The following is a 72,089-nucleotide window of genomic DNA, read 5'->3' as shown; positions in this document are numbered from 1 at the left end:
TTGGGAAAAACTTTCTCTTCGTATTCCCTTCTCACCCAAGTATAAATATCCCTTAAACCCATAAAATGTAGTGAGCTTCCAGAGAGAATTTTAAGAGAGAAACCCTAGAGAAAAACAAGATTGATTCATCCACAATCTTTACATAGAGACTCTTCAAATTCCTCTACTCTCATCCTCTCCATTGTTACATCCTTGAGAGGTTCTTACCCAAATCCTTTTCTCACCATATCCACATCTGTGAGAAGGCTTTTTGGTGCTTTGGAAAGCAGTTAAGAAGGGACCAATGGTTATTGGTTGATGCTATGGGTTATAGCGGAATCTGGTGAGCTAAAAAAGACAAAGGTTCAGCGTAACCTCGTTAGAGCAAGAAGCTTGGAGGGCTTAGGTACCTAGGTAGATTAGGTTTGGAGGGTCTATTGCTGTTCATGTATCCCAACTTCATTTTCTAGTGGATTATTGACCGCTTGGAGGGCGGTGGAGAGGTTTTACGCTGAGGGCTTCGATTTCCTCTTCGATAACACATCATTGTGTTGTCATTGTGTTTGCATCTCTCTTCCCTTAATCTTTACCATTTAATTTCTGTTGTGGATGTGATTTTAATTGGTTTAGATTGTTTATCAATTCTGATATAAGCTTGTTATCACTTTTCGCATATACATTGTTTGATATAAAGCTTGAATTGGTATTTTGTTGTTTGGGGGTCTAAACGTTCATAGTGTTTTATACACTATTTAAACTTTCAATTGGTATCAGAGCGGGTGCACTCTTTGTGGTTTAAACACCTTGTGCGATCCTTAACCCTTTTTTTTTTAGATGGATCGATCTCAATTTTTAAATGCTCCACCATTTTTTGATAGTAACAACTATACTTTTTGGAAAGTAAGGATGAGGGCATTTCTGTGTTCAATGGATGAAACCGTTTGGGATGCGGTGGACATTGGATGGACTAGGTCGGAAGGTGCCAAATCCACGTGGGATAAAGCAACTCTTGCAGCATTTAACGCTAATAGTAAAGCCTTGAATGCTGTTTTCTGTGGTGTCTCTCCAGAACAATTTCACAAGATTTCACACATCATGATTGCTAAGGAAGCATGGGAGATACTGGAGACCACTTATGAAGGAACAAAGAAAGTGAAAGACACCAAGCTGTAGATGCTGACCACTCGTTTCGAGGAGCTGAAAATGAGTGAGGATGTGTCTTTTGACTTTTTCTATAGCAAGCTGAATGAAGTAGTCATCGGCAAGTTCAACTTAGGGGAGAAAATGGAGGACTCTTGTAAGGTTGAAATTTATCAATCATCTTGTTGGCTTTATTCCGTGTCAATTTGCATGTAATTTAGCACTTAGTAACCCTGTATTTAGGTGGAATTCATGTAAGGGTAGTGTGTGAAGAGAGTGTGAAGAATTGCTCATCCTTATGCAAAGAAGCAAAGACTCGTGGCTAGGACTCGCGACTGACTCGCGGCTTGCAAGTCGCCAAATGCTGTGCACGTGAAAAGCATGCGAGAAGGTGAAAGGTCATGCCAGCTGTCGCATTACAGGACAAAAGTCCTAGGCTGGCTAGGCCGTTACCTCGCGACTTGAACTTGCAACTTGGACAAGCCGTGGGGCCAAGCCGCCAACTTACCTTGTTTGGCAAAAACTGACTCTTCGTATTCCAAACACACACCACTATATATAGACCCTTATACCCACGAAATATAGAAAGCTTCTAGAGAGAATTTTGTGAGAGAAACCCTAGAGAAAAACAAGATTGCCTTATCCCCAATCTTCACTAAGAGACTCTTCAAATTCCTCTACTCTCTTCCTTTCCATTGATACATCCTTGAGAGGTTTTTTACCAAATCCTTATCTCACCGCACCCTCGTTTGTGAGAAGGTATATTTGGTGCTAAGGGAAGCAGTTTGGAATGGACCAATGACTATTAGTTGATGCTATGGTGTATAGCGGAATCTGGTAAGCTAAAGAAGAAATAAGTTCGGCGCAACCTCGTTAGAGCAAGAAGATTGGAGGGCTTAAGTACACTAGGTAGATTAGGCTTGAAAGGTCTTCTGCTGTTCATTTATCCCAACTACATTCTTTAATGGATTATTTACCGCTTAGAGGGCGGCGGAAATGTTTTACGCCGAGGGCTTCAGTTTCCTCTTCGATAACACATCACGTGTTGTTCTTGTGTTTGCATCTCTCTTCCTTTATCTTTGCCTTTTATTTTATGTTGTGGATGTAATTATAATTGGTTTAGATTTTTTATCAATTCTGTGTTTGGCTTATGTTCATGTTCCGCACATTAATTGTTTGATAATAAGCTTAAATTGCTATTTTGTAATTAGGGGTCTAAACGTTCAAATGTGTTTTACACACATTTTGAACTTTGATTTGGTATCAAAGCAAGTATAATTGTTGTGGTTTAAATACCTAAATGTGATCCTTGACCCCTTGTGTTTATTTACCATGGATTGTGCTTTGTATGTCTTTTTGTATGATTTGGTTGATGATAAATGTAGCATGTCACGTGTTTGTGCAAATGCCTCTATGAGTAATAATCCTCATAATTGTGATACTATGTTACATGAATCTTTGGATGTTATTGATATTCCTAACATCAAACTCTTGAAGAAAAAGGCTAAGAAGTTTAATAAGGATTTGAGCAAGTTATTTCGTGAAAATGATGATTTGATTGCTAAGCTCAATGAATCCAACAAATTGGTTGAAAAATATAAGAAACTTATTGAAAATTCTGTTGAAAAGCTGAAAGAGTTTGAATGTTTGAATATGGACTTGGATGCTAAACTTGTTTTGTCTAACAAACTTGTTGATGAGCTAAAATGTGAAAGCGAATCTCTTAAGATGGATGCCAAGTGTTTGATTGCTGAATCTATTGCTAAAAGTGATGAAAATATATGTTGCAATCATGTTGTGGTACCCGATTTTGTGCCTATGGTGCGTTCTACCTCAAAGGACAAATCAGTGTACATTTCTCCACATAAAAGAAATCAAAAGGTGGAGAGAAAGGCTATTAAGTCAAAGCCTCCGTTTAGGTCTCAACCTAAGGCTTTGGATGGATCTAAGTTTGTTCCAACTTGCCACTATTGTGGTGTGATTGGTCATATAAGACCTCAATGTCATAAGTTGAAGAGAGAACAAAACCATGTTGCTAGATCCCTTCCCAAAAAGCCTAGTAGACCTAAACACATTTTTTGTCACCATTGGGGTGTTTTTGGTCATCTAAGACCTCATTGCTCTAAGTTTCATGCTCTTAAAAGAATTAAAAGAAAAGAGAAACTTGAGCTTCTTAAAAGTTGTGCTAAAAAGAGTAAACCGGTTTTGAGTGAAAATAGCATGTTGTTAAAGAAAATATTTAATGCTCTTAACTTCTTAACTATGTGCATCTCCAGTTCTCATTCCAACCCTCATCTCACTTCTCTTGAGATACTCATTCCAAACAATTACTCTGTTTGGATGAGGAAGGGTTCCTATGGTTGAGTTTTTGCTCGTTTGGTCCTTAATCTAATTCTTTTGATCTTTGTAGGACCCTTCATGCATTAAATGTCATATCTACATGCATTTTGTGCATCTTGCATTTATTTGTATGCATTGTTTTGGTTTGATCTTACTTTTATGTTTTAGTTTTGTATTAGTAAAAAATCTAAAATCACATAAAAAGTGAAAAATTCAAAAAGTTTGATCGTATATGTTTGAGCACATATCACATGTGAGTTTTGCCTTATACCTTTATACTTATGGCTTTGTGCATTTACGAGCTTAGCTTGTTCTTTATGCACTTATATCTTTGTGGGAAAAATCTTGAAATCTATGTGTGATTGTTGTAAATCGATCTTCAAACTTGTCATGAATGATTGGTCAATAGTCTTGATGGTTTTGACACTTGCATAGACTTGTGTCTATATATCTTTCCACACTTTTTATTGTTTTTGTTTAAAGAGCTCAACAAATGTAAATCTCAAAATGAAAAGAGATATTGAGCTGCGAAAGCCTCTCGCACATACTAGTATTTGACTAGGAAAAAAGGAAAGCGAATTTTATGAAAATGTATGATGCCTAAAAGCTAAAGGCTTGTTCATCAAATTGAAATATCAAAAATTTCAAACATCGATCTCAAAATGAGATGTATTGATTCAAAATGATCAAATGTTATGAATTGTAAAGAAGCCAAATGAAAAGTTTCAAAGATATGTAATCATTGTCTTGTGGGAGGTCATATATGTTCATTTATATAATTAAGATAGACCACTTATCTTAGCACTGGTTGTGTATGACTTGATTGAATTGATCATTGAAGCTTTACTTTAGACTAAGGACTATTCCACACTTGATACACATACACAACACACATGCCTAATGTTCAATGAACGCATTATTCATTTGTTCAATTGTACTTGTTTAAATGTGATGTGTGTCTGCTCATCTTTATATGGATCAATCCAAAAAAAAATTTGATCATTTTATATGTTTTTGGAAGTGATTTTTATCACTCTTTGTGTTCATGCTTAGTGCTTACATTGTTTTTTAGTGTTTAAACATGTTCTGGGTTGAAAAACAAGTGTCAGAATTTTTGGCCACTCATTTTGGCGACTTGCAACTAACCAAACCAAGTTGCGAGTTTTGGCGACTCGTTTTGACGACTTGCCCAGTCGCGAGCCCGGTCGCAAGTTCACACAGAATGGTTTCGCGGCTCACTAGCGACTCATTCGCAACTCGCCTAGTCGCCAAATGCCCAGAATCAGCTTTTTAAAGAGCTTTTTCGTGGGAAATTTGTTTTAAACCTCTCCCATCATCTCTAAAACCCTTCTTTCAATATTTTTGCATCAAAACCCAACCAATTTAAATGGTTTTTCATTCCATTAACATTTCTAAGGTAATTTTAAACTCTTTTCATTGATTTCGATCCTTGGATTATGTCTTGGTAAGTTTTGTGCTCTTGGTTGGGATTTTCATCATAGGGGTTGGGAAAACTTAATTTTTATCAAAATTTGTATGGGATTGGTTTCTTTTGATGATTTGCTTTGGATGTTGGCCCCTTGTGGCAAAAAGAGTATGTATTTAGGGTGGATTTCATAATGTTCATGCATTGTTTTACATTGTTGGTCATAGTGTGCACGCTAGATGTTTGATAAAATGCCTCTTAGGCATTTTCTCACTTATTTGGACTCTGATGAGTACCAAAATTTGGGGTTTCTCATGTTTCCTCATTAGGAACATGTTTGGTTCATTAGTTTTGTATTTAACACACCTTGCCCCACATGTGCATTTTTCATGCATTGGTCATGCATTGCACTTGCCACCTTTTGCACACACCTTTGCTACTCTTGTCATGCATTGATCTATACCTTATTTCTTCATCCGAGCATGTCATGTTTACCTTATGCTATGTAGCACTTTGTTTTGTCTTAGGTTTGAGCTTCATTTTCTCATTCATCTCACACCCCTCATGCATCATTATCATTGTTCATATCTTCATCTCTTGCCCTCGTTTCTTCTTGACCCTTTGTCTATTCCTGACAAAAAGGGGGAGAGTATACTCTAGAGAGAATACCGAAGAGTTTTTGTCATTTCTATATAACCCTTGTGCACATCCTTAGGGGGAGACATTCTATTTCTCATGCATATTTGTAGGAGGAGAGATATTCCATAGGGGAAATGCATATACCAAGGGGGAGAAAATATTAAGTTAATAAGAAAACTTTGTTTTGGTTGTCATTTCTATTTGACTGTTTTGGTGTTTGATCAAGTTGCTCACATGTTTCACATCATGTTTACTTGATCGCAATTTACTTATTACATTATACTTGCCCGTTTATTACTTGTACCTTGAGGGTCTAATTTGTTTTGTGCAAGTGTTTCAGGTTACAGGTATATATGTTCTGAGTTCATCACAACTCCTATGATTCATGATAGGGGGAGTGATATAATAAGAGAAGTACTTTATAGTTTGTACCTGGTACCTTTGTAGGTTTTTAAGGTTTCTGTGTATGATTTGTACCCATATTGCTTTTGTAAGCTTTTAGGGTTTGTTTCTATGCACCTTGTAGGCCTTTGTGGTTTGTACCATGCTTTATGTAGCCTATGTGCTTTGCTAAATCAGTACTTATAGTTAAATGTTATGCATTTTCTTCTAAGTACTGTCACTTTTGTGCCTTTGTAGGACTCTATTCCTAAATGCATATACTTCTAGTATTATGCATTGGTTGAGTATTGGTCATTCAAGTGATTTACCTAGTGTTTGTCAGCTTGAATGTCTGGATGTTCATTCCAAGTGTGAATGAGCATTGTGATCACTTGTTTATAGTGATTGCTTGTTTTGGTCTTGCCATGGTTTATTGTTTTATTCCATTGTGCTTAATCACATTGTGCTTGCTCCATATGCATTGCAAGTTTTCTGCATACAATGAACTTATTGTGTTGTTATGTTTCAGGAGTTCTTGTTCTTATGGTTCAAAAGCTTCATAGATTCTAGAATTAGGTGTGAGTGAGTTTTCCAACTATTCCCAACTCACGCGTTAAGTCTAGAGTTTGTTTTAGGGTTTTGTCACGGAATAGCCAAATGGGGAGATTGTAAGGTTGAAATTTATCAACCATCTTGTTGGCTTTATTCCATGACAATTTGCTTGTAATTTAGCACTTAGTAACTCTGTATTTAGGTGGGATTCATGTAAGGGTAGTGTGTGAAGAGAGTGTGGAGAATTGCTCATCCTTGTGCAAAGAAGCAGAGACTCGCGGCTAGGACTTGCGACTGACTCGCGGCTTGTAAGTCGCCAAATGCTTTGCACGTGAGAAGCATGCAGGAAGGTGAAGGGTCACGCCAGCTGTCGCACTACAGGATAAAAGTCCCAGGCTAGCCAAGCCGTTACCTCGCGACTTGAACTCGCGACTTAGATAAGCCGCAAGGCTAAGCCGCCAACTTACCTTGTTTGGCAAAAACTGACTCTTCATATTCTAAACACACACCACTATATATAGACCCTTATACCCACGAAATGTAAAGAGCTTCCAGAGAGAATTTTGTGAGAGAAACCCTAGAGGAAAACAAGATCGCCTCATCCCCAATTTTCACTAAAAGACTCTTCAAATTCCTCTACTCTCTTCCTCTCCATTGATTTATCCTTAAGAGGTTCTTGACTAAATTCTTATCTCACCACACCCACGTCTGTAAGAAGGTAAATTTGGTGCTAAGGGAAGCAATTTGGAAGGGACCAATGACTATTGGTTAATGTTATGGTGTATAGCAAAATCCGGTAAGTTAAAGAAGAAATAGGTTCGGCGCAACCTCGTTGGAGCAAGAAGCTTGGAGGGCTTAGGTACATTAGGTAGATTAGGCTTGAAGGGTTTTCTGCTGTTCATATATCCCAACTACATTCTTTAGTGGATTATTTACCACTTGGAGGGCGGTGGAGAGGTTTTACGCTGAGGGTTTCGGTTTCCTCTTCGATAACACATCACGTGTTGTCCTTATGTTTGCATCTCTCTTCCTTTACCTTTGTCTTTTATTTTCTGTTGTGAATGTGATTATAATTGGCTTAGATTTTTTATCAATTCTGTGTTTGGCTCATGTTCATGTTTCGCACATTAATTTAATAATATGCTTAAATTGATATTTTGTAATTGGAAGTCTAAATGTTCAAAGGTGTTTTACACACATTTTGAACTTTCAACTCTAAAGTTGTGAGGAAAATCCTTCGCTCATTGCCGGAGAGCTTCCATGCCAAGGTGACAGCGATTGAAGAGCAAGGACCTAGATGATATCAAAGTCCAAGAACTGGTTGGCTCACTTCAGACATACGAATTGTCGTTGCCCTCACAAAGGAAGAGCAAATCTCTTACTCTCAAGATGATTGAGGAAAGAGTCGAAGTCCATGATACATCGGATGAGGATGGTGTTGATAAGGATGTTGCATACCTTGTGAAAAATTTCTAGAAATTCTTGAAATTCAAGAACAATGGTAAATTTGGTGATAAAGGGAAATTCTAAAGCTCAGGAAGGGAGAGAAAGGAATTCAAAAAGAAAGATGGAAAGGAGTCCCAATCCACACAAGGAATCACCTATTTTGAGTGCAACGAGCATGGACACTTCAAAAAGGAATGTCCAAATTATTTGAAATCGAAGGGCAAGACATATGCTATAACTCTCAGTGACTCGAATTCATCTAATTCTGATTCTGAGGAAAGTTGTGATAGAGAAAGGAATTACTCTGCCTTTATGACTATTGCACATATTGAGTCTTTGGAGGACTTGAATTTGCTTGTACAAAAGCTTGGGGAGTATAGTGATGAAGAATCAATGGGAGTTGTCGAAGAATCAAATGCTGAAGAAAATGAAAGCACAGCCAGTCTTCAAGAGAACTACAACTCACTTCTTGAGAAGGCGGGAGAGTACACAAGGGTGGCCAAGGCGGCTGTAAAGAAGATGAAGAAAGCAAAGGAGGACTATCGAAGTCTCCTAGTGTGATATAAGAAGGCCAAGTGTGAGATAGAAAGGCTGAATGGAGAGCTGTCAGAGGCTTACACAAAATTGAGATTTCTTAAGCAAAAGGTAGTGCAAGCAAATGCCAAGAAAGAGAGGGTCTCCACTAAGAAGCTAGATGATGTTATTTCATCTCAAAAACATTTCTCAGACAAGTCCGGGTTGGGATACACTAGAGGGAGTAGCTCATCAGCTAATGTCACCAAAGAAGTGAAGTTTGTGAAGGCCGAAGAGTCGATTGTAGAAGAGTCTATCCTGAGAAAGTTAAGGTTGAAAAGAAGAAGAATGTGGCTGATCAACGGGTGTTAAATAAGTTCCGTAATCAATTAGAAGCCAGACGTGAAGTTAAAGGAAGATCACTTCCAAGATCACAACGAGGTCCTAGAACAAATCATTTCTACCATCATTACAGATTGTAAGGACATACCAAACCGAATTGTCATAAGCTTAGAGCACTGAAGAATGCTAATAATCAAAGGTCAAGAGAACCAAGAAATGACAAGAGGACATGGGCTATTGAACCATCAAGAGGTCAAAATGGTGATCTCGGTGTGATAGACATGATGAAGATGATTGGTGCATTCACCACTTGCTTGGAGAGCTTCATTAGAAGGTTTGAAAGTCCTAACTCTCGTACCCAATCCTATAAGGATATCACCTCAAATGCACGTGACGTGTAGGTGAAGAGGGGTACTCATGCATAAGCATTATAACATGTCCATGCATTAATACTTCCTATGCTATGTGAATATGCTTGGTTGTTTGTTTTTGCTTGTATAAGTTGAAAGTTGTTTAGTTGTTTATCTGTTTCCTTTAAATGTATTTACATTGTTGTTTTTTATCAATCTTTTCTTGCCTTTATGTCAAAAATCCAAAAAAACATAAAAAGTAGAAAATCTAAAAAGTTTTGATCGACTTTGTTGAGTTTTGTCCCAAACCATGTTTTGCCTTGTACCTTTGTACTAATGGCTTAGTGCATCTACGAGCATAGCTTGTTTCTTATGCACTCATATCATTATGAAAGAAATCTTAAAATCTATATGATTGTTGTAAATAGATCTTCAAACTTGTCATGAATGATTAGTGAATGGTTTTATTGATCTTGAGGCATGCATAGACTTGTGTCTATATATCTTTCCACCTTTTTTTTTTTTTTTTTGAGAAATCCATTTTTTACTTGACCCAACCTATTTGTTAAGTTTATATATATATATATAATATATATATATATAGACTTGAATCCTATTTTTCAAGCTTCTAAAAAAACAAAGATTTTAAGTTTTATAATATTTTTCTGCAAAATATTTAAAAATGTATATTGTTTTTAACTAATCCATTTACAATGTATATTTTTATCTTAAAATTGCATTAATTTTTCTACATTATTATAAATGGAAATGCTAATGAAATTAGCTATTAAGTTGACATGTAAATTCCTAAAAAAAAAAAAAAAAAAGAAAGTTGACAAGTAAATCAGTGTTAAATATACTACTAACACTAGGTAGTTTTCAAAATTTTATATATAGATCTTCTTCCTTAGTATTTGTTTGTTTTCTTTACCTAATATATTATATTTTATTTTAAAACTCTATATAGTAGTTATTTTTATAGGTTTTTAATTATATTTAATAAACATGTAATTTTTTTTATAATTAATGTTTCATGTATAATAGTTATATGTGTTTATATATATATATATAATATTATTTGGTAAGGCTTATTAGTATGAGCTTCACTCTAGCGTGAGCCTCTCTTTGCTCTTCTGTGGGACTCATCTCATTTTTCCATCCTTTGTGGTAGTTTTTACCAATTCCTTTGTGAATCTCAAGATTGTCTCTCATTTGTCGGTTGACAGTTGGACCACCTTCAAATCCCATAGGGGTGGCATCGATCTAGATCTGGCACGGAGTGGTCTAGATCCAAGCTCTTATGCACCTAATTGGATTTCAATGCTGGAGCTCTAACACTTAGGAGAGTTCTTCCTCTTGGATGCCTTGGGAGTGGGCTTTTTCTTCTAGATCTATTGTTTCCCCACATAGTTCTAACGGCCTTGAAGTTGATTTTTGGGGACATGGGCTGTGTCTGTTTTCTAAATTTTTATTGATGTCTCTCCTCAGTTTGTTTGAACAAATTTGGTTTGAAAATTTGTCTCTTGAGAGTTTAGTTCTCTCCTAGTCAATACAAGTATATTTTTTTTGTTTTTATTTTTTATTTTTTTATTTTTTGTTATAGTTGTAATTATTTTACTTCAGTAATAAAATTTTATGCCGTTGTCTCTAAAAAAAACAAAAGCACTTGAATTCAATGAGTGGTTATAAATTTGAAATAGTTTCTGGCAGCTGATCATTTCAAATAAAAAATAAAAATAAAACACAAGTCCATACATTGACTTTATTTTAAATTAAAAAAGAAAACTTTTAAGCCTAAATTCAGGTAATTCTTATCAAAACCCATAATAGGAGGTGAAGTGTTACTCTAAGAGCAGCGCTATAAAAAAAATCATAATATTTTTTACAATAATTGAGTTGGCAAACTTTTACAAGCTTTCATTATGCTCACTACCAACGTCACAACTCTCTTTGGCATGATATCTCTCCTCTCTTGTATTTCAATTTCATTCGTTTAATGAAATTTTCTTGTTTCCCATAAAAAGAAAAGGACGCTCTCAAATTTGAACCCTAACAATCTCAAATTCTCAATTACCCCCACCCCCACAAATCACCTAAAATATAAAATCTAAAGTCTATTATTTTTGCCTTCAAATTCTACTACCATCTGTATGAAGAACAAACAATGAATGACCCAACTCACTGGAAATTGAATTGCTCCTAAAAAACAAAACCTAAGAGATTCAAATTCATGTCTTGTTGGGTTGTGATCCAATCAGTTAAAAGCCATGCCACCAAAAATTAAAAATGAACAGTTGTCCATCATTGATTGGCTGCTTGTAACAACTAACAACCGTGGTTGAAAGAAATCACATAAGAGAAGGAAAAAAAAATGTTTTAGAGTGTTCCAAAATAGGACAACGAGAAATACAGTTCTTCGATCAAACGGCCTAGATTGAACCGAAGCTTTAAGATCCTTTTTAATAAGGACAAAACTTATGTACAGTACTTTAGGTATTGTTCCTTAGATTTTCCTTTTAAAATTCTACCATGTGACCACTTAACTAAAAAATACATCTTCATCTCATGAAAAAAAAAGCTACATGCATAACCTTAAGAGGGAAACATAAGGAACAACACCTAAGTACTGTACCTAAGTCTTGCTCTTTTAATAGTATATCACTTGCCTAGATTGAGATTGAGGAACATAGTTAAAAAAAAAAAAAAAACTCTTACTAGACACAACACAAGTAGTGGTGTTTCTTATCCAAAACTAAAAACCCCCCTTACAAAACCCTAGCACCAACTCTCACTCACTCCTTTGGTTCATTCTCACACTACTCTGGTATTGGTTTTTTTTTTTTTTTTTTTCTTCAATTGCTTTGTTCATTCTTTTTTGTTTGGGAATACAAAAATGTTGTGTAATGTATTGTGGGAGTCCTTTGCTATTCCAATTTCCATGTTTGAATTATGATTGGATTTTTCACATACATATGATTTAGATTCTATTTTTTTTTTTTATATTAAACAATATATTGCATGCTAAACCCCAAACCCACATGTTAACAAAGTCTCTCATTTCCTTTTTTCTGTACTAACAAGGGAATAATATCTAATACTTCAATTTTCTCTCTTTTGAATTTTTTTTTTTTGGTTTCTATAAATTATGTAGGATTATATCTCCTTACAGAGAATTTTCTATGGCCCACATTTATTTAAGTGATAAATGAAACTCATGTCTTAATTTCCTTTTTGTGAAAGTTACACGTTAGATGTAACATCCTATAGGTAACTCTCAAATGGTATAATCCCTTTGATTAATAAATGAAAGTTCAAATAGTGTATAAAACACTATGAATGTTTAGACCCCAAACAACAAAATATCAATTCAAAGTTTTACATCAAACAATGTATGTGCGAAAATGATAACAAGCTTACACCAGAATTGATAAACAATCTAAACCAATTAAAATCACATCCACAACAGAAATTAAATGTAAAGATTAAGGGAAGAGAGATGCAAACATAAGGACAACATAACGATGTGTTATCGAAGGAAACCGAAGCCTCGGCTAAAACCTCTCCCCGCCCTCCAAGGGGTCAATAATCACTAGAAAATGAAGTTGGGATACATGAACAGCAATAGACCCTCCAAGCCTAATCTACCAGGTACCTAAGCCCTCCAAGCTTCTTGCTCCAACGAGGTTGCGTGAACCTTTGTCTTTTTAGCTCACGGATTCTGCTATAACCCATAGCATCAACCAATAACCATTGGTCCCTTCTAACTACTTCCTAAAGCACCAAAACCTTCTCACAGATGTGGGTATGGTGAGAAAAGATTTGGGTAAGAACCTCTTAAGGATGTAACAATGGAGAGATGAGAGTAGAGGAATTTGAAGAGTCTCTATGTAAAGATTGTGGATGAATCAATCTTTTTTTCTCTAGGGTTTCTCTCTTAAAATTCTTTCTGAAGCTCATTACATTTCGTGGGTTTAAGGGTTTTATACTTGGGTGAGAAAGGGTGCGAAGAGATAGTTTTTCCCAAACAGAGTGTTTGGCGGCTTGGCCTCGCGACTTGCTGAGTGGCGAGTTCAAGCTGCGAGATAACAGAAGGCCAGGCTGGGCTTTTTGTCCTGTAGTACTCCAGCTGGCGCGACTGTTCACTTCTCTCAGCTTCATCAGTGCTCAATTTGGCAGCTTCTAGTGCGAGTCATCGCAGTCCAGCCCGATCCCTACATCTTACACAATCTTAAGTATTTCTCACACCTCTCTCACTCACTACCCTTACATGATTCCCACCTAAATACAGGTTACTAGTGCTAAATTACAAGCAAATTTGCACGGAATAAAGCCAAACAATGGTTGATTAAATTTCAACCTTACAATCTCCCCTTTGCTATTTCGTGACAAAACCCTACAACAAACTCTAGACTTAATGCATGAGTTGGGAAAGTTGACAAAACTCATTCACACCTAAACTCTAGAATCTGTGAAGCTTTTGAATATAAGAACAAGTACTCCTGAAACAAACAACACATATATCATTGTATGCAGAAAACTTGTAATGCATATGGAGCAAGCACAATGCGATCAAGCAAAATGGAAATAAGAAATAAACAAGACTTGACCAAAAGCGAACAATCACTTAAATAGTGATCACAATGCTCATTCACACATGAAATGAACATTCGGACATGCAAGCTAAAAGCTCAAATGCAAAGATCATTTGCATGTCCACAACTCAACCAATGCAATAACACTAGGAAATTGCATTAAGGATATAAAATCCAACAAAGGCACACAGTTATGTACTTAAAGAAAAATGCATGACATTTAACATCAAGTACTTAAGCTACAAACCATGAGTACATAAATCTTAAAAGCTTACAAAAGCAATAGGTACAAACACAGTAAATAAAAACTGAAAAGCATCATAAAATTATATATGTGTACCAGATAACCACAAGTTTTCCCAAAAGAATTATAAACATATCCACATAGAAGTTCATAAAAACTAGCAAACAAATAACTATAAACAGAACAGGAATATATGTGTGAGCGTATATCAACTAAATCAACTCTTTTGAGCACACAACTCCCCATTTCATTCTTGTGCTGCTCTCTCCCTTACTATGTGCTGCTTTCCCCCTTTTTGGCACGAATAGCTAAAGGCTATCTTTTAGTTTTTGCTGAATAGCATCCAATTGTGACTCAATGGTTGTGAGACGCATTTGAGTTTGGTTGTTGATGGAGTGAAGAAGCCGTTCCAAATCGGAGATCCGATGAAACACATTTTCAATCAAGTAGCTTTGCTTGGCCGTTTGAAATCCAGGAGGAACAGATGGAATGTCAGTTGATTGCACAGTTGTAACTAAAGCATGAGCTGGTAAAGTTGCATGTGTGGATGGCTTACTCCTAGGTATTCTAGAGGAGTGACTCTTGTTGGCATGAAGAGTCAATATAGATATTGGTCGAGACCACGGTATAATTGTTCCATCTGTTGGTGAACGGACACCTTCACGAAGCAAAATCTTCATGATGAGACTGCAAAAAGGAAGACATGTTTGGGCTGCTGATCAAGCTGCTGCTTTTCGAATGATCTGAAAGATGTAGGCACAAATGTTAATCGGTACACCGAAAATGAGATCACAGAGAAATTGTGCTCTTCCAAGATTGATGAAAGCAGTGTTAGACAGTGGGTAGAGATTGGAGAACATGATCAATTTCAGAGTCGTCAATTTTGGTGAAAACTGTACAGTGCCTATAGAAGAGCCCTTGCTTTTAACTTCATGATCAGGTCCAAGAACTTGAAGAATGCTTGTAACTTATGCTGTTGGTCATCATATGGAGTGAGGTCCACAGTTGTTGGTCTAGTGATGCAAAGAACCTTAGCAATGTAGTCTGAATTGATGGAGAATTCTGATCCTCTTACCCAACACTTCAACTCTACTTCCGTGTATCTGGCATTAGAGTAGAATTCCTTAACCAATTCATCAATCGGGTCTTCGAAATTGCCGAATAGAACAGTCCAATCCCTTGATTAAAAAATCCTAGGGATAAATGTTGTTCCCAAGGAATCAAATTGTACTATACGTTCCACAATTGTAGGAGTATTTATAAAAATTTGTGAGCAGGTCTGTGAATCAACAAGAATCCTAAATCTATCACTGTTTGAGACTTGAGACGAATGAGTCGAGCGACGAGTTCTCTTAGCAACAGGGGATGAAACTTCAATTACAATATCTTTTTCTTTAGAGGAACGATGCGACATTTGCAAAAGACAAGACACATAGTAGAGAGCCAAGAGCGAGACCACAAAACACAATCATTAGCGTGATTAGATTTAGGTTAGTTAAAAAGTTGAATCAACAACACTGATGCAATAAATATTTGAGAACTTAAATGGTGACCAAAAGTTATGATTGTCCAAAGACAACTCAGTAGAAAGTGAACANTCTATATATATATATATATATATATATATATATAAACTTAACAAATAGGTTGGGTCAAGTAAAAAATGGATTTCTCTCTCTCTCTCTCTCTCTCACACACACACACACATATATATATATATATATATTTCTTTTACAGCTTGATGGTTTTGGATCCTATTTGGTGACATATGTGTTAGAAAAATATTATGGAGTTAATAAGAAATTGACTCTTAATGTGTTCACTTGAACTTGATATTGATGTGGTAATGATAAAGAATATGAGTTTATATGCTTATGGGTTGGACATTGAATTGGGCTTTAGGCATGTGTGGATTGGGTCTTCTTGTCCAAATAATAATAATATTTTTTATTATTTTTTTTTTTGAGTCAATAAGTTTGTATAAAATCGTTATGTGAGGAGTGAAATCTGCTTTAAGGAGATTGTGTTAAATAAAAGACTTGATTTGTATCATTCATCCTAATGAATTTTGTGGGAGGAACGCCATGTGTAGTAGTGGTACACTCATTCTTAGGCCAAAGGCTTATAAGGCATGAGTGGGAGACGTCTCTCCCCGATGTGGGATTGAGCAAATTCTTGAGGACTAAGGCTCAACGCCATTTCCAAAAAGGACAATACCTGAATGGGGAAAGATTCGTTCCTCCCACAAATTTGGTTTGTTAGTTTTTATTATTTTGCAGATTTTTTCTTATATGTACAATATTTATTTATTATTTTTGTGAATCACATCTTTTTTTGTTATTTCTTTTAATTAGATCTATATATTGTTCTATTTTGCTTACTCTGGTTGAATTATATCCAACAATATGTAGTCTTTATGGTTGATTTTTTTTTTCAAAAATAAAATTTATAATCATAATTATTTATCCACTTGAAAGAAGAAGAAAAAAAGGAGAAAAAGAAAAACCAATAAAAAGAACCAACAACCAAAAAATAGCAAATATCAGTGGGTGGGAAGTTACACAAAAACCTCCAAAAAAATGGCTTCTTCTCTTCATCTTCTCATCCAAGTCCAACCTCTCCCCAAAATTGCAAATATGACCAAAATTCCCTCAAATCCTCTAAAATGAGCAAAAAACCTAAAACCTATAAAATGACCATAATACCTTCAACTCGCTTAAGTGACCAAAATGCCCCCAAACCATCTAAATGCCCAAACTACCTTAAAATTTGTAAACTAGACTAAAATACTTGAAACCTTTGAAATAACTATAAGTTTCAAGATTTAGCAATATTTAACGACGCACTCCTAGCAAAACAGACTTGGCTTCTCCTCCAGGACCTCCACGACACAGACTCTTTATTTTATCGGGTTTTTAAGGTGAAGTTTTTCCCTAATTGCTTGATTATGGAAGCCACAATTCCATCTTCTTCTTCGTATGCATGGAAGAGTATAATCAAGGGTAGAGAAATGATTCAAAGAGGGATGGCCTGGAGGATAGTGAAGAAATTCTTAATAACAAGACTAGTTTAACAAAGTGAGGAAGAGATACAGGTATAACTAGTAGTGGAAGCAAGATTGTAACAGAGAATCTTAAAGAAAGAAAGTTCAAGAAAGTGAGAGAAAGTGAGGGAAAGAGAGAGAAAGAAAGAGAGAAAAATTGAGAAAGGAAAACTTTTATTAACAATCTGAAATTCCTTGCATAATTACAACTGAGCTTGATGCTCTGCATTTATAGTACAAACTGATCATAACTACTTAATTAATCTTCCACCTTATACAGATCTAACCCCAGAAATTCAGGGAATTCAGTTTAGTAGCTCTTACTGAATTTCGCGCCAATCAACTACTCTTTGAACTGAGCAATACAATGTGTTTTATCACTAATACTCCTTTTAAGGTAACGAAGAACACACTTAGCTGCCTCTAGATGAGTAGTAGTAGGTTGACTCATGAATTGGCATAATTGATGAACACTAAATGCAATATTAGGATGAGTGAAAGTCAAGTATTGTTATTGAAGAGCACTAACCATGCTTCTATACTCAGTAGGGTCTGTGAGAGTAACACCATCATAAAGAACAAATCTTGTGGAAGGACAGCAAGTAGGGGTGTGCATCCAACCCACCAACTCGCCAAAACCAATCCGACCTAATCCAACCCATCGGGTTAGGTCGGTTTTTAGAGATGGGTGGGTTGGGTTGGGTTTGGGTCATAACAATTACAACCCACCTAACCCGACCCAACCCATCTATATATTTAAATTTTAAATTACATATATTTAATATATATATATATATATAACTATATTGTATAATTATAATTTTTTATTTAATTTTAACCCGACCCAACCCATCTATATATTTAAATTTTAAATTACATATATTTAATATATATATATATATATAACTATATTGTATAATTATAATTTTTTATTTAATTTTTTCCCCTATTTAGCCCTTCCTATATAAAACTCAATTATTTTGGAAACTCTAACAATCTTATTTCTCTCTCTACTGCCTCCCATTCCCACTCTCTCACTCCACTCTTATTTGTTTATAACTAAGTTGGGATACTAGTTCATGTATATTTTGTTTATCAACTCAGTTGGATATATTTTGTTTATAACTAAGTTAGAATACTAATTTATGTATATTTTGTTTATCAACTTAGGTGGCAAGTGAGATATATTTTTTTGGTCAATTTAATAATAATAGTAATAATAATAAAAATTGTCCAACCCATGGGTTCAACCCAGCCCAACCCGATCCTTGTGGGTTAGGTTGAACCCCTGTGATGGGTTAGGTTTGATTTTTTTTAAACCTACCTTGGTGGATTGGGACAAAAAATTCCCTTAACCCGACCCAACCTGACGCATGCACACCCTTAGCAGCAACGGGTTTTAGTGGCCTTGGAATTCTCCATGTGAAATCTATGAAGCACATCAAAGGCGTATTTGGATTGAGTTAGAGTGAGACCATGGGCAGTGTGAGTAATCTGGGTCCCCAAGAAGTAATTAAGAGAGCCTAAGTCCTTAAGCTCAAAAACTTGACTAAGAGCAGTAATAAGATGTGCAATCTGAGTTGAATCATTCCCAGTGACAATGATATCATCAACATATAATAGAAGATAGATAATCATACTGGCTGAGCAAAAAACGAACAAGGAGCTATCTACCACTGATGCAGTGAAGCCTAGATGAAGTAAGTGGAAAAACAAATCTCTCAAACCAAGCCCCCATAAAGGGACTTGTGCAATTTACAAACATAATCAAGGTGGTTAAGATCCACATAGCCTAGAGGTTGATGCATATATACCTCCTCTTTGAGATAGTCATGGAGGAATGCATTAGAGACATCAAGTTGCCTCAACTGCCACTTGTAACTCACAGCAATAGCCAACACAAGTCTCACAGTAGCTAGCTTAACCACAAGGCTAAAAGTCTCATGAAAATCCACACCTGCTTGCTAATGAAATCCTTTTGCAACCAATCTGGCCTTGTACCTTGATATTGAACCATCACTATTTAACTTGAGTTTAAAAACCCATTTGCATCCAACTAGATTCACTTTAGGAGGTGCAGGAACAAGAGGCCAGGTTTGCTATCTTTGAAAAGCAAGAAACTCAGTATCTATTGCCTCACACCACCTTGGATATTGAGATACAATTTTGTAAGAAGGAGGTGTTGTGAAGGTATAGGCCATAGCTACTTTGTAACAAAATTTGGACTTAGGTTTGGAAATGCCAATCTTGGATCTAGTTTGCAAAGGATGAGAATTGGAGGTATGAGTAGGCTGTAAGGTGGAAGATGCTAGTACCACTGTAGGAGGAAGGTTAGGTGAAGATTGTGGAAGAAAGTCTAAGTTGGGCAAAGAAGAGGGTTTTGCAAAAATAGTAGGTGGAGAAGAGTCTAATGTGGTAGAGAACTGTTGAGGGGAAGCATTTGAGGTAAGAATGATAGAGGAAGAAGGATAGGCACCAAGCAAAGAAGGTTGATTAGTTGAATGTAAGTAGAGTTGATTGGAGAACCAAGCGGGAACATTGGTAGCAATGGAGTAGGATGAAGACATAGGGGTGATAGTAGATGAGAAAGGAAATTTTGACTCATTGAAAAGAACATGTCTAGATGCGTATACACGATTAGTTTGATGATCAAGACAAATATATCCTTTAGAATTAGTAGGATAGCCAATGAAAATGCATTCCCTAGTTCTAGGTTCAAGCTTGTGTGTATTATAGGGTTTGAAATTAGGATAGCATGCACAACCAAAACCTTTAAGTTGAGTTAGATCAGGTGTAGTAGAATAAAGTTTAGACCAAGGAGAGACCCAACCAGGCATAGAATTAGGAAGGAGATTAATCAAACTAACAGCAGTTTGAGCTGCAAAAGTCCAGTAAGAATAAGGGATAGAAGCTTGTGACAAAATGGTTACAGTGGTCTCAATAATATGTCTGTACTTTCTCTCAACAACACCATTTTGCTGAGGTATGTGAGGACAAGACAGATGATGAGTAATACCTTGTTGTGACAGATAGTTTTTAAAGTCATTAAAGGTAAAATGGTCTTCTAGTCTATGGCCTTTACCTCATACATATTCTTTTGATGGAAACACAGGAAATATATATAAGCCAGACTAAGGATCCTTTTAGATGAAGATTTCCATAACTCTCATTCCGTTAAGAAGTTTAAAAGTTGTAACTTCATGGTATTTATTAACCAAAGGGGTTATACCTATAGGATGTTACATTTTTTTTTTTTGGATACAAGATAGAATTTTTACTCTAGCTTAATCTAACTGAATATGTGTGTGAAGCTCCCTCCTGGAGACTTGAACCCCAGCTCTTGCTCCCCACACCCCACAAGCGCTTATACTTATGGAGTAACCATCGCACCAAAGGTATGCGGTGGTTATAGGATGTTACATCTAACATGTAACTTTCACAAATAGGAAACTTAAGACATGAGCTTCATTTATCACTTAAATAAATGTGGGCCATATAAAATTTTCTTTAAGGGGATATAATCCTACATAATTTACAGAAACCAAAAAAACAAAAGGATTCAAAAGAGAGAAAATTGAAGTATTATATATTATTCCCTTGTTAGTACAGAAAAGAGGAAATGAGAGACTTTGTTAAGATGTGGGTTTTGGGGTTTTAACATGCAATATATTGTTTATATAAAAATAAAAAAAAATAAAAAAAATTAGAATCTGAATCATATGTATGTGACAAATCCAATCATAATTGAAACATGGAAATTGGAATAGCAAAGGACTCCCACTATACATTACACAACATTTTTGTATTCCAGGGTAGAAGAGAATGAACATAACAATTGAAGAAATACATGAAAAGAAAAGAAAAGAAAAGAAAAGAAAAACCTGATACCAGAGTTAGTGTGAGAATGAACCGAGGGAGTGAGTGAGAGTTGGTGCTAGGGTTTTGTGAGGGGGGTTTTCGTTTTAGATAAGAAACACCTCTACTTGTGTTGCGTCTAATAAGGGTTTTTTTGTTTTTAACTGTGTTCCTCAATCTCAATCTAGGCAAGTGATATATTATTAAATAGGATCTTGAAGCTTCAGTTCAATCTAGGTCGTTTGATCTAAGGACTATATTTCTTGTTGTCCTACTTTGGAACATTCTAAAACATTTTTTTTTCTCTTTTGTGATTTCTTTCAACCACGGTTGTTAGTTGTTACAAGCAGCCAATCAATGATAGACAACTGTTCATTTTTGGATTTTGGTGGCGTGGGCTTTTAACTTATTGGATCACAGGCACAGCCCAACAGAACGTACAAACATGAATTTGAATCTCTTAATGGTTTTTATTTATTTTTAGGAGCAATTCAATTTCCAGTTAGTTGGGTCATTCATTGTTTGTTCGTCATACAGATGGTAGTAGTATTTGAAGGAAAAAATAATAGACTTTAGATTTTATGTTGTAGGTCATTTTTGAGGGTGGGGGTATTTGAGAATTTGAGATTGTAGGTAGGGTTCAAATTTGAGAGAGTCCTTTTCTTTTTTATGGGAAACAAGAAAATTTCATCAAACAAATGAAATTGAAATACAAGAGAGAGAGAGATTGATATCAACGAAAAGAGAATTGTGATGTTGGTGGTGAGCATAATGAAAGCCTATAAAAGTTTGTCATCTCAATTGTTATGAAAAATATTATGATTTTTTTTTTTTATAGCATTGCTCTTAGAGTAACACTTCAACTCCTATTTTGGGTTTTAATAAGAATTACCTGAATTTAGGCTTAAAAGTTTTCTTTTTTAATTTAAAATAAGGGTCATGCTAACGAGTGCCCTTAAGGTAGTTGTTAATAATTCATTTTAGGAAAGTTTTGATACCACTTTTATGGGAAATGAAAAAAACTATCAAAATATTAATTACTTTTTTTTCATTTCCCATAAAAGTTTTCTTTAAATGAATTATTAATCAGTGTCCTAAGAGTACTCGTTAGCATTTCCCTTAAAATAAAGTCAATATATGGACTTTTTTTTTTTTTTTTTGAAATGATCAGCTGCAAGAAACTATTTCAAATTTATAATCACTCATTGAATTCAAGTGCTTTTGTTTTTTTAGAGACAACGGCATAAAATTTTATTACTAAAGTAAAATAATTACAACTATAACGGGAAAAAAAAATATATATATATATATATATGTATATACTTGTATTGACTAGGAGAGATCTAAACACTTAAGAGACAAATTTTCAAACTAAATTTGTTCAAACAAACTGAGGAGAGACATCAATACAAATTTAGAAAACAGGCAGCCCATGTCCCCAAAAATCAACTTCAAAGCCACTGGAACTACCTGGGGAACCAATAGATCTAGAAGAAAAAGCCCACTCCCAAGGCATCCAAGAGGAAGAACTCTCCTAATTGTTAGAGCTCCAACACGGAAATCCAATTAGGTGCATAAGAGCTTGGATCCAGACCACCTCGTGCCAGATCTAGATCGATGCCACCCCTATGGGATTTGAGGGTGGCCTATTTTTCAACCAACAAACGAGACACAATCTTGAGACTCACAAAGGAAATGGTAAAAACTACCGCAAAGAATGGCAAAATGAGATTAGTCCCACAGAAGGGCAAAGAGAGGCTCACAGTAGAGTGAAGCTCATACTAAAAAGCCTAAACAAATAATATTATATATGTGTATATATATATATATATATTAAAAAAAACACATATTACTATTAACAATGAAACATTAATTTAAAAAAAAATTACATTTGTATTAAATATAATTAACACACCTATAAAAATAACTCTATATAGAGTTTTAAAATAAAATATAATATAAAAACAAACAAATACTAAGGAAGAAGATCTATAAATAAAATTTTGAAAACTAACTAGTGTTAGTAGTGTGGGAGAGAGATTTGTCTCAGACCCAACAAAGGAATTGTTTGCTTTGGAAATGGGCCAAGAAGACCGATGCCATCCTCATGAATTTGTTCAATCCCACATCAGGGAAAGATGCCTCCCACACATGCCTTATAAGTCTGAGCCTAAGATATGAGTGTACCACTACTACACATGTGCAAGTGAGCAAGTCTAAAAAACTGCACTTGTCGTGCCTGTGGTAGTGCACTTGGGTGGCATCGGCCTCAATGGTCCAATCCCGGGGAAGGTGGGGGTTTCCCCTTAAACCCAAATGGTACTTTTTATTGTGGGAGGGAGATTTGTCTCATACCCAATAAAGAAATTGTTCGCTTTGGGAATAGGCCGAGGAGACCAATGCCACCCTCACGAATTTGTTCAATCCCACATCGGGGAGAGACGCCTCCCACACATACCTTATAAGCCTGAGCCTAAGACATGAGTATACCATTACTACACATGTGCAAGTGAGCAAGTCTTAAAAATTGCACTTGTCGTGCCTGTGGTAGTGCACTTGGGTGGCATCGGCCTCAACGGTAAAGTCCCGGGGAAGGTGGGGTTTCCCCTTAAACCCCAAAAGGCGCCTTTTATTGTGGGATTGAACAAATTCGTGAGAGTGGCATCGGTCTCCTCGGTCCATTCCCAAAGCGAACAATTCCTTTGTTAGGGTCTGAGATAAATCTCCCTTCCATAGGTAGTATATTTAACACTGATTTACATGTCAACTTTTTTTTTTTTTTTGGAATTTACATGTCAACTTAATAGCTAATTTCATTAGCATTTCCATTTATAATAATGTAGAAAATTTAATACAATTTTAAGATAAAATATACATTGTAAATGGATTAGTTAAAAGAATATACATTTTAAAATATTTTGCAAAAAAATATTATAAATCTTAAAATCTTTTTTTTTTAGAATCTTGAAAAATAGGATTCAAGTCTATATATATATATATATATTATAAAAATAACAAATAGGTTGGGTCAAGTAAAAAGTCACACACAACACACACCCACACCCACACGCATATATATTTCTTTTACGAATTAATGGATTTGGATCCTGTTTAGTGAAATATGCGTTAGAAAATATTATGAAGTTAATAAGAAATTGACTCCTAATGTGTCTACTTAAATTTGATATTGATGTGGTAATGATAAAGAATATGAGTTTATATGCTCATGGGTTGGACATTGATTTGGGCTTTACGAATGTGTGGATTGGGCCCTCTTGTCCAAATAGTAATAATATTTTTTATTATTTTATTTTTGAGTCAGTAAATCTGTATAAAGCCGTTATTTCTGAAATAGTGTATTTATTTAGTAACATATATATTCCAATCCCTTATTCATGAAAAATGATTTTTGAAAAACTCTCCCAGTAAGAAAATATTTTGTGCATTATTATTTGAGTCAAAGAGAGATAAAATACATATATTATTTTACAGAGCACAGACCTTGTGTGCTTTTTCTCTATGTTGTAGATCATTTTATCCTAAGAAGTAGATGTCTGTGAGTCTCAAAGTATCAAAGATTGTGTGAGGAGTGAAATCTGTTTTAAGGAAATTATGTTAAACAAAAGACTTGATCTGTATTATTCATCCTCACGCATTTGGTTTATGAGTTTTTAATTATTTTGTAGATTTCTTCTTATATGTACAATATTTATTTATTGTTTTTGTGTATCACATTTTTTTTTTGTTATTGGTTTTAATTAGATCTATATATTGTTCCATTTTGCTTAATCTTGATGAAATATATCCAACAATATGTAGTCTTTATGGTTGATTTTTTTTTTCAAATAAAAAAATTATAATCATAATTATTTATCCACTTAAAAAAAAAAAAAAAAAAGCGAGAAAAAGAAAAACCAATAAAAAGAACCAACAACCAAAAAATAGCAAATATCAGTGGCTGGGAAGTTACACAAAACTCCAAAAAATGGCTTCTTCTCTTCATCTTCTCATCCAAGTCCAACCTCTCCCCAATTTCCCTTCCATCACTGCTCCTCTTTTTCCCAAAAACCTTCCATATCCTTCCCTGACCTCTCTCAAACCTCCAACAAACCCTTTTCTCTAAACCCTCACTATCCCATTTGCTCTCACTGAATCTTCAGACTCTCCAAACTCACTTCAACCCCAAATAATGCTCAGTCCTCCTTCAACAACTTGCAGTAAGCAACACTTTTCCACACCCATAATTTCAAGCACCCACATATCTGTTTTCACTTTCGTTTTTTTTTTTTTTTTTTTAAATATAATTTGGCGCCATATATTTTGTTATTAATTTAATTTTACTTAATTGTTATTGTTTTTTCTTTGTTGGGTTTGTGTAGGATAGCTTTGATCTTCCGCAGGACTATTTTTCACAGCTTCCAAGTGATCTTCGTATAGATGTAAGCAAAGTTTGTAACTTTGGTTTTATTCAATTCTGTGTTGTTATTTATGTGATTTGATACTGTGGTTTTTTTTTTTTTTTTTTTTTTTTTTTTTGGTTGGTGAGTGTTTTGGTTAATGTTTATTTTTTTGGTGTGGTGAATTAAGCTAAATGATGCGGCTTTTGACCTTTCGAATGGGCCGGTAATTGATGAGGTTAGTCATTTTTATTGCTTCAAAAACTGTTTATAACTGAACCAGTCTTGAGTAATGAGTACTGAGTACTGAGTAGGCTATAGGCAGTCACTGTATATCAAATTTGTAATCTCAATATCATACTTATGTTCATTTTGCAAAACATGACTCATGTTGGTGGAATTTGTGTAATACAATGTTAAATGGGTGGCTATTGTGATCCTACGAGTATGAATTGGTCTTGGTTTCTCATTGTGTGTAGGTGGGTCCTACTATCATGCTGCATGATCCCTACTGTGCACACATGAATTTTAGCTAATAGGAGTCATATTGAACACATGAATATGAGAGAATCTGATTTTTGACGTTTTTGTTAGTCCATTGAACTTCAACTTTCAATCATGGATTTTCCATTTCTGTAGTTGGAGTCATATTGAACACATGAATATGAGAGAATCTGATTTTCAATGTTTTTGTTAGTCCATTGAACTTCAACCTTTAATCATGGATTTTCCATTTCTGTAGTGCCTAAATCTTGTTACTTATTGAAAAAAAAAATCTTGTTGATATTCAACTAACATAAAAGCTCATACTCCTCTCTCTCTCTCTTTAATTGTATGATAAAGACCACTCAGTAATCTTGTGTCTGCATCTTGAACTATTGTTTGGATATCTTTCACTACATTATGCAGGGCGTGTTATTCTTGATCATTATAACTACACCACCTGTTATAGACAGCAATTAAATTTAAGACATTTTTTAGAAATTACTGTAGAAATTACCTTTGCATTTCATTTCAGTGTGGTCAAGTTCTGGGAGATACATTGTTAAATCTCTCTCGAGCGTGGGAACTTGCTGACACATCAACTTCCCATAGTTTAGCAAGCAAGCTCCCTGGGTTGGAGGAGTCTTTGACAGACAATGCCAAATCAGGCAAGATTATATGTAAAACCAATGCCTAGAGATACATCCTTAAGAGTTTATTTCCAAAGCTTATTTCCATCTTTTAGCTGGTTTAGCACTTGGCAAGCGTTTGGTGTCTGCTGGAAGGAGGTTCCAGTCCATGGGGCAGTATGGTCAAGGTGAACTACAGAAGGTATCTTATGTTACATGAAAGTTTTTTGTTATTGCTATTATAGTTATCATGTAAAATTTTGTCCTTGCATCTCCAGATCCTTGGTCTAAAACTTAAATCTGAATTCTGCAACTATGTAGACATGTTAACAGATTCTAACTGGCTTTTATGCAATTGAAAGTGCTGGAAGTTAGACATGCTCTGATCCTTTAAGGCTACTTCTTCTCCAAGACTGTCTCTATGTTTCACAAGTGCTTTCAGCTTATGCAAAGTCAATCAATTCCTGATATATATTAACTTTGCAAGTCATAGATCTCTTTTCTCCTCACTTCACCCAGTGTACTAGTTATGATTTTAAATTTTAAGGAATGATCTCTCTCTCTTCCTCTCTTGTAAATGTATATAACTTGCTGTTACATATCTCTAAAGTAGCAGTATTGTTGGATACTGTTCAACCATTATAGATTGCAAAAGTAATGGTTACAACTGGAAGGCTCCTTTCTGCAATTTCAGTATCTACAGCAGCTGAAGAACAATCAAAGAAGGAAACCAGGATGTTTAAGGTAGATGATTACTCTGCACTTGTAGCATATTCTGCAAACAGATGCACTTGATGTGGAATATTAAACAAGCAATGTTCATGTCAACCACAGTTTGGGGAACTTCAGGTTGAATTTACGTCAGATAAAGCCTACATTGGTGCTGCAATTGGCTTTGCTTTTGGGTAACTATCCTGTTTTTAACTGTGAGTTCCTTATCGACTGTCATTTTTAACAAAGAGGCCTAACAGAAAAGTATTTCTTTTAATTATCTTGAAAATTTAAAATGTAGGATTCTTTCATGGCAACTAGGTCAGGGTGTTCAAAGCATTCCAGAGAGTTCATTGCAGTATGCAAATGATAATGCTTTGCTATTGGCTAAGGTGATGGCAAAAAAATGTATTTTGATTGTTATCTGACCTTTTTTCCTCTTCTAACTCATTACAGCATTACATGTAAAACTTTTGGATGCAGTCTCTGAGGGGAGCTCTACTTGCAATCTGCTATTCTTCGGCAGTTCTGTCTGCTTTTAGTACTGTGGGACTTGTCTTACTTGGAAGACAACTGGACTCAAAGGAATAGTGAGTTTCTTGGCTTTGCCTGTAAATTCTTTCACCTGTGCCATGTTAGTTAATGAGACTCAATAAAAAGGATGATGTGAAAAAACTAAAATTAATGTTGTGCTGTGGCAATGATTTAATGCAGTAAAAATTATTAAATTATAGTACCATACTTGTGTCATCTAGTTCCAATTTCCTAGGAAAACCATACTTGACTGACTTGTAGAATTCTTTTGTTTTATGATTTTGTTTTGTTTTGTTTCGTTTGTTTTGTTTTTTTTGTTTTTTCTTTTTGGTGTTTCCACAATGGAGAAACACATTATTCTAGCTTCCTAGGCATGAGGATAAACTACTTAGCCCGTCAGGGGTGAAAAGCCCTTGGATTATCTGGTAACTAGTACTGGCAAGTGGTGTCAGTCGCCCGTAGGAGTTTGATTAACAGCGAGGATTGTTGTATAGTATGCTCTGCGACGTGCAATTAATTTGAATGAATTTTTCCTATGTCATCCATAAAAGAAAAAAAAGAAACACATTATTCTAAAATGCTGTGGTTGCATGATTCTTCTATACAGCTACAAATCACAACTTTAACAATCATTTGGTCCAGTCAAGGTATGTTTATGTAATTTTAAGTCAACAATAAGAGCTCTCTGTGAGCTCAATTTGATTTGTATATTTGTTTGTATCAAACCTTCAGGAATAGAGATGGTTAGGGAATTGATACATGTATTGGAATTGACATTTACTCTGTAAAATCAATTTATTGTTTGTATAGTTGTTTCTTTGGTCTAGGAATCAGCCTCTCCAATGAATTGGGAGTAAGGCTGCCTGACATGACTTTTCCTAGACCCCGCAAAAGTGGGAGCTTTGTGCAATGAGTATGCCATTTTTTAACTTTTTTTAAATTTTTAAACATTTTATATTTGTATCTTCGGTCTAATGAGGCTGGAGACTCAAAAAGAATAAATTGAAAAGAAGAAGAAGAAGAAACTTAATAGTGATTAATCTTTGTAATACACTATTAAGGTAATATTAAGTCGTATATGGTTCCTCTAGAATTGTATTTGGGTCTGACGGGTGTCCTTAGTACAGAAATCATTGCTGTAATTAGTGCTAAAGCCTTGAAAAATAATAAAACTTCTGAAAAAAAAGTCTTTGCAGTACACTTTAAAGTGATCATTTTGTTCCATTAAGCTATAGGTACTCCTAGATAGGATCTGTCAGGTATGTTTATAATAGAGGCCGTTCAAACAATAAGCAATAACTAATTGGGTTGTGGCTCAGGTGGAATAGAAATGGGGTGGGGTTGGAATGGGTTCATCTGGGGTTTGTGTGGCTATAATTTTCTTATGAATTACCAAAGTAAGAAAATTGTGACTGGGTCTTAGAGATGGTAAAATTTAAGCATTCTGCTTGTTTTGAACAAAAAGCTAAACTTCTTGTAACTGTATTTCCTTTTAGAGTCTAACATAAATTTGTTAGAACTTAGAACCCGTGTGGCCATGTAATTTTATTTATTTATTTGGGGAAAGTAAACTTTACCTTTCTGGATCTTTGATACTCCCCTCAAATTTGGATTGGGTTTTACATTAAAATTGAAACATCAAAGATTCTATGTGGGGTAGATTAAAAGTCACATTTGACAAGCACATGACATAACATTAACCAATCATGTTAACCACAACACTTTAATATATATATATATATATAAATTTTATACAATGAAAACAGATCTTTCATTTCATGAGAATTTGAGGTTACCCCATGTGATGCAATATTACATTATACTTTCACTTATGTTTTTCCTCATGACTTAATCAACATGAGGAATTTAATAGAATTTTTATTTATTTATTTTTTATTGTAGTTACATACATTTATTCTATCTTACACTTCAAAAAAATGCTTACTTTGGCTTATGGAAAACTTTATGGATCAGTTTTATTCTTAGCTTCCATATTTTTTTGCTATGGCTTTTTCTGCATAGAGGCCTGGCTACCTCCGATTAGTCACAAAATTTGAGGTTTTACTCTGTTGTTATGGGAGGTTCCATTTTCTTTTTCGTTGAGTCCAAGACTTTTGAATTCTCTGTTGAGAAGGGAGGCACTTATTATATGTTACGTATTTTTGAGAGAAATCGAGATTCGCTCTGATCAGTTTTCATGGGCAAAGAGAGTGCAAAGTGTTTGCTAGCTAATGTGGAGGATCTCATGTCGAATGTAACTACAGGTAATTTTGCACGAACCTTCAGAGATGGAGATAAAGTTTTTATTTTGCAACTAGGTTCCAATGTGCATGGTAGTTTTTTTTATGATCTCGGAACTTATCCATGGCTGTCGGAAAGGCTTTATCGTGGTGCCGAAAGGTAAATCGGGTAGTGGGTGGAGAGGGTTTGGATTGCATTTGCGGAAAGCCATTGTTCTTGAGACGCTAATTAGCAGACAACCTCAATATGTTCAGAAACCGACAGTGGAAAAGTCCAAATCATTGCTGTTGGCGACGGCGGAGTATGATCGGAAAGATGGTGGTGGTAGCAAGAAAGGAAAGTCACCAAATTTTGAAAATACAAACAAAACGACCTTGCGCAATCATAGCCATGATTCTCGCGGTTTGATCGTTGAGAAAGAGAAGCCGAGGTCTGAGGCTAAAATCACGCTAGAGATTAAAGATGGCTTTGGCAGCGGCACTGAATCTCATATATCATTGGATGTGAGCAAGAGAGTGGAACGTGGGCTGGATGGTGTGTGGAAAGTTCAATGGTCTAGAGTCCATGAAGTGGGCCGAAATGTAAAGCCCAATGAACAAAGCTTTAAAAGCTTTGTTAATCCTTCGGCTCCCTTCAAACCAAAGCCCACTCGCCAAATAGCTAATCCCAAGCCCATTTCAGTATGGTGGCACAAGACAAAACAAACCCACCATTTATCCTTTCCATCTGACGAGAGCCAAACAACTGGGTTTTCTTTGCCATTGGTCTCGGCAAGCTTTGAGCAAGAATCTAAAACCTGCGAAGTGGTCATCCTCGAGCCGAAGCACTCTCAAGCTGTTCCTTGCAACTGTTCGATGCAAGCTCAGCCATTGAAGATCTTTGATAATGCCGAGAGGGAGTGCAGCTCTTTGACGCTAGCCCAGCCATTGAAGATCGCCAATAATGCCGAGATGGAGTTTCTCGGCACCAATGGGGACGATGCAGAATCTCGAGTCCGATGAGACCGATGGGACATTATCCATCTCTGAAGGTGAAGTTAACTTGCAGCGAGACATCTGATTGTTACTTCAGGAACATTCCGGCAATGTTGTCAAGAAATGGGGGAACTCAGAGCCGTGGGTGCTTGAATTACGAGATGGAAGGAGAGTGGCGGTTCCAATACAAATTTCTCTACCACCGGGTGAAGTCATAGAGGTATTGGGAGAGCAAAATCAGCTGGCCTTGGTTCCATTGAGGTCTTTAGATCCCTTGGAGGTGTCATCAGCCTAGTTTGAGGGGGATGAAGTACTTGTGGAGGACTAGGTTTCAGACACCTATTCGGAGGTTGCTGAACTACCTAACGAAGGGGGTTTGTCACCTCTAGCAGTGGAACCACTAGCTTTTTCACTACCCTTGGCCATGGAAGGACAGGAAGTTGTGGGTGTGGAGAATCCAATGAGGAAAGCCTCTTACTCTGAGTGGTTCCAAAGTAGATTCAAGGGGTTTGATAACTTTCTGGGCGTGTCCTTACAAGGTTTGGAAAATCAAGCGACGGAATTCCTGTTAGCGGTTGAGGCTGAATTACACCGTAGGGCTGTTTTGGAGAAAAAGCACGTGACTTGAAGAGTTCGGGAGTGAAAGGTATAAGAGAGTTGAAGGGTCTATTTAGTTCGATTAACTCTGGTTCTACTTCATCTAGGTGTAATGGTACTAATAGGGAGCGGGCACTATCTGTTGCAAAATGAATTTGAAGATTCTTTCCTGGAATGTCAGAGGTCTGAATGTGGTTGAGAAGAGGCTTCAGATTCGTAACTTGCTGCGTACCTAGAAGGTTGATATTGTATGTTTGCAGGAAACTAAACTTGAATGGATAACTAGAGGAATTGTTCAAAGTATATGGGGCTGCCCTTATGTAGATTGGCTATACCTGGGTTCTGAAGGTGCTTTTGGAGGTATTATTCTGATGTGGGACCGAAGAGTGGTGGAAAAAGTGGAGGAAGTAGTGGGGTATTTTTCTGTTTCGTACAAATTTAAAAATGTTGGGGATCAATTTGAGTGGGTGTTTACAGGAGTATATGGGCCAAATTTGAATAAGAGGCGTAGGAAAATGTGGGAGGAGCTGACAGGGCTGATTAGTTGGTGGGATTTGCCATGGTGTATAGGAGGGGACTTTAATATAATCCGCTTTCCATCGGAAAGATTAGGGGCTGCAAGTTGTACTCGGGCTATGTATGGATTTTCTGATTTTATCTCTCTCCATGGGCTGATGGATATACTTATGGAAGGGGGCCTTTATTCTTGGTCTAATTCTTCCTCTGCTTCTAGAATAGATTGATTTATTTTCTCTCCACTATTGGCGGAGCACTTCACTATGTTTACCCAAAAACGATTATCCAGGGTACTTTCAGACCACTTTCCAATTCTGTTGGAGGGGGGAAGTCATCAGAGAGGTAGAACTCCATTTCGTTTTGAAAATATGTGGTTGAAGGTGGAGAATTTTGATGATAAAGTGAAAGATTGGTGGGCATCTTATTTGTTCCAAGGCAACCCGAGTTTTATACTAGCTAAAAAAGTTGGATCTAAAAAAGTGGAATGAAGAGGAGTTTGGTAATGTCACTATTAAAAAACAGCAACTCTGGAACAAGTTGAATGATTTGGCTGTTAGAGAGGAGTCTCAGCCTTAGAACAAATTAATCTCCATACCGATATTGAAAAGCTCACTCTTTTAGAAGAGGTTAGTTGGAGGTAAAAGTCTAGGGTACTGCATTTGAGGGAGGGGGACGCAAATACAAAATTTTTCCATAGAATGGCAAATTCCCATAGAAGAAATAATGGTATTGAGAGTCTTATGGTCAATGGAATCTTGTCTTCAGACCAAGGTACGATTGCTGATTGTATTACTCAATTCTTTATGAAATTATACTGGAGCAAGTTGTTAGACCGTTTCTAGAAGCCTTGGTTTCTCCTAGGATATCTGGTGATAATGCAGATTGGCTAAATAGACCCTTTGATGAGGCAAAAATTTTGGGGGTTCATACAGAATTTTAATAGTGACAAATCGCCTGGACCAGATGGGTTTCCAATGGCTTTCTTTCAAGCTTGCTAGGGAATTCTCAAAACTGATCTTATGGTTGTTTTTCATCATTTTTTTTGCTAAAGGTCAGTTTGAGAAGAGTTTAAATGCAATTTTTATCACTCTCATACCCAAAAAAAAATGAAGCAATTGATGTTAAGGATTTTCGTCCCATTAGTCTTGTTGGGGGGTGGGGGTTTATAAAATCATTGCTAAGGTCCTAGCCAACAGACTTCGCACAGTCATGGAAGATATAATTTCAGCTTCACAGAATGCTTTTGTGAAGAACCGGTAGATTCTTGACTTGGTACTCGTTTCTAATGAATGTCTTGATAGTAGATTGAAAATTGGGTTGTCGGGGCTGCTTTGTAAATTGGATGTTGAGAAGGCCTTTGATCATGTCAACTGGAGATTTCTTATGCAATTATTAGAAAAGGGTGGGTTCTCTGCTAAATGGCGGCAATGGATATTCTTTTGTATATTTACAGTTCGCTTCTCTATTCTGATAAATGGCACGCCTTGTGGGTTTTTTGAGAGTTCCAGGGGGTTGAGACAAGGTGACCCACTGTCCCCTTTGCTGTTTGTACTGGTTATGGAAGCCCTTGGGAGAATGTTGGATAAAGCTGTCCATGATGGTCACATGTCAGGTTTTGGTGTGGGTCGTGAAGAGGAAAGATCATTGGTGGTGTCTCATCTCCTCTTTGCGGATGACACTTTAATTTTTTGTGGTGCAGATCTGGATCAGGTTTTGTTTCTATGTATGATCCTCATTTGGTTTGAGGCAGTCTTGGGTCTAAAGATAAATTTGGGTAAGTCAGAGTTGGTTCCTGTTGGTATGGTGGATAATTTGGACTTATTGTTGATTGTCCTTGGCTGTAAACAAGGTACTCTTCCAATGAAGTATTTGGGTCTTCCTTTGGGAGCTAAATTCAAGGATAAGGCAATATGGAACCCAATTCTAGAGAAGATAGAACAAAGATTAGCAGGGTGGAAATGTTTGTACTTATCCAAGGGAGGTAGAGTCACGTTAATTAAAAGCACTCTATCTAATTTTCCCACTTATTTTCTATCTCTATTTCCTATACCTGCAGTTGTAGCTAACCGAATTGAGAAACTTCAGAGAAATTTCTTATGGGGTGGCATTGGAGATGAACCAAAATTCCATTTGGTTAAATGGGATACTGTTTGTAGTCCCATTGCTTCAGGTGGCTTGGGAATAAGGAAGGTAAGATTTTTTAATGAAGCTTTGTTAGGGAAGTGGTTATGGAGATTTGGGATGGAGAGGGCTGCACTTTGGAGGCAAGTGATAGAGGTGAAATGTGGCAGTAAATGGGGTGGCTGGTGTACTAGGCCTGTTAATGGTCCATATGGTATTAGCTTGTGGAAATATATTAGTCGGGGATGACCTTCTTTTTCTCGCCACATTCTATATGATATTGGAGATGGGTCTAGGGTGAAATTTTGGCAAGACCATTGGTGTGGTGAAGCTTCTCTTGCAGTTAGCTATTCTGAATTATTTAGAGTTTGCCGAGACAAGGAGGCTAGTGTGGCAGAGCTTATGAAGCTTGATAATGGAGTCCTTTTTTGGGATGTTAGTTTCTTTAGGGGTGTGCATGCTCGGGATTTAGAGGCTCTGGCTGGTTTCATGGATACCATTTATGATACTTCGGTGAAAGGGTTTGGTGAGGATAAGATGTGTTGGAAACTTGATAAAGAGAAAGGCTTCCTAGTTAAAGACTATTATAGTCTCTTAGTGGGCTCTAATGATCATTACTTTCCTTGGAAAAGTATTTGGAAACAGAAGATTCCTTCTCAAGTAGCTTTCTTTGTTTGGATTGCTGCTTTGAGGAAATGCTTAACGATTGACAATTTAAGAAAAAGGAAGGTTTGGATATTGGATTGGTGTTACATGTGCAAGTGTAATGGTGAATCGGTTGACCATCTTTTTCTTCATTGTCCGGTTGCAATGGATATGTGGACTATGGTGTTTGGTTTGTTTGGAGTGAGCTGGGTTATGTCGCAATCTTTAGTGGGGCTTTTAGCATGTTGGAAAGGCAGATTTGGTTGTCATTGAGATGGGTATATATGGCTGATTGTTCCCCACTGCTTATTGTGGTGTCTTTGGAGAGAAAGAAATAGTAGATGCTTTGAAGATAAAGAGAGATCAAGATCAGATTTGAAGCTGTTTTTCTTTAGAACTTTGATGGATTGGTTGGCTGCATTGCAGAACCAATCATTTTTATCTTTTCTTGATTTCCTAGATTCTTGTAATTTTTGTTCTTGATTGTTTGCCCCCTTGTACACTCCCTGTGTACTAGGGTGCTTTTTCCTTTTTGATATCAATCAATAAACTTATTACTTATCAAAAGAAACATATCATTCAATCATCCAGAGCCAACTATTTTTTACTTGGAATCTCATAATATAGGGTTGATCTAGTAATTTACCAACAGATTCTGTTCTTCCTCTCTTCATTACCTAATTGGAGCTGCAAAATTTTCACCTTGAAAACTGTATGCTTACACCATACTCTAGCCCTTTAGAAAATTCATACAAATCTTTCTCAGTTTCCACGCTAAGAACATAATGAGAGTGATACCGATTTGCCATTTTTCATCTTTTAGTTTCAAGTTCAATTGTTTTAGCATCCTTAATGCTTTCTTTGTGAGGGCATTGAGAAGCAAGCCATATAAATATAACACTTCCAATCAACCTCATCTCTGTTACCTAAATCATCACCAAAAGTTTAAAATTTGAAATTAGGGCATGAAGAGACTTGAAGGAAGGAGACATGGTTGAAAGGAAGAGCAAAAGGCTCAATGTAGGGGCATCATCTTTTCCTACTCCCTCGTTAACATAGTGTATTACCATTATGCTATATATTGTTGGGTATACATGTGTGAGTGAAATTGCACATGGAATAATAATAAGACTGAGTAATATAATTGGGCCAAAACTCATAAGCTTAAGCTTTTGGGTTATGTGGTGTTCCTATATATTATATTAACTACTCAATTGAAGTTTTCCCAAGATGTTATCTCCCTAACAAGTGGTACTAGAGCCCATGGTGATGTGTGGGAAGGTGTTAAGGGTCCCTTTCGTAGTTGGAGCAGGGACAGGGCAAGCCCGCAAATCCTACACAAGTGATTTTGGAAAAAGGTTCAGTAAAGGAGTATTGCTAATGGTGGTAGTTTGCGGGTTGGTTTCCATGGATGAATGTGCGTGGTTGACTCGTGGTTCCCATGGATGGTGTATAGTGTATACACGTGTGGGTAAAGTGCCACATGAATAATGATAAGTGAGCAGTTAATATAGCATAGTTAGGCTAAAACTCATAAGTTTAAGCTTTTGGGTTAAGCAGTGTCCCTATATGTTATATTAACTATTCAATTGGAGTTACCAAAAAAAAAAAAAACTATTCAATTGGAGTCTTCCCAAGGTGTTATCTTCCCAACATAGAATGTATTTAATAAAAATTAATACTTTATCCTTTTCAATGTGGGACTAAACAAAAATGCACTTCTCAAGTTTTCTTTCTTCCATCTTTAAGTTGAAAAACCAAACCAACCCAAAATTATTTTGACTCATTTTGTAAATCACCAACATAACTGAGATGATGGGTGTGTATTGTAGTGGGAGGTGGTTTGTTACAATGATGTGATGTTGATAATGGAAGTGGAGGTGATTGTGATGGATGCACTATTCAAATCTGCATACAACAAACTAAATGGCCTCTCAATTGCAGAGGTACTCTATAGGTAGATCTGATATCTTTGGCTGCAGCATGAAGTTGCTCAAGGTGGTGATGTTTGGCCTGGTGGTAGTGGAATGGCATGAAAGATGATGATAGAGGTGGCTCCCCCTATCCGAGGTCTCTCTCTCAAAGTATTATACTATTTTTCAAATAATGAGAGGGGAAGATGATGGTACAACTGAATGTATAAAGATAAACTTGGTATGGCTTAATTTAGTTGGTTAGTTATGTTGTGCTTGTCACGTGCATTTTCCACTGATAACAGAATCTCTAAAGTATCATTTTAGTCCAGGACCCCTAGGGAGTTCAAGTGATACAGACCAAGTTTGATGGTGGTAATTTATTAGTAGGCCTGACTATAGGATGGCATAGTATGGTTTGCCTTGCTGTTATTGTTATTTTATTTAAATTTTTGGTGACTGGGGATGAGCTTGCTTGAGTCCAAGGCTTTATTTTCCATACGAGGGTCAAGTTTGGTCTTGATATCTGATATATAATATCAGTTATATGTGAGATCTAAGTTATATGTGTGAACTACTATGCCAAAAGATGCGAGACTTAACAGGATAAAGCTTAGAAATATATGTTGCTAATATATTGATGTCATCCTGTATTGATTCCATCAAGTACGAGAGCATTATTTAATGTACAATCGTGGACATCTTTGGCAGTCAGAGCATCTCTTTTTTAATAGTTGATTCTGTTTAGCAGTCATGGTAAATTTAGATTCAGATTAGTTAGCCTTTCTCAAATTTTTATTGTTACAGAACACAATACAAATCTGTGAGACTAATTGCTATACATTGATGTATTAGGTTTGGTCTGCTTCCTTGCTATATATAATTCAGACTCTTGAAGCTGTGGAAAGGCCAAAGGTTTATAGTTACTTATACTGTCTCAATCTGATGAGGTATAAACTTGTTCAGGCTATTGTGCTTGACTTTTTCTTATTGTTATATTAATAGTGTTGAAGAAAGCACTGTACAGCTATTTGCCTATGCACAGAGTTTGGACTTGATGTGCGCATATGTATTTTAAATTCTTCAGCTTGTAAGAAGTAATGCTTCACGACAATCTGATGAGGCAGCAATCTTGGTTTTTGTGAGAACTTGTTTAATCATTTAGGTTATTAGTTGCCATTTTTTATTGCTACGATTATTTTTTAATTTATAAGAAAACTCAAATCACTATATTTTTTAGTCTGAGTGACTGCAGCTTCATTGAGAGGCCAAATTCTCGACTTGTTATTGACCCTTGAGCTAATTTGACCACCATAAACTTTCCTGGTCAGCAAGGTTAAATCTCTCATTTTCAGGATAAGTTGTATGCACTTGTCATCAACATTATTTGTGACTCTCAATAATACTTTCCATACACAAATTCATTCCCTTAGATGAGCGTTTCAATGGCGCAATTTAGACGATCCTTCAGAACGGAAGACAGAGAAATAGAATAATTCCCACTTGTGTTACATAATTAGTATGAGACTACCTCCATACTATTTGGAATTAACATTGGGATATTAAGGACCATATTCATGATTCTTTACAATGATATTGTTTCAAACTTGTCCTCTTACATATCTATAATTTACCTTCTTCAATTGGATCTTTATATGGCGTGGAAGGACAAAGAGGACAAGAGAGACGACTTTCTGTGGTGACTTGTGCCTTGTGGACCGTTTGGGCTTGGAGAATATAACACAATAAAGTGTTGGCTCGTTTGTTTACTTCTTTGTTTTGTTTACGATTGATCATAATTTGACTAAAATATTATATAACATATTAAATGCTCTTATACAACTTGCATTACTATTAAAAAGGAAATTGGGTATGGAAGTATTAATTTATTGGATAACTAGCGAAATAAAATACCATTCTTAAGACATGAGTAATTCACAAACAGTTCAACATGCTTGTGCACTTTGTTTTAATTTTTTTTTTTTAATATTTTTTTTTTTTATGTTAACATTTTTATAAATCTTAAATGTACTCGAACCAGGTAAAATGATGGAAACTAACATTTTTTGAGAAACAACATTATTTCTCTAGATTATTAGATATCGTTATTAACCATTAAAGGAAATTTTCATGCACACGTTTCTCTCCCTTTCTCACTCTTTTCAACACCATCGCTTTCTTCTATTTTGTTCTTCATATCCATTAGTTCATATGTACCATTAAACTTACTGCAACAGCCTTGTGGTACTATCACTTGCCCAAAAAAACTGCAAGAACTTTGATCATCGAAACCTCCCACATCCTTGGTTAATACTTTCCTATTGTGCATGTTAATACTCTTTATTTCTTATGTGCTAGTATTATTGTTTATAATATATATATTTTTTTTATTACTTCCTCAAAAAAATTTTTATTTTATTTTATTTCATATTAATGTTCCATCTTCTTGATTGGAATATTCTCACATCTTCGTAATGATTTGGTACACTTTACTGCCTTCTATCAATATTCCTCGGCAAGCTAGATTTGTGTGTGTGTATATATATATATATATATCTAAAAACTGAAGCGTAGCATTTATTATTTTTACGTTCCTGTTGAACCACCTCATCGCAACGTCATTAGTCACATAATTGATCTTTTTCATATTTGTTTTTTACCTTTAATTTTTTTACAATATTAAATATATAAATATATTGGCTCTACAAATTCATCTTAGGTGGTTTTAACTTTACATATTCATCTACTTTAATTTTTATATTATAATCTATATAATAAATCAATGGAAAATCAAACAAAAGTATTGTCTATATATATTCATCTTGGATGGTTTTAACTTTATATATTATTTTCCCCCTTCATCTTTTTTTTTTTTAGCTCTTCTTATTCCCATCATCTTACTATAAATTTGCCACTCACTCACATTCTATGCATATATTTCTCATACAAAATACTAAATATTTTTAACACACACACACACATGGAGAAATGAGAGGTCTTAAAGAAACTTACAGTGGTATATATCCAAAATGACCTAACTCTTAAATATACAACACAAACTTTAAAAGAAAAATATTTAGTATTCTAAAAAAAAAAAAATCCCATACAAAAAAAGTTATCTCTCTCTCTCTCTCTCTCTCTCTCTCTCTCTCAATTTTTTTTTCATTTTTTTGTTGGATTTTATTTATTTATTTATTTTCCTTGTATCTCTACCTTAGATTGATGAATATTTGTTTTTAGAATTCTACTTTTTAAAATTTTTCTATAAAAACATATTCACTGCCCATAGGAGGATTTCCAACTAGAGGTTCGTTCCCTTATTATCCTATTATTAACTAATTCATATGTGTTCCTTGATGCAAGTAATTTTTTTTTTTTTTTTTATCATTTCATTTACAACACTAAATACTTTTAATGAATGGTGTTTGATGTTGATCTGAATTGGGGAAAAATCATATTATAATGTCATATTTTGTGTTGTTGTTAGATTTTAGTTTATTTGGGGGAAAAGAAAAAGGATAATCTAGACAAGCTAATGACAAACAGTTTGTGTAGTTGAAGACAATAGTCTTTGTGCAGGTTTTTTTTCACTGTTTGTAAATATTAATTTTATTATATTAGTGGCAAATTGTTATGTCTTTATTAGATGATGTTCTTAGATGGTTAAGTAATTGTTTTAATTAAGCATTTACGAATATTTTATATTGTTTTTCATCTTCTTTATTTCATTAGTGTGTTCTTTGAAATTTTTAAGAAAACAAATTCTATCTTGTGTTTAAAATTATTTATTTATCTATTCATTTTTCATATGATGGATTAGATGTTAGATTAGATTATGACAACATTTAACACAATACTTCTTTTTTTTTTTTTTTTTTTTTAAATTCTCTACTTTTTCCCTTTTAGAATTGTACTCTTGGTTTTAGTTGTTTATTTGTTTGTTTGTTTGTTTTTTTTTTTTAAGGAAAAAGAGTTGCAATATTTTATTTATACTTTTTTTAAATTGTAGTTTTGTTGAGTTTTATTAATTTTTTAGATAAGTTTCTTGGTGTTTTTGATTGTATGGTAGAAAATTTCTAGTTAGAGAAAGTTTGTTTAAAACTAAAAGAAAATTTTTAGATTTTATATAATTTTTAATGATACACACAATATTATAAATAACTGTGGGGAGGATTTTGTTCTTGACCCGCCGCAAGCTCGTTTGTCCGCTTTGGGGAGTCAAGCCCACATGGTTTTGTTCTCAAGCAACATGGGAGGCATGCTTATGTGTAACATCTGTCCCACATCGGTAAGAGATGCGCCCCGCTTATGCTTTATAAGTGCTTGGCACAATAACTTTTATTAAAAAATTAATATTTTCTCTAACTTACCATTTGAATTCTTGAAAAAAATTATATTGTTTTGATTTGGTACAAATATATATATATATATATATATTACATTTGTGATTGTCCCTATATTAAATTAAAATATGATTATAAATTACTTTACTATTTATTAAATTAGTCCAAAATGAAATAATAAATAAACGTACAGAGTCCACGACTAGTTATGGTTAATTATGAGTGACTTTATAAATTTTATTTAAAGATTCTTTGATAAACCATAAAGATTCTGTAATCTAAGATTATTTATGCTCATTCTTATAATTTGAAAAAAAAAAAAAAATTAAGATTGTTTAGTTTTAAGTAAATTCCTGAGAAATAAAAAAGAAATATGTTTATTTAAAAAACCCAAACCAGAGCTGATCATAAAGTCAAACACCATTTCCCATGCCTTTCAGTATAATTAAAAATTGTTAAACTGGCAGTGGTTATGAGAACAATTGCAGCCATCGGAGATTCATGATTTAGGACCACTGATAAATTATAAAAAACACATAGAAAAATGTGATTATGTAAGCAAAACAACTAATTAAACAAGTGAATTAGGACAACGGATTACTAATTATATGGTAAACCCTGATGTGTTGGATATAAAATAAAGAAACCCAATTGCCATTTCCATAAGAAACAGGTTATTAGATTCTTATTGTGAGGTGCGCACAACTGTTAATACATCACAATCTAGTTTAAACCTTAAATTAGTATTTACATAGAGATTCTTTGTGTCTAGAACCTTTAAATACTTTTGAAGTTGCAAGTTGGCATTATTTGTGTGTGTTCAGTAGCCTATATTAAGCCTTAGAAAATGTCAAGGATCATAGCTAAATTATCAAAATGAAAGGCAGTACTATGTTTTCAGATGGACATTCTAGACTTTGTTAATCCATCTTCATTCAGAGATGATGCCGGTGTTTCTAACAATTTGTTAATCTACTCATAAAGATGAATCAAAATATAAGTAGTTGATAATGAAATTACAAGTGTGTGTGTGTATATATATATATATAACACAATGTTGAGGGATCTACAATTCTACATTGATTGGATTTTTTTATAATACTTCGTTATCAGGAAATTTAGGGTTACTTTTTGTGGGTTTAGACTTTAGATAATAGTTGTTTCTCAAAAAAAAAAAAAAAAGACTTTAGATAATAGTTCTAGCCAATTGCCATTAGGATGACACTGAAACTAATCCTTCACAAAAGAAGAAAACATGCACGGAATCTATACGCCACATTTTCTATCTAGAAGTTATAATAATCTAGGTAATCGATCTTAAAATAATGGTAATTAAGATAATCATTTCAAGCAATGTTACTTGAAGGTTCGCTAGGATTTGTTTAGAATGCAAAGACTTTAAATGATGTAGACTGAAACATTAAATTACTTTGGTTTTAAATATCATCATAGACTTTATTGTCACTATGATTGTGACGTTAAAATATCACAAATTACTGTGATCCACATTAACATTGACCAAGTAGTTAGAAGACTTTCCATTCAAGACGAAAAGAAGGTAGGTAAATGCTAATTAAAAATTAATTAATGTTTTCTCTCAAATCAAGTTATTTACTGACCTTGAATCTTTTGGATTTTTTTTTTTTTTTTGGATTTTTGAACGTGGCTAAGCTCAACTTTTTTTTTTCTTTTTTTTGCCCCTTTTTTTATATTGTTTCATTTTTCTTCCACATTGCCAAAAGAGAGAGGAATCAAATTCCACGCGAAGGAGAAAAATTTGAATATTAAATGTCATAAATAAGTTGTGAAGAAGTTGCACTTAAATTTAGTATAAATAGTGAAATTTTGCTTGGAATTTTTAAGAAACTCTAGGAGAACAGTGAGCTTGGATTATTGATCTAATCAACAAATTAGATGCATGAGCCAAGATCCAAGTTTAATTTACTTGTTGATTCAAGGTGATAATAAAGTTTAGTAATCCATTTCCCATTTCCTCGTAATGAGGCGGAAAGCATTGTCTTGGTTCATGATCTACTAGACATTAATTAATTTATGAATTAAAAAAAGCTCATTAAGTATAACATAACGTTGTCATTTACTGAAACTTCTCCACGTGTAACGTGAAGGAGGACTCACGACCAAACTTTACCATGCCATAGGATAAAAAAAAAAATCTTGAAGACTAAAAGTAATTTTCTTGGTAAGATGCAAGATGGCAATATCGCAAGCTTTTTGACTAGAGGATTAATTGGTTCCTTTCCATCTTAGTCCAAGACTTAATTACTATATTATATAGTTATATATTTTTTTAAAAATCGTGCACGCAGTCGTGGAGGCAAAATTTTTCCTTATTTCGATGATATAATTTTTCTAGGTTTGAATATAAAAAATTCTTGGTTTAAAAATTAGAACTTAGACTATAGATTCATTTCTTTTATAATAGAAAATGAAAGTGAGAGTATAAGAAAACCTTCTTTTCATCTTATATTATAAGACCTCTCTATCCCTTTGTTCTATAAATAGAACCACAAAGTATCTATTCAAGTATTCCTTCACTTCTTTGTTGCATTTCTCTCTCCCACCCAAGAAGAAACAAGCTTTACCATGGCTTCCTTAAGCTGCTCAGCCTCAGACCTCGCACCCCTTTTCAGCTCTAACACTGCCAACGCCACTGCCGTGGCCAATTTCCTCTGTACTCGCTTCGACACCATAGCCAACAAGCTCAGTGACACAACCTATGCCATAGACAACACATACCTCCTCTTCTCTGCTTACCTTGTGTTCGCCATGCAACTTGGCTTTGCCATGCTATGTGCTGGATCTGTCCGTGCCAAGAATACCATGAACATCATGCTCACCAATGTTCTTGACGCTGCAGCTGGTGGCCTTTCTTACTATCTCTTCGGCTTTGCCTTTGCTTTTGGTTCTCCCTCTAATGGATTTATTGGCCGCCACTTCTTTGGTCTAACAGACTATCCTAAGCCCACTGGAGACTATAGCTTTTTTCTTTACCAATGGGCCTTTGCAATAGCGGCTGCTGGAATTACTAGTGGGTCCATTGCCGAGAGAACCCAATTTGTGGCTTATCTGATCTACTCTTCCTTTTTAACCGGTTTTGTTTACCCTATAGTTTCACATTGGTTTTGGTCTAGTGACGGCTGGGCCAGCCCAACTCGGACTGATGATCTTTTATTTGGTTCGGGTGTCATTGACTTTGCCGGTTCGGGAGTGGTTCACATGGTTGGTGGAATAGCAGGCTTATGGGGTGCATATATTGAAGGTCCATGAGTTGGCCGATTTGATCAAGCGGGCCGGTCCGTGGTTTTACGTGGTCATAGCGCATCTCTAGTCGTGCTTGGTTCATTCTTGTTATGGTTTGGTTGGTATGGATTCAATCCCGGTTCATTTCTCACGATAGCAAAATCATACGGTGATAGTGGGTCTTATTATGGCCAATGGAGTGCCATTGGGAGGACAGCTGTCACCACAACATTAGCAGGTTGCACAGCTGCACTTACAACCTTGTTTAGCAAACGCTTATTGGTGGGTCATTGGAATGTGCTAGATGTTTGTAATGGTCTACTAGCGGGATTTGCTGCAATCACCTCAGGGTGTTCAGTGGTAGAGCCTTGGGCAGCAATCATATGTGGCTTTGTGGCATCATGGGTTTTGATTGGGTGCAACAAGCTTGCAGAGAAGTTAAAATATGATGACCCACTAGAGGCAGCACAATTACATGGTGGGTGTGGAGCGTGGGGGGTTTTATTCACAGGATTGTTTGCAACGACGTCGTATGTGAATGAAGTGTATCCGGGTCAACCTGGTAGACCATACGGGTTGTTTATGGGAGGTGGAGGGAAGCTATTGGCAGCACAAATTGTACAAATATTGGTGGTGTCAGGGTGGGTGACGGCCACAATGGGACCACTATTTTATATGCTTAATAAAATGAAGTTGTTAAGAGTGTCAAGGGATGATGAGGTGGCAGGCATGGATATGACAAGGCATGGTGGTTTTGCTTATGCTTACCATGATGAGGATGATCAATCTATTAAGCATGCATATATGATGGGGAAGATTGAGCCGAACATTGAGACCCCACCACCTAATCTTAGTTTACCATCAGTGGACGTGTGATCAGGCATTCTTTGTTTGTAGCAAAATAATTAGAAGGAAAAAAAAAAAAAAGTAAACTAGAATATATATATATATATGTGTGTGTGTGTGTGTGTGGATACCATATGTATGAAATTTAAGAAGTGGGAGAGCATGTTATTCTAAGAACAAGTGTACGTAATAGGTTCTTTTGATGTTTTTTCTACTCCTCAACCTTTTGAATCTTTGATAATATAATTTGTAACGAGGCTGAACATTCAGCATTGGTGTAATGCTTTAATAAAACTTTTCCATTCACAAAAAAAAAAAAAAAAATTTTTTATTTGTTTAATGGAAAAGTTCCAATTTAGCTCATGTGATTTATCACATTTTAACTAGTTCATAAACTTCCAACTGTTATGTTTTTACCTCTTAAAATTGGAATTAATATAAAATCGTTAATGTTCTATTGAAATTAACGGGTATTGTATTTTGTGGACAATTTTCAATTGTTATATCTTGACCTCCAAAAATTTGGATTGAAAGAAATTGTTAATGTGCATTGATATAAAAATCTCGATGATTTCATTTTATTCAAAATCTTATGAGGGTCAAATTTAGTAACTAAAAAGTTTGTGATATAAATTGTTACATGGGGTAATTGTGAAAGTCACTCCAAAGAAATTATGTAAGGGAGATAAACATCTTGGAGAGACTCCTTGAGTGGTTAATATAATATATAGAGACACACTTAACCCAAAAAGCCTAAGTTCAATAGTGTTGGGTTAAGATAACTTGACCCCGGTTAATTAATTCAATTATCCAAGTTGATTAATTAGGTTCAGTTGCATGCAAATTGTAAAGGCATCAACAAATCACCAAAAATATTAAATGCAGTGGAAAATAAATTTAACACGGTGATTTGTTGACAAATGTGGAAAACCTCGCACGGCAAAAACCTTATCGGGTGATTTTAAGATCACCACTCCCAAGAATCCATTAATCAACAATCAAGCGGTTACAACTATAAGGAATCTTACCAACTACCCTGACCTATCTCGAAATACCAATCTACAGTTGAACCTTTGCTTCAATACCCAATTAGATTTGATCTTGTAGTAGCCTTCTTTCTTTTGATGCACAAAATTCTAATTTGTGACTAACCTTGCACGGATCCTAGTACGTGACTAACTCTAGCAACTTGAATGAATGTTGTTGGCTGCAAAATTCTTCACTTCATCAACAATGAAAATCAAGAAGCATTTAGTTACAAAACCCTATGGCATACAAACGCAGTAGCTTCTCATAGAGAAAAATAAACTCTTAGTCTCTGTATCCGTATTTGACAACTCTTAAAATAAGCCTTATATATGTCTAGGATTGTGAGAAAAGAATTCTAAACAAATACATAAGCTTGGGCCGAATTTCAGATATGGAAATCTGAAAATTGTAATTCTCGATAAATCGAGCTTCTATCAAGTCATCTAATGAGAATGCAAAATGTCATATTTTTCTCCCTTAATATTTAGTTTTTTATACTTATTTGGTGCTTAAATGTACTCATTATTCTTATATTTTGATTTAGGATGCAAATGGAGGCATTAAGTGCAAAACGTAGCTAATTGGGCGATTTTGGACAGTTTCAACATCGTTTCGTAATCTATGCATAACTCTCTCATCAGAGCTCCGATTGAGATGATTCAAGATGATATGGAACGCCAAGAGAAAGCTCTACAACTTTCATGTTTTGAGGTTTGAGAGATACTGGATGAAGCAAGGTCGAAATTGGGCTTGAAGTTACTGCACTGGCACTGTTGACGTTCAGGAATGTTCCTTTGCCTGAAATTTTAATACCTGATGCGGTTTATTTTCAGAAGCTTCCAGATCTGGTGCACGAAAATTTCAGCTGAAAAAACACCACTTTCCTAGTTATATTAGGACATTTTAAAAAAAAAAAAAATATTTTCCTTAATTAGTCAGATTTGGATATTATTATTTAGAATATTTTTGTTTCTAGGAGATAGCAGACAACTAGTCCAAGTCTTTCGGCATAAGAAGACTCCAAATTGGCTTCAACAGACCAGATTAGCTGATCTAAATTTCCTGAACCAAAATGGACTTTGCTGCCATATATTCGTAGTGACCCACCTGAGTGTGAAATCTATTTGGTCAATTGCTAAATTGGCATGTCAAATGCCAATGAACTATTGCTAGTTTTATCTAGCTCTTTTGTAAAACTTTTGTATATCGCTTATGTCCCTATTTTGGTATCCAAAAAAAAAAAACCCAACTTAGATCTACCTAATTATAAGTAAAGTGCATTTTGTCAAAGGATTAACCAATTACAAAAAAAATATGACCCTAGCAAATGGGTATGAGCTCAACGTGTTATATTAATTACTTATTCTTCTCATCATTATTCAATGTGAGATTTCACTCATACATATATACCCAACAAATTATTAATGGGTCTTTGTACAAAACCTTCTCTCTCTCTCTCTCTCTCTCTCTCTCTCTCTCTCTCTCTCATATTATAGGTTAGTTGAGAAGGTTTGTGTGGCACAATAGTTATTTTTGCAAATAAATGTAATCAATAATTTAAATTTAACCTATTACTTTTCTTTAAAAAGAAAAAAAAAACATTTGAAATGGAATGAGAAAAGAGAAGAGGAGGGGAATTCATCTTCCTATTTTTCAAATATAAGATTAGTGATGAGAATTTAGGTCTATCAAGTGGAAATTCATCTCACTGCATTTTGCATTGGTTACAAATACCTTGACAAGAGAACAAAAATAGAACCTAATTTTAAAAATAGGGATTGACAGAGGAGAGTGATAAGTCTCTCCCACTCCATTTCGTACCATCTTGTCAAATTCAGACCTAATATATATATATATATATATATAATTTTTTTTAAAATTTTTTATGAATTATTTTGCATACTTTCAATAATACCAAAATAATTCTTATATATTAACAAACGAGATGATAATAGAAAACTTTTATTATTTAGGATAATATGAATGAGTTTTGACTGGGATATAAAAGGAGTGTAAGTAAATGAGGGTAATCACACTATAATATGATGCATAAGCATTTTTGCTAAATAATACATTGAAAAAGACATTTTCCAAAATAGTAATGTTTGAAAGTTCTTTGGAAAAATAACATTTTTGATATCTTGTATCTTGTAGAGACAAGTTCCACATTTGTACTAGGCATCATGTCCAAGTGAAAATTGTCTTCTAAAAAGACGAGTTCCATTTTTCAAAGGCTATTTTGCCAAATAGCTATCAAACATTGCTATTTTGACAAATATTTTTTTTAAAAGTATTATTTAGTAAATATGGCCCATGGTGCATCCTCATGCAATTTGTCAAAATATTAAATACGGATTAAAAATGCAAACCACATGAAAATANTTGAGGGAGCAAGGAGGTTGAGGCTGTGGGGTGGCGTCGTCAGGCTGGGCAGCACGTTGAGGCGACTGGCGAGGAAGGAATCTTCGATCCGATCTGTGCTATTCCGATCTTCGATCCGACTGGCAAGGCCGAGGTGATGACCGATCTCCAATCCAACTAGCAATGACCGATGGCGATGAGCTCTGTTGCTCGAGTTTGAGGTGGAGGCGATGAGCTCTATTTCTCCGTTTATGATTTCAGTTTTTGCTACCATCCGTGGGTTAGATTTGCTACCATTTGTCTTTAGATTGTTTTTTTTTTTTTTTTTTTTTTTTTGATGTTATAGTTTATCTTTTAGTACTTAGATACTAAGTGCTTATACAAATCATTATCGTGCTTTAAGTTTTATTTTTTTTAATTTTTATTATAATATTGGACATGCTATTAACTTTTTGTGTTTGTACTTAATTGCTTATATGTTTGGATGATCATTGTTGTTAATGGTTTTCATTTGTTTGATCAAGTTGCATTCATATAGATCATATCATATTTACTTGATAGCATTGTATTCGATACATTTAACTATCCTCAACTGTTAGGTCTAACGTCTAATTCATCTTGTGAGAATGTTTCAGGAGTTAGGTTTAATTTCAAGTTTGCAACACAAGTTTAGATTAGGTGTGAATGAGTTGTTTCCATCACGTTTAAGTTTAGAGACTGTATTAGGGATGTTTCGTCATGGAATAGCCAAAGTGGGAAATTGTTAAGCCCTTGTTTTTTCTTAGCTCAATTAATTTTGTACCAAATTTACTTGTAATTATGTTTACTTTTCATGTATTATGGGATTACAATCTAATTAGGTACATGTACTTGAGCCCTAGTCAAAGTTGCAAAGAAGAAGAAGTCGTGAACTAGTCGCACCAATGAGATACCTTAAAAAAAAAAAAAAAAAAAAAAATCAATCTTAAAAGAAAACAACAATGTGTCAATATCTATGTGAGTCCCCCCCTATCAATATATCTCCTCCTATGCATGTGCACTGAAGTCCAAAAATTCCTCCCATTTTTTGTCATGAATGACAAAGGGATCAAGAAGAATAAGAACAAATACCAATTGGGGAATGAATGTATGAACAAACTTACGAGAAATGTAAAGTATGGGTGCATACAGACAATGCTTAAATAAGTAAAAGTAAGCATGCAAGGCAATGACATGGAAAAAAAATGAGAAAATTGGCACAAACCAATATCTATGATAAAAAAGATGTCATGATGCATGAGTAATGTCCTAGACTCATACATAACACAATGTCAAAATTTGAAACTCATAGAGTTCAAATGACATTGAAAATTTCTTTGGACATTTCACTGAACACATGGCATGCACTCCTATTTACAACACTCACAGAGTGAGGGATCACATCAAAAAGTTGCTAGAAATACATGAGAATTACACCTTAGGGGCCGAAAACCACTCAATTACATCAAATCTCAATCAACCAAAGCAAAAGGTTTGATAGAAAAAAGTTTTTTGCTCAAAAACTCCAATATTCCTAGTTTTGAACTTCAACTCTCTAAAATGAAACTCATGAATTAAAAATGAGAAAGAGAAATTAAAAATACATTAAAAATAGATGCTAGAAATGTGATATAAGTGATTCGAGGCCAAAAATCTTAAGTTTGGGGGATTAGGGACAAGAGAGGGTCAAGAATGGTAAATTAGAATGAAATAGAAACTATTTTGAAAAACTTCCTTAAAATCTTTATGCTTGTAAGCATAGTTTTTAAAATCATACCAGACCGTCCAATCTGATTGGGTTAATTGGAAACTGGCCAAGCTCATATCAATTTTTTAATTAAGAAAATTGGCCAACTTTAAATTAAAGCCTTGAAGCGTTTGAATTTTTGGTCTAACTAGTGAACTATTGAACCGGTCATGGTTCAGCTGATTCAAGGGATGCCATTTTTTAACGAAAAATTCAAAAAACGGGAGAGGTGAGGATTTTAACTTTTAAGTTTTAACCTTTGACCCCTAACTCTTGCAAACTTTTTTTTTTTTGGAGAAACAAACTAACTATTAAACACACACATGCGCGCGCGCGCACACACACACACACTTAATTACACTCTCTGACCAAGCTAAAACACTTTATGTTAGGTTCTAAATGTTTAGAACAATTGGCAAATTGTGAACACAAACTTGTCTAGATTTAGATCTTAGAGTCTATAGGGTTTATTGGACAATGCTCAAGGTGATACAAGTCAAGATTCAAGAACATACAAGCTGTAGAAAGAAGAATTTAGAATCTTCCTGGTTCAACCGATCGAAAGATTGGCTCGATCGATCGAAACACATATCTGCAAAATTTTAAGTTGGCCTAAATAGCAGTTTAAGCCTATTAAGGATTAGGGTTTCAGATCTACTTCTCCTAGTATATAAATGAAACCCTAAGCACGTTTTTAATAAGGCTTTCCAGGAAGAGAAGAGTGTGCCTCTTTTGTAGATCTAGGGTTTTGTACCCAAAAACTCTCTTATGTCTTCTACTGATGTTATTCCTTAAAGAATCTCAAGATCCGGTATTATAAAAGTTGCTACCTTCTCTAGTCATCAAAGGTGCTAATGATCTAAACCTTTAAGGGTGGTCTTGGAGTCACAAATAAGAGAGTTTGTGTTTTTTGTCACAAGTGTGGATGCTTGTGTTGCAAAGGCCTAATAGAGAAGGAGTCCGTGGATTCGGAGCTTGCACATGGTCGTGTCAGTAAGTTCTATATGTGGTAGCAATAAGATGTTAGTGGTCTAAGTCTTATTGTAAACTTCGATTCTCTATAGTGGATTTTCTTTTTACCTTGAGGATAGTTAGCTTAAATCCTCCCTAGGTTTTTTACCGGTTTGGTTTTCCTAGGTCATCATATCATTATGTTCTTTATTTTTTGCTGCTTTGCATGATATGATTATTTTGTTTTAACCTAGATCTGAATAGTAAACCAAAGTGTTCACTGGATTAATTAATTAGCTTAAACAATCTAGTTTACAAGGGTATAAAAAACTAACACATTACTTAACCCAAAGTATCAACTCTTGCAAACTAAATGACAAGCACGCTAACAATTAGGTAGCTGTTTTTGTTTTGTCTTCTCTTGATTTTATATTATATATTTATTTTTCTTTTAGATATTAATAGTTTTTTTTTTTTTTTGTTACTTCTTTCTCTCTATTTTCATGGATTAAAAGATAGAAAATCTCGCAATCTATTATTACTTGTTAAATTTATTAGTCATTCAAGAATTATGTTTTTATATGTGAATGTGAAATTTATCAATTTATGTTGAAAATGGTTTTAGTTTAAATCAAAAGGCTTTTAATTTGAAATATTAGTAAAGACATAAAAACTTTTTATGCTTTATTATTTTCTATTAATTTAAAAAAATGAAAAAAAAAATATATTTTGAAAGTAGTTAAAATTGCTTTAGATATTTTTACTAGCTTTTGCTAATTTTTACAAATTTTTACAAATTTATTACCTTTATTTGTATTTTAAATAATTATAAAATCATCATAGTTCAACCCTATTTTAAAACCCTTGAACACCACTTTTTGATTCTTTGAACTGTTTATTTTTTAAAGCATTGCTTGTAGGTTCATTTCCTTGTACTCATGTTATCATTTATTCAAGTAGATTGATGCAATATTTAGTTGTTTATTGAAGTTTTATATAATTTACTATCTACTTCAAATCAATTTATTGTTAGAATAATCATTTAGGTTTGAATCCTTTACATTTCCTACAATTTACTTTACTTTAAGATGATTTTCTTTGGATTAATTTACTATGCATTAGTTTACTTTGAGATAACTTAGACAAATTAGGTTCATAACTTCGTCATTTAGGAACTTTGACAATTATGATTTTCCCATTCTCATAATCTCATGTGAACTCATGCATTTCTAAACAAGTCCTATTAAGTTAAACATTTCCAAACCCTATGTCTTAGTTTCCGAAGTTAGATATTCACTTCAAGTAACTTGAAAGCATAATCAAGGGACCAAGGTTAATTAAAAATTGATTCAAGAAGACTAATATTCTACTGTGTGTAATAAATAGCATACTGTTTCTAGAATTTCGTTATGCCTCTAGAATTTTTGAAATCTCTAAGGTAAATGCTCGTTTTTGGAGTAGATGTAGCTTTTGCATTCTGATTCAATTTCCTTTCTCAAATTTGATTGCTCCCACTCGTTTTCTGTCTTTTATTTCTCTGTACTTTATTTCCTCATTTTTCAAAATTCCAACTTAAATTAATACTACTCTAAGCATTTGAATTAGCATCCATTTGGCAAAGATTATTTTGCTAACTTATTTTACTATTGAGCTTATTTTTGCTACTTTTCATAAGTCCCATTGCACTTTTTGGTACTATTCATGGGTTTCACTGTACTATTTCAGCTAACTTTTACATTTATTTACAATACTTTCAGCCAAAAGTTTTCAGTTTCAGCAAAATAAACGAATCCCAAACAGACCCTAAGTTTACCCCTTTTGAAGTTTGAAAATTTGATCAATTATTTGATTTTGCAATGAAATCAAGGCATGTTTATGTTTTTGTTGCACCTAGAGTTTAGCAGTGGGTGTCAATCTATTTGTTGCATGTAGAGAAATTGATTTTTTTCCAACTATGTCGATAGTGATTAGGATTTGAAATCAAAATGTGTCACACAAATTCACAAACTTTTTTAGAATATTAAAACTTTTTCCATTTTAAAATAAAAAAAAATTTATGTTTCTATATTGTATTGTTTATTCTTTCTTTGTATAATTCTATCTTTATATACAAGTTCACAAATTTTTACCCTCAAATCAACAATTTTTTTTTTGGACAAATGCTTAAACCTCAGATTGGAATGAATGGAAAATAATGATATTAAGTTTATTTTATTTTATTTTATTATTATAATAAAGATGTAATATATTAGCCTCATCGCACGCACATCGCACATGTATAAGGCTTTTTATTTTTTATTTTTTTGATTTAGTATCATAAATTTTCACTTATTTCAATTTGAAGTTTACACTTTTGAAATGCACATTTTTGTGGAAAAAATGTAAACTTCAATGAAATAAGTAAAAAATTATGATACTAACAAAACAAAAAAAGCCTCATCACATGCGCGCAAAGTGCATGCGATGAGGCTAGTGTATATATACATGTTGCCCTTTCTAAGATGTTGATGAGGCCTGCAGCGCATCATCAATTCATCATCATCAGTTCCCCAAAACAGCAAGGAAGCGCAAGAGGAGAGAATAAGGTCACCTCTATAGGTGCAGCTTGTTTGGAAAGTGGAACGAACAATAGACATGTTCAACTCATCTAGTTTCACGTGGAATTCATCTTTTGAAGAGAAATTTTTTTAAAAAAGAAGCTATTTTTCCATCCAACTTCTAAATAGTACTATTTTACTAAATAATTCTCATAATAATATTGTTAAGAAAAAAAAATGCTTAATTTATTTAGCACTAAGAAGATTTCTTCTCTTATTTATTACTTTTTTTTTTGTTGGTCTTTTTGAAAATAAAAATGATGAGACCATAAAAACTTACATAACATTTACTGTAACTCACACTACAAGAACAATGTAACATACGGTGAAAATTAGTCCATAATAAGTAAACAGTGTACAAATTCATAATTTCAAGTACACAAGGAGTGCATTCTAAAAAAAAAAAAAAGTACACAAGGAGTGCGAAGTATTGAAGAACTACACCAAAGTTATATAGTATTAACAATAACATAAAAAGAAAACTTTGAATTATTTATTTATTTATTTATACTTTGAAATTAAACAATCAACAAAAGGAAAGATCTAACTTCTTTTGAGTCACCCCTTAGTCATCAATCTGCATCATGTTCTGTGTCCTTAACTTCACTAGTATTGTCGTCCTCTAAGTCATCATTGGTGTTATGTTCTCTATCCCAATTTCACTAGTTCTGGTCTACAAAATAGCATTTAAGATGAATGGCAGATACAAAACAATCGAAAAATGACATGATATGAAAGGGAAAATTAACCCCCAAAACAACAAAGTACTATGTCATAATCTAATGAATAATGAACAATATTCCTTTTTCATCCACCAATTATGATATCAGCTAAAACCGAAGAAATAAGATCCAGGCTCCAGCAATCACAAAACTCAATTTCAACACTATTCAAATCAAATTCCTCACATCCCTGCAGGGGCAACCTAACATAATTTGGGGCCTAAGGTGAAAATTTTTTACAGGGCTTTTAATATGTAAATATTAATTAAACAAAATTATTTAATACTAATCAAATCAAGATTAATTTGATACATTAAATATATAATTTGATGAATGATACCAACTAGACTAATGCTAATTCCATATAGAGAATTGAATATCATATTTGAACTACAAATATTAATAAAAAGAAATAAAAATATATTACAATTAAAAAAAATACTTTATTTTGGATATATGATGATGCATAGTTAAGTAAAGTTGTAATCTAATTTTTATTTTTATATCTTATTTTTAAGAGAGAGAGATAGATATTATTTGGTGTGTGACTTTGTAGGATATTAGTTTACAAAAATTAAAGTCTCAAACTATTAGGAGAGATTAATCTATCATTGATGATTTAACACATTTTCAACATCTTTTTGAAACATTTTAGGGTTTCAATTGGGTTAAGGTTTTATTGGTCTTGTACTTTGAGAGAAATGAAAAAGAAAAATGCGCTAATTAAAAGCACTATAAAATGTTGAAAATATAATGTGACATTGACTCTCATTGATGAACTTCATCAATTTAACAAATGAATGTTTATATCACTTTTTTGTGATTAATAACATGACAATTTGTAAGTCAATAGTAAAATTTGTTGTATCTTTAATATCCCTAATAAATAAAAAAAGTACAACCTTTAAAAAATGTATATATTTTTATAAATATTTGGGCATTTAACCATGGGAAGTGGGGCCTTTTTCCCTAATGGGAAATTTTGTTTTTTGGTGGAGCCTTAGGCCTAGGCCTTGGGCCAACCCTGCATCCTTGCAACCATAAGGTACAAATTTTCAAACCCACCCCCGTTAATTTAATTTTTTAAAAACTATAGAAAAGGAATGACATTTTAAAAAAAAAAAAAAATTTAAAAAGTAAAGGGTAAAATAGAAATTCTATTTATTAATTTTGGAAAGAGGGCTTTATTTTGGAATATCCCAAAATAGAATAGAGAATTAACAATTTGAGATAGATGGAATAATAGTTTATAAGGTTTAGTTTTTTTTTTTTTTTAGGGAAAAAATGAAAAAGAAAATAAACCAACCTGAAGAGGGAGAGGGGCAGATGGATAATTTCCCATCTTAAGCTCACTTTTTTTTTTCTCCCTCATTTTTCCCCAATTTGAAGAGATAAAAAAATAAACCTTTGCAAAATCACCCACTTTGACCAAACACACACCTCAACTATTTTCAATCATATTTTATCTTTTCCTTACAAATAAGTAATCACCCCCACTTTTCTCCCCAACATGTGACTTCAACCAAACATAGCTTACTTGTAGTTGTGATGCGGGATGCGGAAGCATCAAGAAGCGGAACATGTTTACTTTTAGAAAACAAGAAACAAAACACGTTTGCTTCTAAAAATAACCTTGAATCTACAAAGGATTTCTCAAATCCATAAGGGTTCCTTGAATTCACAAGGATCGATTAAGGGTCATCAAATAGCCCATGGCCCACGGCCCGACCCAAAAACCCGATAGCCCATCAGGCTAATGGGCGGCCCAGCCCGTTGTTATTAAGGCCCATGGATAGCCCACTATCCTAGTGGGTTAGGCCGTGAGCTAGTTTTTATGCCCATGGGCACCCGATGGGCTAGCCCATTAGCCCAGCCTATTGGCCCAACCCGTTGCCCAGTCCAATAACTTAGAATTTTTAACAAAAATATATAGAAAGTGTATGAAGGATTGATCTTGAGATATTGTAATAGAATTTCTTAAGAGAACTCTCCCAACCACTAAGATACTTAAAGTAATTGTGCTAAACTTAGTTTACTAAATATATATTTTTCTAGTAGTCTAGCAAATTTGAATTAACCATTTGATTTTTTTTATTAAAGATAAAAATAAAAAACTATTTGAAGCCTTATTTAAAAAAAAAATTAAATTAGTCTCCATCAACAAAACTAAAAATTAAATAGATTTGATGATAAAAAAAATTGTAATTAAGTATTTAATTCTTTGACTCTTTCTTTTAAAAAAAACTAGATTGATTATTCCCTTATTAAAAATTGATTATTTATTTCTAAAAATAATAAAATAATATGCTAACATAATCTCATGGGTAGCCCATTAGACCCAACCTAGTAGCCTAGCCCGTTAAAGACAAAATGGGCATTGCCCATGGGCAGGGTCGTGGGCTGGGGTTTTCTCTTTCGACCCAGCCCGACCCGGCCCGTTAACTAGTTAATAGCCCATTATGCCCAGCCCATTGTGCCCTTGGGCCAAGTAAAAATGGGTCGGGCCAGCTCGACCTGGCCCATTGACAACCCTTAGGATCGATAAATCCATAAGAAGAAAGGGTCTGGAATTCACTAGAAAATAGAAAGATAAAAGTCTAAATTTTATTGATTGAAATTTTTTTTTAAAAACGTTCACAAACTTAAGGGCCTATTTAAGGATTCCATAAAACTTAACAAATAATAAAATATATTCTAAAATAACTCCTAATTAATACCTAACCATAACAAGAACCAAATTTAACCTGAAAAGTATTAAAAGCACCTACAAAAAGGGAAATAAATACCATAAACCTAAAATTACATAAAAATACCAAATATAACAAATTACATAAATTAATTTGAAGATTTTGTCCTACATCAGACCCCTCCACTTGAAACAAACTCGTCTTCGAGTTCATCTTTGAAATTTGAAATCTTCTGGTCCAATAAACAAATACTTCAAATGCTTGAGTCATTTGATCTTCTTTCCATACTTGCAACTCATCAATAGAATAAACAAATTAATTTGAATTTCTTTTTCATTGGTCTTCATGTAATTGTAAAAATTTACCAAATAAGAACTGACAATTGAAACAAATCTACCAACCCCAATAAAATCAATAAACTTTGGTGTATCGCTTACCACCAAAATAAAAGGATCTTGAGATTGACAATCATATAATTTGATTTCATTGATATCCTTAAAATTTTCCCCTTTAATTTCTTCTTCAATGGTTTTTACCATCTTGACTTCAAGATCTTTCTCTATAATAGGATCTTCGTTATTCTCCTCCACAATAATCTTGACTTTAGGACCTTCTTCCATAACAAGACCTTCATTAATTTCCTCATAAATCTCTATATTTTGTTCTTTGACTTCTAAATAATCTTTAAGAACAATATTTTCTTCAACATGCAATTCTTCCTTTAATGGTGGAATATATGTCTCTTCAAAATAATTCAAGTGCAAATTTCTTGGCCAATAATAATCTTGTTTCGTATACGACAAAAGTTCATCACAATTCAAATATCCATGACCATGAACTAATTTTGCTTTACCTCGCATGAGAGTATCAAACTCCATTCGTTCCTACCAATGTAAGGCATACTTACTAAGTTTATTCAAAACAATTTTAACTTTTCTCTCTTTATAAATATTCTCATAACCAAATAAATTCTCTAGATCAATTAATCAATTAAGAAAATCTTCTTTATAAAAATAACCATTAAAACTTGCAATTCTTCTATAAGGCTTATATGAATTTTGCTTACCAATAGGTTGCCTGAGAGTTTTGTCCCAATGGCAGTTATCTCTATTATTTCCATGCTTCAACGATGGTATCCTAGCAAAGATATTTGTGAGTGCTAACTATACGTCATGTAATACTTGTTATGTTTTTTGTCATCGGAATTGCTACTGTCTCATTCGTTAGCCACAAGATCAAGATAAGTCTAGGCTCTAATATCAACTGATACGGGATGCAGAAGTGCCAAGAAGCAGAACACGTCTACTTCTAGAAAACAAGAAACAAAACACGTTTACTTCTGAAAATAATCTCGAATTTATGAGGGTTTCTTGAATCCATAAGGAGAAAGGATCTAAAATCAACTAAAAAATAGAAAGACAAAAGTTTGAATTTTATTGATTGAATAATTCTTAAAAACCATTTATAGACTTAAGGGCTCTGTAAAAATTGACCAAAAATATATATATATATATATATATCTATATATATATATCTTTAAAATATTTAATATCTAACATAACAGGAACCAAATTTGACTTAAAAAAACATTAAAAACACCTAAAAGTAAGGAAATAAATGCCATAAACCTAAAATTACATAAAATACCAAATATAACAAATTACAGAAATTAATTTAAAAATTTTGTCCTACATAAAATTGAATGACATGTGTATGTAGTAATTCCTGATGCTTTTCAGTTGCTCATAAACTTTGCGTAGTACACCTATTTTTGAAATGACCCCTTCACTAGAGAAACAACAGTACATAAAAATTTCCATGTGTTAGCTAAACGGTAAACCATATAATAAATACTGATACTAATCATATATCAGAAGCCTTTCCAAAAATGATTGCCAAAGGAACAACGGAAGATTTTTTTTTTTTTTTTTTTTTTTTGAGAGTCAACAGCGGAAGATTTCTATTCCAGCTAATTAGCATAAAATGCATGAAATACTAATAAATAAAAGACGGCATTGATAATGCAATTATGTAAGATACTATTGCAAAATTATTAATATAAATTAAAAAAAAAATGAAGAACAAAGGTAATAATTTGAAACACAAAATAGAATACTATTACTATCCAATGTCTATAATTTATAAAAAAAAAAAAAATGAAAAAAAGTTGTCACATCTCCTCCAACTGTGCAATGGATGATTGCACTCTTTCAGTGTAGTCTTATTTAATTTGGCTCCTGCTGTTCTCTTCTCGTGTGGTCACTCGTTGCCTTGTCCTCTTTGGGGAGGTTACTAACGAAAACAAAAATCAAAAGGAAGCTAGATCGCAGTCGTTTACGCATTCATTAAAGGACATCAATGACACGATGTCGTTTAGCATAAACAAAGAACTTATGAGTTTCATAAATACGACACTATTTTACAGTCAATTTAATAACTGAATTATGGAAACCGCGCCGTATGACTGATTTAGACTCCTTATCCCTGAGTTTACCGGTTCTTGGCTAACTAGCACCACGCGTATATCTCTTATTGGTAGATGTTAATAAAGTGGGTTAGCACCAATTGAACTTCAGTGAGGTCCAGCATTTGGGCACAAAATAAAGATGGGTTTGAAAGGGTCACTAGGATCACCGTGTTCCCTTGTTGTCCTGGGACTGCTTGGGTGTTCGAAGTGGTATCCTCTTGGTTCCTAGTGTGGCTTGCTGAGTATTTTGCATCATTCCCATGAGTTTGGGTTGGCACAACTAGGAAAGCTCGGATTTCATGCGGTGTACAAGACTTTTGTGATATCAAAGTGCATATTCGACCCGAATTTGGGAGCTGAGTCTAACCATTTGGTCATGAATATTATAATTCCTACACATCTACTAGGTGTGACATTGGGTTCTCAAATGTCTTATGCGGCCACGTTATTAAAAGAAAGAGAAATGGCAGACTAGAAAATGATAGAGAAGATTATAATGATAAACTTTGATGATGATATGACTTAATTTAATTAGTTAGTTATGTTGTGCACTTGTGCTCGACGACAGTCTAATGAGACACCAATTTTGGTTTATAATACAATCTAATGAGGCATCAATCTTGGTTTTTGTGAGGACTAGTTTAATTATTTAGGTTATTATTTGTCATTTTTTATTACAATTATAATTTTTTTTAAAACTAAAAAACTCGATCACTATATTTTTAAGAACAGTGTTTATTGTTTGCATTGTGAACAAACACACGCTGTCCAATATAATTGAAAATGTCGGAATTTTAAATGGGTCAACTGATATTACTAAACATTAGAAAACACGGAAAACTATTTTTACATAAGGTTTTCATCGAAACAAACAAAGTGTAATAGAATATTAACAAAATTTTGTCTTCTTTCACATTTTACTGAGATAGGTTTGATACATTTAAGTTCAGCACTTGAAAAGAAACTTTTAGAAAATTTCTCTCAAATCTTTTAAAGTAAGTTGTTGACATTGAGCAAAATACGGTAAGCAGAACTCAAATTCCTCGCCAACTATCTATCATTATCAAAAACATGTTTATTTTGCAAAAGTTTACAAATTCAGAAGCAACCCATTTTCCCAACTACAATTGGTGTTTAAATCTCTGCCCCAAAACTAACATGCAGTGTGTACAACTACCAACGAAGCTAAAGAAATATCACAACATCAAATCTGTAAACAGAACAAAAATTTATATCTAATCTATCATTATTCAACCTTTGTACCTTCTTAACCTTTGTGTGGGAGCTTTGGACACTGCAAGAGCAGGGAAATTGAGGCTCAATCCTTTCACTCCATCTTGTATGAAGATTCTGATTAATTCCACAGTTCAGCTATCATAGACTCTACAAAGATTTATATGAAAAATACTCACCTAAGTTTTAAAATAAACGAAATTGCAATTTCACTCCAACAGAAAATATAAATAAATTTATAATTTAAGGGCAGTAGAATAGCAGAAAGGTAAAGACACACGGTAGTATCAAAGGGAAAGGACAAAGATATGTTTGAAAAACTTGTCTTTGCAGAGACAAAATTTACCATCAAAACAAAGCACAAAAAGCAGTTTAAAGCCAGATTGACCAAAACAGTTTTTGGAAGACCAAATTTGTAAAGAATGGATGTAAGACGAGCATATGGATGCAGCACATGAAGCTCAAAATTTAGAGAGTACTCAGTATCACATGCTCAGCCTCAAACACCCACTCCCGATATTTGCTCAAACCAGTCCCGTTTAACAAAATACATGTCAACATAAGAAAAATTAAAGTTTTAAAGTATTTCAATAATCAAAAACCATTTTAGACGCATGTTAATGTTGGACAAAATAAATACCTAATTGACAAAACAGTTTTCTGCAGAATAAATGCCTTAAATTTAAAATTAAAAGTAAAATACAAAATGTCTATTTAATTTATATTAAGTAAATTCATACATCCATAATATGAATTTAAACTGATATGCAACCAGATTAGATTAATAAATAACATTTCAAAAGCAAGTAGAAAATGACTTCCAGTGGTCTTTGGAAAATTTAATATAATATTCTCTAAGAGATACTGAATATCCAAAACTATTCCTAGTACAATATGAATTGAAAACTAAAGTAATACATTGAAATCACACAATGACAATACACAAAACCAATATGAATCCAAAACTAAAGCTATCATTAATTGACCTTGTTCCTAATAAAAAATTTAAAATTCAGTGTATAAAATATTCAATCTATAAGTCAGTAATTAAGATCCAAGAAAAAGAAACAACCGAATTTAAGAATTGAAAAACGAAGAAATACAAAGATTGAAAGTTAGGTTTTTAAGGAGAATGAGAAATTGGATTCATCAATGAACATATAGAAGATACCTAATCAGAGGGTTTGGATAGGGAAAAGTATGAATATATATAGAAGATAGTACCGGCTTGGTGAATCTGAAGAAAAACAAAATCAACGGAAGTCAAGAACTCTGTTTGGTTGCCGAGAAAATAATAGAGAAGTAGAAAGGTTTTCTCAGCAACTAAATAAGGCAGAGAGAGAGAACCTGCGAGGAGCTGAGATTACCGCGTGGTTTTTGAATTTGCCGAGAGCGAGAGCGAGAGACCGTAACGTTTCTTTTGGACAATGGGATTTGTAGTTTTTGTATAATCTGATGGTTCCTGATTTTTAAACGTTTCAACAATTGATAGAAAGTTTTATTTATTTTCTCTTTTTTGGTAAATAGTTTTATTTATTTTCTCCACATTGATCAAACTTTTAACTGAAACTTTTTATATATATTAAATTAAGGCTTTTATCAACATTTGTCATTTGTGAGTGATGTAGATAAAAATATGTTGAAAAATGTCAATTCGTTTGTAGTGTTATAATTGGTTCCTTTCCAGCTTATTAGTCCAAGACTTAATTACTATATTATATAATATTAAAAACAAAAAAAAAAAATCGTGCACGCAGTAGTGTAAACAAATTAAAGATTATTGAAGAAAAAGATTTTTCTTATTTCGATGACCTAATTTATCTTGGTGCAGAGTTTAGACGGTAGATTCCTTCATTTCATAATAGAAAATGAAAATGAGAATATAAGATTATAAGAAAACCATCTTTTCACCTTATATTATGCCTCTGTTTGGATACCAATGAAAAATAAAAATTATTTCACTATTCAGCTTATTTTTGATACTATTTACAGATCCACTACATTTTTTGGTATTATTCATGGAATCCCCTACACTATTTCAACTAATTTTTACCTTTATCTATAGTACTTTCAGTAATAAGTTTTTAATTTCACCAAAATAAGCAGTATCCAAACAGACCCTATAAGCTTTCTCTATCCCTTTTATTGGCCATCACTTCTTTGGTCTAACAGACTATCCTAAGCCCACTGAAGACTAGCTATTTTCTTTACTAATGGTCTTTGCAATAGCGGCCGTTGAAATTACTAGTGGGTCCATTGTTGAGATAACCCAATTTGAGGTTATCTAATCTACTCTGTCATTTTAACTAGTTTTGTTTATCTTATAGGTTCACATTGGTTTTAGTCTAGTGATAGTTGGGCTAGCTCGACTCAAACCGATGATCTTTTATTTGATTCAGTTGTTGTTGACTTTGTCGGTTTGAGAGTGGTTAACATGGTTGGTGGCATAGCAAGCTTGTGGGGTGCGTTTATTGAGGCCCATGAGTTGGTTGGTTCGACCAAGCGGCTAGGTTTGTGACTTTACGTGGTCATAGCACGTCTCTAGTCGTGCTCGGTTCATTCTTATTATGGTTTGGTTGGTATGAGTTTAACCTAGGGGTGGCAAATGGGCGGGTTTGGGTGGGTTTGGGGTGGGCATAATTGGGTTGGGTATATAAAACCCATTTACCCATTTAAAACCCATTTAACTAATTCCTTATAACCCAAATCCAACCCAACCTATTAAAAAAAAAAAAAGTGTTTATTGTTTGCATTGTGTACAAACACACGCTGTCCAATATAATTGAAAACGTTAGAATTTTAAATGAGTCAAGTGATATTACTAAACACTAGAAAACACGAAAAACTATTTTTACACAAGATTTTCCATCAAAACAAACAAAGTGTAATAGAATATTAACAAAAGTTTGTCTTTCGCATTTTACTGAGATAGGTTTGATACATTTAAGTTCAGCCCTTGAAAAGAAACTTTTATAAAATTTCTCTCAAATCTTTTAAAGTTGTTAACATTGAGCAAAATACGGTAAGCAGAACTCAAATTCCTCGCCAACTATCTATCATTATCAAAAACGTGTTTATTTTGCAAAAGTTTACAAATTCAGAAGCAATCCATTTTGCCAACTACAATTGGTGTTTAAATCTCTGCCCCAAAACTAACATGCAGTGTGTACAACTACCAACGAAGCTAAAGAAATATCACAACATCAAATCTGTAAACAGAACAAAAATTTATATCTAATCTATCATTATTCAACCTTTGTACCTTCTTAACCTTTGTGTGGGAGCTTTGGACACTGCAAGAGCAGGGAAATTGAGGCTCAATCCTTTCACTTCATCTTGTATGAAGATTCTGATTAATTCCACAGTTCAGCTATCATAGACTCTACAAAGATTTGTATGAAAAATACTCATCTAATTTTCAAAATAAATGAAATTGTAATTTCACTCTTAACAGATAATATAAATAAATTTATAATTTAAGGACAGTAGAATAGCAGAAAGGTAAAGACACACAGTAGTATCAAAGGGAAAGGACAAAGATATGTTTGAAAAACTTGTCTTTGCAGAGATAAAATTTACCATCAAAACAAAGCACAAAAAGCAGTTTAAAGCCAGATTGACCAAAACAGTTTTTGAAAGACCAAATTTGTTAAGAATGGATGTAAGACGAGCATATGGATGCTGCACATTAAGCTCAAAACATAGAGAGTACTCAGTATCACATGCTCAGCCTCAAACACCCACTCCCGATATTTGCTCAAACCAGTCCCGTTTAACAAAATACATGTCAACATAAGAAAAATTAAAGTTTTAAAGTATTTCAATAATCAAAAACCATTTTAGACGCATGTTAATGTTGGACAAAATAAATACCTAATTGACAAAACAGTTTTCTGCAGAATAAATGCCTTAAATTTAAAAATTAAAAGTAAAATACAAAATGACTATTTAATTTAAACTGATATGCAACCAGATTAATAAATAACATTTCAAAAGCAAGTAGAAAATGACTTCCAGTGGTCTTTGGAAAATTGAATATAATATTATTCTCTAAGAGATACTGAATATCCAAAACTATTCCTAGTACAATATGAATTGAAAACTAAAGTAATACATTGAAATCACACAATGACAATACACAAAACCAATATGAATCCAAAACTAAAGCTATCATTAATTGACCTTCTTGTTCCTAATAAAAAATTTAAAATTCAGTGTATAAAATATTCAATCTATAAGTCAGTAATTAAGATCCAAGAAAAAGAAACAACCGAATTTAAGAATTGAAAAACGAAGAAATACAAAGATTGAAAGTTAGGTTTTTAAGGAGAATGAGAAATTGGATTCATCAATGAACATATAGAAGATACCTAATCAGAAGGTTTGGATAGGGAAAAGTATGAATATATATAGAAGATAGTACCGGCTTGGTGAATCTGAAGAAAAACAAAATCAACGGAAGTCAAGAACTCTGTTTGGTTGCCGAGAAAATAATAGAGAAGTAGAAAGGTTTTCTCAGCAACTAAATAAGGCAGAGAGAGAGAGAACCTGCGAGGAGCTGAGATTACCGCGTGGTTTTTGAATTTGCCGAGAGCGAGAGCGAGAGACCGTAACGTTTCTTTTGGACAATGGGATTTGTAGTTTTTGTATAATCTGATGGTTCCTGATTTTTAAACGTTTCAACAATTGATAAAAAGTTTTATTTATTTTCTCTTTTTTGGTAAATAGTTTTATTTATTTTCTCCACATTGATCAAACTTTTAACTGAAACTTTTTATATATATTAAATTAAGGCTTTTATCAACATTTGTCATTTGTGAGTGATGTAGATAAAAATATGTTGAAAAATGTCAATTCGTTTGTAGTGTTATAATAGGTTCCTTTCCAGCTTATTAGTCCAAGACTTAATTACTATATTATATAATATTAAAAACAAAAAAAAATCGTGCACGCAGTAGTGTAAACAAATTAAAGATTATTGAAGAAAAAGATTTTTCTTATTTCGATGACCTAATTTATCTTGGTGCAGAGTTTAGACGGTAGATTCCTTCATTTCATAATAGAAAATGAAAATGAGAATATAAGATTATAAGAAAACCATCTTTTCACCTTATATTATGCCTCTATTTGGATAACAATGAAAAATAAAAATTATTTTATTATTCAGCTTATTTCTGTTATTATTTATAGGGCCACTGCATTTTTTGGTATTATTCATAGAATTCACTATGCTATTTCAGCTAATTTTTACTTTTATCTATAGTACTTTCAGTAATAAGTTTTTAGTTTCAGCAAAATAAGCAGTATCCAAACAGACCCTATAAGCTTTCTCTATCCCTTTTATTGGCTGTCACTTCTTTGGTCTAACAGACTATCCTAAACCCACTGAAGACTAGCTTTTTTCTTTACCAATGGTTTTTGCAATAGTGGCCGCTCGAATTACTAGTGGGTCCATTGTTGAGATAACCCAATTTGAGGTTATCTAATCTACTCTTCCATTTTAACCAGTTTTGTTTATCCTATAGGTTCACATTGGTTTTGGTCTAGTGATAGTTGGGCTAGCCCAACTCAAACCGATGATCTTTTATTTGATTTAATTGTTGTTGACTTTGTCGGTTTGAGAGTGGTTAACATGGTTGGTGGCATAGCAAACTTGTGGAGTGCGTTTATTGAGGCCCATGAGTTGGCTGGTTCGACCAAGCGGCCAGGTCTGTGACTTTACGTGGTCATAGCGTGTCTCTAGTCGTGCTCAATTCATTCTTATTATGGTTTGGTTGGTATGAGTTTAACCCCAGTTCATTTCTCACAATAGTGAGGTCATACAGTGATGTTGGTCTTGTTACAATGGAGTGTCACTGGGAGGACAACTATCAACATAGCATTACCCAGTTGCGCAGGTGCCCTTGCAACCTTGTTTAGCAAATGCTTATAGGTGGGTCATTGGAATAATGTGCTAGACGTTTGTAATGATCTACTAGCGGGAATTGTTGCAATCACGGGGTGTTTAGTGGTAGAACCTTGGGGAACAATTATATGTGGCTTTGTGGCATCATGGGTTTTGATTGGGTGCAACAAGCTTACAGAGAAGTTAAAATATGATAACCCACTAGAGCCAACACAATTACATGGTGGGTGTGGTGCATGGGTGGTTTTATTCACAGGATTGTTTGCAACGACGTCGTATGTGAAAGAATTGTATCTAGGTCAACCTAGTAGACCATACAGGTTGTTTATGGGAGGTGGGGGGAAGCTATTGGCAGCACAAATTGTACAAGGTGGTGTCAGGATGGGTCACGGCCACAATGGGACCACTATTTTACTTGCTAAATAAAATGAAGTTGTTAAGAGTGTCAAGGGATGATGAGGTGGCAGTCATGGATAGGACAAGGCATGGTGGTTTTGCTTATGCTTACCATGATGAAGATGAACAATCTATTAAGCATGAATATATGATGGGGAAGATTGAGCCTAACATTGAGACCCCACCAGCTAATCTTAGTTTACCATCAGTGGACGTGTGATTAGGCTTTCTTTGTTTGTAGCAAAATAATTAGAGGAAAAAAAAAAAGTAAACTAGAATTATATATATATATATATATATTATATGTATGTGGGTACCATACGAATGAAATTTAAGAAGTGGGACAGCATGTTGTTGTAAAAACAAGTGTACGTAGTTCTTTTGATGTTTTTTATGGTCCTGAACCTTTTGAATCTTGATAATATAATTTGTAACAAGGCTGAACATTCAGCATTGGTGTAGTACTTTAATGAAAGTTTTCCATTCACAAAAAAAAAAAAAAGAAAAAAAAAAGAAAAAAAGAAGTGAGAGTTTTAAATTTAAGTTAATAAGTTGAGTTTGACTCCTCTAGTTTTCTTTTAATTTTTTATTTGTTTAATGCAAAAATTCAAATTTAGCTCATGTGATTTATCACATTTTAATTAGTTCATAAACTTCGAACTATTATGTTTTTACCTCTTAAAGTTTGAATTAATATAAAATCGTTAGTGTTCTATTCAAATTAATGGATATTGCATTTTGTGGACAATTTTCAATTTGCACAATTTAGTCTTACAAAATTTTCAATTGTTATATTTTGACCTCCAAAAATTTGGATTGAAAAGAAATTTTAATGTGCATTGATATAAAAATCTCAATGATTTCACTTTATTCTAAATCTTATGAGGGTCAAATTTAGTAACTTAAAAGTTTGTGATATAAATTGTTACATCGGGTAATTGTGAAAGTCACTCATAAGAAATTATGTTAGGGAGATAAACACCTTGGAGAGATTCTTTGAGTGATTAATATAACATATAGAAACACACCTAACCCAAAAAGCCTAAGTTCAATGGGTATGAGCTCAGTTGTGTTATATTAATTACTCATTCTTCTCATCGTTATTCAATGTGAGATTTCATTCATACATATATACCCAACAAATTATTAATGGGTCTTTGTACAAAACCTCTCTCTCTCTCTCTCTCTCTCTCTCTCATATTATATGTTAGTTGAGAAGGTTTGTGTGGCACAATAGTTATTTTTGCAAATAAATGTAATCAATAATTTAACCTATTACTTTTCTTTAAAAAAAAATAAAATTTTGAAATGGAATGAGAAAAGAGTAGAGGAGGGGAATTCGTCTTCCTATTTTTCAAATATAAGATTAGTGATGAAAATTTAGGTCTATCAAGTGAAAATTCATCTCACTTCATTTTGCATTAGTTACAGAAACCTCGACAAGAGAACAAAAATAGAACCTAATTTAAAAAAATAGGGATTGTAGAGGAGAGTAACAAGTCTCTCGCACTCCATTTCGTACCATCTTGTCAAATTTTAACATTATATATATATATATATATATTTATATTATAAATTATTTTGCATACTTTCAATAATACCAAAATAATTCTTATATATTAACAAATGAGATGATACTAGAAAACTTTTATTATTTATAATAATATGAATGAGTTTTGACTGGGAAATAAAATGAGTGTAAGTAAATGAGGGTGATCACCCCATAATATGGTGTATGAGCATTTTTGCTAAATAATAAATTGAAAAAGACATTTGCCAAAATAGTAATGTTTGAAAGTTCTTTGAAAATATAACATTTTTGATATCTCGTATCATGTAGAGACAAGTTCCACATTTGTACTAGACATCATGTCCAAGTGAAAATTGTCTTCTAAAAGACGAGTTCCATTTTTCAAAGGCTATTTTGCCAAATGGCTATCAAACATTGCTATTTTGACAAATATTTTTTTTTTAAAAGTATTATTTAGTAAATATGGCCTATTGTGCATTCTCATGCAATTTGTCAAAATATAAAATATGGATTAAAAATTGTTAGGACATATGTGATTCATATTAGGAACATATGTCAATATTTATGTAGTTGGCTAATCTTTTGACAAAACACACTTTACTTGTAATTGGGTAGATCTAGGATATGTTTAATACTTCAAGAAACATGTTGTTCAATTCTAGTATTAAAGCCATGAAGATTGGACCAAGAAACAAGTGAAGAAAAGTTGTTCATTAAAGCTGGACAGATAGCTCGACACCTACAGACAGACAGCTCGATAGCTGCTCGACACCTCTCGGCAGCTAGGCTATCTATCGAGCTCTTCAATTGATTGTTATCACAATCTCGACAACTGGTGGATCGATCAAGAAAGCTTCTGTCCCTTCGACACTTGCTTGACACCTCCTCGATAGTTGTATTTATCGAAGTTTAAAGCTCAACACTTGCTCAACACCTGATATCTATCGAGGTTATAGAAATCAGAATTTTTAGATTTATTTTTTGGCTGGGCTTTTGTATTTGTGTCGGATTTCTTTTCTCACAACCCTAGACTTATATATGGCTTATTTTAGAGGCCGTCACATAAGAGAATACAAGGAGAACATATGCAAAAGGTGACCGATGCCTTATTCACTCAGAAAGAAGCTAGTGTGTCTTTACACCTTAGAGTTTTGTAACAAGTACTTCTTGATCTTTATTGTTGATGAAGTGAAGAACTTTGCAGCCAACAATCTTCTTCTAGTTGGTGATTAAGTCGCGTACTGGGATCCGCACAATTGATTAGTCACGTATTGGGATTCGTGTATAAAAAAGGGTGGCGTTCATATATTGAAGAGTTTAGAGGTTCTGAAGAGGTAGAAGGTTTCTGCTATGAGTTCATATATAAGGATTGTAGAGTCTAGGGACAAAGGTTTGTACCAGATCTGAAACTTTTCTTTACTATAGTGGATTGCTTTTCGGAAGGTTTCCCTCCAGGTTTTTACTATGAAACTAGTTTGTTTCATTGGTTTTCCCGGTCATCATATTTTGTCTTATTTACTTTTTCCCTGCATATGATTTTGACATGATATTGATGATTGTTTGTTTTAACAAGTTTTATTCATAATAAATCTAATTAACAACTTGAGTTTAAAACTTGTTAATTCTATCAATCGGGATCTAAATTTCCCAACAAAATGCAAACCACATGAAAACCCCAAATATGTTGTCAAAGATGAAAACTCAAGCAACTGAGCAGAACAACCTCTCTGTGGCACCCCTATTGAAACTCCACTAGTAAATAATTGCAGTTCAAGATACACAAATAAGCCCTCTAGACTAAAGTTATACTAGTACTTGAGCCCAACAAGCTCTAGGTATCAACCAACTACACCAAGTCTGTTCTTCACCTAGTTTCTGAAGTCCATGTATTGAGCTGCCAACAATAAGCCACCATGTCCCCTTGGAAATGTGGTTTGCTCCAAAATATTTCTAGCTCCAAGCCAATCTTAACACTCAAGTATGGTGATGAAGATGATGGAAACAATCTCTTCTCAAAGATATGTCTATAATGAGAGACAAAGAGAAGAGAGAATGGTAGGGATTCAATTAATGAGCAGAGGTTCTCTTTCACACAAAGGGATGAGCAAAATATTGCTCTAGACAAGCTCTCCAAATGCTATCTTTGTTTTTCTTATGTACACATACAAATGAAATGAGTTATGTCTCTTTTGGACTTATAAGTTGGTCAGGTGATAAGAATGACTTGCTGGACTCCATCCTTGAGTAAGTTACAATAGTGAATTGCTTGCGAGTAGGTCGCTACTTGCTCAGTAAAAAGGTCTCTCCTTTATCTACCACATGTCCAGTTCATAGAGAAGGCAAGTATCTCATTGGTGCGACTAGTTCATGACTTCTTCTTCATGGCAACTTTGACTAGGGCTCAAGTACATGTACCTAATTAGATTGTAATCCCATAATACATGAAAAGTAAACATAATTACAAGGAAATATGGTACAAAATTAATTAAGCTAAGAAAAAACAAGGGCTTAACAATTTCTCACTTTGGCTATTCTAGGACGAAACATCCCTAATACAGTAACTTGAAATTAAACTTGACTCCTGAAACATTCTCACAAGATGAATTAGACGTTAGGCCTAATAGTTGAGGACAGTTACAAGTATCGAATAAAATGCTATCAAGTAAATATGATATGATCTATATGAATGCAACTTGATCAAACAAATGAAAACCATTAACTACAACGATCATCCAAACATGTAAGCAATTAAGTCCAAACATAATAAGTTAATAGCATGTCCAATATTATAATTAAAAAAAAAAAAAAAAAAACTTAAAGCACGATGTAATGATTTGTATAAGCACACAGTAACTAAGTACCAAAAGATAAACCATAACATCAAACAAAGAAAAATAAACATCTTAAAAGAAAACACCAATGTGTCAATAACTACGTGAGTCTCCCCCTATCAATATATCTCCTCCTATGCATGTGCATTGAAGTCCAAAAATTTCTCCCATTTTTTGTCATGAATGACAAAGGACTCAAGAAGAATAAGAACAAATACCAATTGGAGAATGAATGTATGATATGTATGAACCAACTTACAAGAAATGCAAAGTATGGGTGCATACAGACAACGCTTAAATAAGCACAAGTAAGCATGCAAGACAATGACATGGACAAAATGAGAAAATTGGCACAAACCAATTTCTATGATAAAAAGGATGTCACGATGCATGAGTAATGTCCTAGACTCATACATAACACAATGTCAAAATCTGAGACTCATCGGAGTTCAAATGACGATGAAATTTTTTTTGGACATTTCACCAAACACATGGCGTGCACTCCTATTTCCAACACTCAAAGAGTGAAGGATCACCTCAAAAATTTGCTAGAAATACAAG

At 34.0% G+C, this 72,089-nt stretch overlaps 2 protein-coding genes, 2 long non-coding RNA genes and 1 pseudogene across 5 annotated transcripts; 3 read left to right on the top strand and 2 right to left on the bottom strand.

The window, feature by feature from the left end:
- The first annotated feature begins 25,033 nt into the window (after nucleotides 1-25,033).
- Nucleotides 25,034-37,743, top strand: LOC112038008 (uncharacterized). Its single transcript, XM_024070819.2, has 10 exons — nucleotides 25,034-25,059; nucleotides 25,222-25,281; nucleotides 25,430-25,477; nucleotides 26,258-26,390; nucleotides 26,468-26,553; nucleotides 26,997-27,095; nucleotides 27,186-27,256; nucleotides 27,364-27,454; nucleotides 27,546-27,652; nucleotides 37,459-37,743. Coding segments are annotated over exons 5-10 (402 nt in total). The 5' UTR covers nucleotides 25,034-25,059; nucleotides 25,222-25,281; nucleotides 25,430-25,477; nucleotides 26,258-26,390; nucleotides 26,468-26,520; the 3' UTR covers nucleotides 37,460-37,743.
- A 5,744-nt stretch (nucleotides 37,744-43,487) lies between these two features.
- LOC112038007 (ammonium transporter 1 member 2) lies at nucleotides 43,488-45,356 on the top strand. The gene is given in 1 exon segment (XM_024070818.2): nucleotides 43,488-45,356. A coding segment is annotated over 1 exon segment (1,533 nt). The 5' UTR covers nucleotides 43,488-43,550; the 3' UTR covers nucleotides 45,084-45,356.
- A 13,415-nt stretch (nucleotides 45,357-58,771) lies between these two features.
- Nucleotides 58,772-62,359, bottom strand: LOC112037991 (uncharacterized). Of its 2 annotated transcripts, XR_010629105.1 has the most exons (4): nucleotides 62,213-62,359; nucleotides 62,037-62,102; nucleotides 60,896-61,015; nucleotides 58,772-58,953 (listed from the first exon to the last, which is right to left on the bottom strand). It is a non-coding gene; the product is annotated as an uncharacterized LOC112037991 (long non-coding RNA). The 2 variants fall into 2 exon arrangements; XR_002885784.2 differs by lacking the exon at nucleotides 58,772-58,953 and having other exon boundaries at nucleotides 60,345-61,015.
- A 1,565-nt stretch (nucleotides 62,360-63,924) lies between these two features.
- On the bottom strand, nucleotides 63,925-65,564 carry LOC136067680 (uncharacterized). The gene is made up of 3 exons (XR_010629104.1): nucleotides 65,414-65,564; nucleotides 65,236-65,301; nucleotides 63,925-64,247 (listed from the first exon to the last, which is right to left on the bottom strand). It is a non-coding gene; the product is annotated as an uncharacterized LOC136067680 (long non-coding RNA).
- A 712-nt stretch (nucleotides 65,565-66,276) lies between these two features.
- Nucleotides 66,277-67,386, top strand: LOC112037986 (ammonium transporter 1 member 2-like; annotated as a pseudogene).
- The last annotated feature ends 4,703 nt before the right edge of the window (nucleotides 67,387-72,089 follow it).

This window comes from Quercus suber, unplaced genomic scaffold, assembly GCF_002906115.3.
Source record: "Quercus suber isolate HL8 unplaced genomic scaffold, Cork oak 2.0 scaffold_82, whole genome shotgun sequence".
In the NCBI taxonomy this organism is placed as follows: domain Eukaryota; kingdom Viridiplantae; phylum Streptophyta; class Magnoliopsida; order Fagales; family Fagaceae; genus Quercus; species Quercus suber.
The sequence above is the reverse complement of the archived record's forward strand: the minus strand, read 5'-3'. Positions and strand labels throughout refer to the sequence as shown.

Coding starts and splice junctions, on each gene's coding strand:
- LOC112038008 (XM_024070819.2), top strand. CDS start 26,521: ATGGGGCAGTATGGTCAAGGTGAACTACAGAAG. Junction 27,257..27,363: donor GCAATTGGCTTTGCTTTTGG/GTAACTATCCTG, acceptor TTTAAAATGTAG/GATTCTTTCATGGCAACTAG. Junction 27,455..27,545: donor ATGCTTTGCTATTGGCTAAG/GTGATGGCAAAA, acceptor TTTTGGATGCAG/TCTCTGAGGGGAGCTCTACT.